General features: G+C 36.8%; 2 protein-coding genes and 1 pseudogene across 2 annotated transcripts; 1 reads left to right on the forward strand and 2 right to left on the reverse strand.

Annotated features, from left to right (window-relative positions):
- The first annotated feature begins 13,214 nt into the window (after positions 1-13,214).
- Positions 13,215-14,727, forward strand: LOC113281734. The gene has a single exon (XM_026530550.1). The coding sequence runs from the start codon at positions 13,383-13,385 to the stop codon at positions 14,391-14,393; it is 1,011 nt and encodes a 336-aa protein (XP_026386335.1). The 5' UTR covers positions 13,215-13,382; the 3' UTR covers positions 14,394-14,727.
- Positions 14,728-14,767: 40 nt separating this feature from the next.
- On the reverse strand, positions 14,768-19,508 carry LOC113281733 (probable protein S-acyltransferase 22). The gene is made up of 9 exons (XM_026530549.1): positions 19,099-19,508; positions 18,899-19,012; positions 17,711-18,103; positions 17,463-17,531; positions 17,305-17,376; positions 16,808-16,936; positions 16,537-16,617; positions 16,182-16,367; positions 14,768-15,868 (listed from the first exon to the last, which is right to left on the reverse strand). The coding sequence occupies exons 1-9, from the start codon at positions 19,138-19,140 to the stop codon at positions 15,155-15,157; spliced, it is 1,800 nt and encodes a 599-aa protein (XP_026386334.1). The 5' UTR covers positions 19,141-19,508; the 3' UTR covers positions 14,768-15,154.
- Positions 19,509-20,168: 660 nt separating this feature from the next.
- On the reverse strand, positions 20,169-31,572 carry LOC113279125 (annotated as a pseudogene).
- Positions 31,573-72,089: the final 40,517 nt, after the last annotated feature.

Raw genomic sequence — 72,089 nt, forward strand, 5'->3', positions numbered from 1 at the left:
ATCTACAAACTATGTCGATTATGATTCAATTGTGATTATATTATTTCTATGAAGTAATTTGCATTTAATCAATTCTCTAATTAACACTAGACTCATTTGATCGCATGATTGTGAATGAATATTAATTTCTTAGTGAACATGAAAATGAGTGTTAAGCTTTTAAGTTCAAATCGACTAGTTTCGGCTGACCATGTCGAACATAGTCTTTATTCACGGTTCGGTTATGGTTACCTAACCATAGCGTATATCTTGTATATGTGAATAAGATTCAAAGCTTCCATCTAACGTGAATATTGTTTGCTTGGTTCAAAAGCATCTTAGCTTAAACCTAAAGCAACCTAGGCTTTGAAGTCTATATAAGAGGAACTCTTGGCAACTGGGATCTTTGAATACTAACACTGCTTTTTGGCGTGTCCTAGTTGTATCTAGAGTTTTCCTCTCCAGAAACCCTTTTACGGTTTAGCGAATACAAATACTTCATTGGGATTCGTGAATCTAGGTCCAGTTATCTTTTATCTTGATAACTTGAGTATCCTGATCTTGATTGTTTGTAGAGCCTTGCTCCATCAATCAAGATAGATAGTAATCAACAAAGTCTCTTCGTCTCATACTTTGTTGAATAATAATCTAGGCTGCACTTCGGGTTGCATAATTCTGAATTTTTAGGATAACCAGACTTTTTTCTAAGTTGTTATCGATTTCCATCACCTGGATCTATCGTTTGATCTGATCATCCATTTAGATCGTAAATCAGGAAATCAGTCATAGGCTTAATCTGTGGGAGGCATATTTGGTTTAAGGTATTCAATTGAGTTGAAGCAACTCTTAGTTGGTGTGATACCGTCTAAGGGAATCAATTGTGTGGAGTCCTGCCGGGATTCAAGAGGCGTAAGGAATGCGACTGTACCTAAATCAGTGGGAGACTGAGTTCGGGATCAAATACATTCCATACCGAAGTTAATTGGTAGTAGGCTAGTGTCTGTGGCGGCTTAATACAGTTTGGTGTTCAATCTGGACTAGGTCCCGGGATTTTTCTCCGTTTGCGGTTTCCTCGTTAACAAAATTTCTGGTGTCTGTGTTATTTATTTTTCCGCATTATATTGTTTATCTTTATAATTAAAATATCACAAGTTGTGCGTTGATCAATCACAACAGCTAGGTCCAACCTTATTAGTTGGATAAGACTTGATTGATCCTTGGGCATTTGTCTTTTGTACCTTCCAAGAACTTTTTTTGTAGTTAGGTTCATGGATTCAATTCTGTAAACGTTCTAACAACAAGAGAGAGATAGAAATATAACTCTAGGAACTTTCCTTTATCGAGTTTTTACTCTCGGAGTTGTGTTGAGTTTGTCCATACAGATTGCCTAAGAAACAGTTGGTGGTGTATTTTGGTACCCCTGGCGTTTCATAAGGCACAAGCATCTCCTACAATTCCACATCCGCACTCCCCACAAATATATTACAATTAACACAAGTTCAAAAGAACTCTCCCCCGTTTATGTTATTCCCGAAGGATTTTCTTGGACTTTAAATTTAATAGGCTAGTTATGAACAAATTAAATTTATATCCAATATTTTTCTCTCTTCTCTCCAGTTACGAGCAAAGAATTTAAAAATAGCGATCTTAATGTTAGAGGCACTAAGATACAATATTTTTGTGAGAAAAATCATCAACACAAACGATTCTCTACGCCAATTATGAACAAGAGAACAATTAGTGCGATATGACTCAACATAAGAATTATAATTTCTCTAGACATGTACGAATGTGGAGATTTAAGTTCACCACTTATGCCTTGGTGGTGACACAATCAAGGAAGTAAGTGGATCCCTAAAGAACATCTTACGGAATCCTGTAGCAGTTTATTCAAAAATAATGTAACCATGAAGATCAAAAACCGCCATTCTCAAAATACTTTACTCCTCTTTTGCAAGAGTGGAAGAGATTAACTTATGAGAAAATATGAGATATATTGTAATCACCAATAATGATAGCAAAGAACAAATATCACAAAATAAGCAATATATATATATATAACCATGAAGATTAGGTATTGCAAGTCATCTTCCAAAATAAAATTTGATTAATAAGCTTTAACTATGCAAGATGAAAATATTTGGAATATCTAAAGTAACACATAAAAACTACTCCAAAAACTAGTGTTCCTCCTTAAACAATAAGAACAAAATTCCTACAAGGAGTTAACTAGTACAAAGAAAAGAACAAAACCCTAATTAAATACAGGAAGACACGTCATTGGTTCCGAGACCTTTAAGTTTGTCATCAACAACATTCACGAACTCTTCAGGAAGAATCTCTTCATTGAGAAGATCATTAACATGCGATTTCATGAGAACAAGGTCAGATGAAACCTTTTCCAACTTAGTCCTTAGCATGTCTTGATTTTTCAGCTTCAACAAGCTTAATCATTGCTTCTTCAAATTGTTTAAGAAAATCATAAATAACATTAGCAGAGATCATCTCTTATTATTTTACATCCTGATAATCATATGCAAAGTAGCAATTGACATGGGGATGATCTTCATAGCCATCAACTTCATCATCAACGAGAGTTCTCTTCTTCTTCCCTTTTAGCCAAATATCACTGCAATTACTAAGGACCCCTTCCATGTTGTTTCTAGCCATGAGGGATAAACTTGAATGAAGAAAAGAATTTGAATGAAAGAACTCATCTCAAGTCTAAGGTATTTATAGGTGAAAAACATGAAATCTCCCAAGAATAGGGTTGGTTCGTGACCACTAAATTTTTGGAAGCTGAGTTTAAACAAGGAAAGAGTTTGTGGACGAATTTCCTTAACTCAAGAGTTTTAAATTAAACAAAACGTGAAACTAGAAACACATTGTGATTTTTATCTTTATCCAAGAGTATTTCAAATGCACATGCAACTGTGAAATATAACAGACAATTTAAAATTCTTGGAGCAAGCTCAACAATGATTTTGTAATGTCTTCAACAAGTCTCAGTAGTACGATATAGTTTCACTTTGAAAGAAAAAAAGTATGTCAAGAGCATAACTGTTTGAGTCAAATAGAACACCTATACAATCCTCACCTAAGAGGATTTTTAGATGATGAGGATTGCAGTCTTCTTGCCTAGGGAGCATTAAGATGAGTATTCTCATATTCATCATTTGAGATTTTTCCACGTTTTGATTTAACTCTACTTCTTTGTTTACCATTGGGTTTCGAGAATTTATCATAAAACTCACTATCGTCATGAAGAGAGACGAAGTTAAAAAATTTACTTGAGTTTTGCTGCTTCTGAAAAGTGCAAGATAGCTTGTCAATGAGATCATTGTAACCCGCAATCATCAAGTTTATGTGTGCGAGTTGAGCCGTCTCTTCGACTGGTAAATCTTTAGATTTTCTAAGAAATTGAGTTCTAACTGGAACCCATGTCTGTGAAGACTTTCTTAGATTTTTCTTAACAATTTTACCAAAACCCGTGCTCTTTGTTCTATTTGATGAGTAAGATGTACTAGCATTAATAAAAGGTGCCTTGATTCGAGAACCAATATCATTTGTTTTAAAATCCAAAGATTTTATCTTTTGAATGTCATTAACTTCTTTTAAGATGAGATTCAAGGTATCTTCAATAGACTCAATCTGATTGCTTTTCGGTCTAAGCTTACACTTTCTTTGTGCATGTCCTCTGTCTTGCAGAAGTAGCAAAGTTTCTAAACCCTGACAGAGTCAGTTTGCATAAGCTTAGCAACAAAACTTTTCTTGCTGGGAGATATAGTTTTTTCTTGGTCAGAGAAACATAACTGATCATCCTTTGCCAAAGTGGTAAGACTTTGAACATGTGTTTCTAAAATAGATTTACTTGAGATGTCGTGAGTGCCACATACTATAACTTCCTCTAACTCTTTTATCTTTAAAAAGGCCATAGATAAGGAAAATTTCTCAGAGTCACACGTATTACATGAAGTTTGAGGAGTCTCCAGTAAACGTTGAAGATCCAAGGAGTTTTTCTCAAGTTGATACTCAAGTGAAATAATACGATTATTTACTTCAGCCTTTTCTTCAAGAAGAATCCTGATCTGTGAATCATTTTTATTAACTTTACGAATAAGATTGTTGACTTCGTTTTTCAGCCTATTAATTAACCTCGGAAGCCTGAATTCCTAGACGACTAAGAATCTCAGCACTTTCTTTGGCTGCTTCCCTTTCTACTTCTGAATCGGATTCATTAATAAGATAATAGGGATAACAATTGTCAACAACTGTCTTTATGGGAACCGAATGTTCGTCTGTTTTTGAAACATAGGAAGATCTTATTTCATTAATAGAGTCCATAAAAGCAGCACTTTCAACAACTTGTGATACGTTAATAGAGATGGCATTTTTGTCCATAATATAGATCACTTCAAACACAAACTTATTAGGTCAACAATGTTTGACTGCTCTGATGCCATACCAAATACACCTAACTTTTTCGTTCGACAACGTGTATAGACAAAACTTAACACAATTGAAAGTTGACCAAATTATGATCCTTGACAATATGTATATAGAGTTAATATATAAACCTTTACTCAATTAGTATATATATAGACACAAGGCTCGTGAACCTGATTGTTAAGCAGAGCACTTGGACGATCTCAAAAATCAATATCCAAGATCAATCTAGTCGCATCCAAATAATTCAATCGGAATTGTGCCAAGTGATTAAACTTGTTATCTATCTTTCAAGATACGAATTCTACAAGAAACTAGTCTCGTAATCGATTACAATTAATCGTACATATCTACTTAGATTGAATACGTACAAACTTGTGTAAATCCAATTAAAAGGATAAACAATATAATGCGGAAAAGGAAAAGCACAAGATACCGAAAATTTTGTTAACGAGGAACCGCAATAGCAGAAAAACCTCGAGACCTCGTCCCGATTGAACACACAATGTATTAAGCCGCTACAGACACTAGCCCACTATCAGACTTCGGACTGGAATGTAATTGAGACTGAATCCACCCTCCAAGCGATTCAGACTGAAATTGTACTTAGTTTTCTATCGAAAATATAAAAAAGTGTTAATTTAACAATATTAACGTAGCTTCATTTCATACTCAAAATTCAAATTACCTAATGAAGAACTTGTTTGTAAGCGATAGATTATCGGTTTTCTTTTATTTTATTTATTGATACAGATTATCGCTTTAATTTATAATACTGTACACTTTTTTTTTTATAAATTGTCACAATACTAAAGTATTTGACCAAACCCTTCGAGCATCTCCAGTAGAAGGTAAAAATATTATTTTTTCATGACACATAGGATTTTAGACTCCAGTTAGCATAAATTCATCACTAATAGCTAGGTCTTATAAACTAGGAGGAATGAAATACAGTACTACATACATAGGTGTTAAAGAAAGCATTAACTACACCTTCGGATTCACATCTATGTCCTCAGGCTTACTCATGAGGAAGACTACTCAACCCTGAGAAATGGAGGAACAAGAGGAGTTTTTGACAAATTGATGATATTAGTTGGAGTTCCTGCAGGAGGTCCAGATTTGATCCATGAAGAACAATTCTCAAAGGTGATGATATGGATTCTCATCAAAAGGATTCCAGCTCATATCATCCCTGACATTCAAAACATCCTCAGGACGGTTGGAGTCTACCAAACTGAAAAAAGAGCCTATGGGAGGGATAGATTTGAAAAGAACTTGTAAGTAAAACTAACAATTGATGTTACCAGGCCTCTTAAGTTTGTAATTGAAGCTTATGAAACCCCAACAATCTCTTAGTGGATGGAATTTGCTTATGCTCTAAATGGAATAAAGTTCTGTAAAGTCTGTAGAGTCCTAGATCATCCAAGTCCCCCTTGCCCCACACCACCAAATCCATCTCAATCTCACTACAACAATCTCCCAACTCCCCAACCAACACCCCACCACCCCCCACCCCCACCACCACCACCACCACAAACACCCCAACAAAACGCTGTGCAAGCTGGAATGAATGTCATCCACATGTCTTACTCTGATGCTGATATTGCAGCTGAGTTTGAAATCAAAATGAAAAATGCAAAGAAGCTCGAGCTAGAAAAAACAATTGCCAACATTGCATCCACCTCAAATTATCCCATAACCTTTGGATCTTCCTCTACTATGGAACCCGATTCCCCTCACCGTGATGTGATAGCTTTTCAAATAAGAAACAGAAAATTGGAACTCTCCAAGAAAATTGCAAGTAACTACAAGAAAAATCTCCCAAAGATGAAAGCTGCTGCAAGAGCCAAACATACTATCTCTTCAAATAATGACCAGTCTCAAGTTGTAGATCCTAATGGTATATTCCCGACCCTCCCTCCTCATAAACCTTTTCCATTCAACACCCTACCAACTCTTTCCCAAATTAAGGAAAGAATGGAAGCTGAAATAGCAACAACAAAAAAAGGGAAGCTTGGAATGCCAGAAAGAAAAGTCATGTCTTTGAGCAGACCAGTCCTCCTACTTATGTGGCCAATAAGACGGATCCAAAGAGAAAGAAACCTGCTCCTGCTGAAGATACTATGGATACCACTTCAAATGATTCTGACTGCCTCAAAAGGTTTAAAGACCATGAAGATATCTACGCAGAACCTCTGGACTCAAGCATCCCCCTAATGGCTAATGGTGATTCTGGCAATACCTCCTCTGACTCTGTGGTACCTTTCTATACTCTCTTCAATTTAATCATTCTCATATTGCATGCCATATTTTACTATTCTAGATTACTGTCTTATTATGATCCTATTATTAGAAGACCCACATCCAAGTATCCTCTTGTATCTTATTTCTGGAAATTCTTTACTTCTCTGGCATGGAATTGTCAAGGTTTGGGTGCAAAGAATGCCAAAAAAATACCTCAATGATATGTTAAATAAACTCAACCCTGACATCTGTTTCATATCTGAAACAAAAACAAAAACATGAAAAGCTAAGAAAAATTATGAAAGATATCAATGTCCAAAACTACTGGTTTGTTAATCCTGGAGGTGCTAGTGGTACTGCTGGTGGACTAGTTTTGATATGGAAAAACAATCTTGATGTTGAGATTCTTGACTGCTCCCTAAATCATATCAATGCTATTGTTAAGCCTACCAGTGGCACTTCTTGGTTATTTACTGGCTATTATGGTAGCCCTTATGATACTAAGAGCAAAATTGAATCATGGAAAATCTTAGAAATAACTGCAGTCAACAATTTTATCCCTTGGTTGGTCATTGGTGATCTCAATATCATCTTGCATGATACTGAAAAATACAGTACTCAACCATTAGACACAAATGAGGCTAATCCTTTTAACACCAAAATTCTTGAGTTAGACTTAACTAATATGGGCACTACTGGATGCCCTTTCACTTGGTCAAACAAAAGAAGTGGTCCTGCTCTCACTGAACAAAGATTGGATAGAGGACTAGCTACTGAAAGTTGGCTTCTCCTTTATCCAAATACTACTATCTCTTATATGTTATCCATTGGTTCTGATCATCACCCAATTTTCCTCAACTCCAACCCTACTTGGCAAACTGGTAAAATCCCCTTCAAATTCTTTGGTCCCTGTTTGGACCATAAGGATTGCAGGAAAATCATTGTTGAGTGCTGGAAGAGAAATCTTTCTGGCTCTAGTGCCTTCCTTATTGCCAGAAAACTCAAAGATATCAAACTGCAACTCATAGTTTGGAACAAGGAGGTCTATGGTAACATAAAAACAAACATTGAAAATTGTGAACAACACCTTTCTTGGTTACATGATAACTACTTCAGAGTTGATAGAAGTGTTGTTGTCAGCTCAGTGAATGGCAAAACATTGAAGAAAATTTTTGGAAGACTAAAAGTAGGGACCAATTCATTGAATTGGGTGACAAAAATACTAATTACTTTTATAGAGCTACAAAATGTTGAACAAGAAGAAATAAGATAGACACAATTCAAGATAAGGAAATTGGATAACTGATTATCAAGAGTTGAAGAACTGTTTCACAAAACATTTCACTAGGATGGCTACAACTGAAACAACCTCAATCAACCCAGAAATAATCAACCTCATTCCTTCCATCATCACCAACTCTGACAACACCACCCTCAACAGACCACCTGACTACAATGAAATCAAATCCATCTTGTTCAGTATGGCACAAGACATAGCCCCAGGGCCTGATGGATTTCCACCAAATTTCTTCCAAGCTAACTGGGATATTGTTGTAGATGACATTGTCAATATGGTGAAAATTTTCTTCGTATCTGGCCATTTGCTCAAAGAGATGAACTCTACCTTCACTTCCATGATTCCCAAGATAGACAACCCAACTTCCCCAAGTCACTTTAGACCCATAAGCCTCTGCAACACAACCTACAAAATCATATCCAAGCTGTTAGCTCAAAGAATGAAACCTTACCTCAACAAAATCATATCACCCTACCAATCTGCCTTCATACCTAGAAGACAAATATCTGACAACATTGGCATTGCTCATGAGCTCATCCATTCTATGAGATCCAAATGAGGATTCAAAGGTGATAAAGGAAGTATGGGAATAAAGATTGACATGGCTAAGGCTTTTGACAGAGTGGACTGGAAGTTTCTCAAAATTATCATGTCAAAAATAGGGTTCAATGATTCTTGGTGCCAAAAAATAATGCAATGCATCTCTACCACCACATCTGTTGTTCTTATTAATGGTTCTCTAGACTCTTTCTTTACACCATCTAGAGGTCTTAGACAAGGAGACCCTTGTCCCCTTATTTGTTCCTGTTCTGCATGGAAGCTCTCTCTAGAACTCTAATACATGCTGAAGAACTTGGTATCATCTCTGGCATCAAGATTTTCAAAGGATCTCCCTCCATAAATCATCTCATGTTTGCTGATGACTGCATGGTGTTCTGCAAAGCAAACAAAATCGAAGCTCAAAATCTCATGGACATTCTAAACCTGTTTGGAGATACTTCTGGCCAACTAATCAATTTTAAAAAATATGGAGTGTTATTCAGCAAGAATACTGATCCAACCCTCATTCCTGCTATCAGCAACATAATGGGAGTTCAAGTTCTGCAGTTGGATGATAAATATTTAGGATCTCCCCTCTTTACTCTCAGAAGCAAGATAAAGTCTTTCAGACCAGGAGTTGACAAGATGAAATTAAGACTATCAAGTTGGAAAAAATGCTCCCCTAAACCCTGCTGGCAGGGAGGTTCTCATCAAAGCTGTTACATCTACAGTCAGTATCTATCAAATGAATTGCTTCATAATTCCTAAACAAACTTGTCAAGACTTGAACAAGCTTCAAAGAGATTTCTTTTGGGGAAAAAATCTGGAAAACCAAACAGGTTACTATCCAAAGGCCTGGACAGCCATCTGCAAACCAAAGGAACTTGGTGGATTAGGTTTCATGAACATGGAACTCTTCAACAGCTCAATGATTACAAAAATTGGTTGGAGATTGGAACAAGACAAGGACTCCTTATGGTATAAACTAATGGATGCTAAGTACCTGATGGGAAGAAATGCTCTAAATATGGATACCAAATCCAAAGATGGAGACTCTTGGATCTGGAAAGGTATTCTTGAGGGCATACAGAATATACAACCACATTGCTCTTGGAAAATTGGCAAGGGGAACAAAATCAAAATATGGGAGGATTTATGGATCCCTAACACCACAGATAAGCTCTTAAAACCAACTCACTGCCCACATCATATTGAGTTACTGATACATTTCCTGACACCATCAGGAGAATGGAATGCTCAGCTAGTTCAATAGATCTTCAGTATAAATACTGCTCACACTATCTTGTCTTTGGATACCCATCCAGGGGTAGAAAATACTATGAGTTGGAACTTAAACAATGCTAGGAAGTTCTCTGTCAAATCCTTGTACAAGGCAAAGATAGACAACTTATATAGAAATGAAACCATTACAAGAAACTGGGAGGCTATATGGAGAATGAATATTTCCCCAGTTATAAAGATCTTTATATGGAAATGTGCTCATGAAATCCTCCCCACAAATGCAAAGACTGCAAGCATCCTCCACTATATTGATCCTATATGTCAAATTTGCAAAAGTGGGGAGGAAACTGTGACACATATGTTCTTAAATTGCCCTGCAGCTACTGATGTCTGGCATGAAGTTCTTGGTACATCCCATGGAAAGTTTGATAACATAACAAACTTCATGAATTGGTTCAACTCCTGGTTCATACTTGCAAACAACTCTGAAATCTATAATACCTATGCTACCATCTGTTGGTATATTTGGAAAGCTAGATGTGATCTAGTTTTTCAGAACATAAACCCTAATGCAAAGAAAACTTCTCTTTGCATTAAGCAACATCTTGTGATTATAAAAGAGTCCACAGATTAACCTCCCATGCTCTAAACACCATCTCTCTGAATGGTGAAGAACCTGACAATCAGGAAGATCTTACAATACCATATAATCTGAATCTTCAGAATTCTCAGGATTTTGGGTTCATTATCAAAATTTATACAATACAGGACCCTGAAAGTTTTAAATTATTTTCTGCACTAACTATCTGGGACACTGCAGGAAACAACATTGATAGCAGAGGATACCCAGGCCAACTGGGAGAATGGGGAGCAACATGAGGCGCAAACCTAGCTTATAATTGGGCAAAAGAGCAGCAACACATGAACATTGAAGTACAAGCTGAATCCAATGAAATTATGTTAAGATTTCAATCTCTCTACAACCAAGCTATCAAGGGAAGATTTAATCACGGTTACTATGAAGAACTGCAAAACACCAATGAAGAAACTTTCTTAAACATCAGTCCTATTACTTTTGTTTTAACTAGTCTTACTATCATACATAGAGTTCAAAATTCGCACTCTCTTAATATTGCTATCTTTTGTAAGAACTATGAAAGTAGTACTGCCACTTCTGGCTCTCGTACTACTACTACTTTGTTGGTCTCTTAGGCTTTGCCTAAGTTTTTCTGAAGAAAAAAAATGTCATAATTTTCATTAATTTTTTTCTTAATAATATATAAAGTAAAATTAAACGGTTAAGATTTCATGACATAATTTCTTTAAGGGTTAAATCCTACAACGTGTTTGGTTCAAGGAATTGGATTACCAGGAATCCAATTCCGGGGGAATGTGACCAACTCCTTGAACCAAACGGTCCAAACCAACTCTATGTAATTGAGAATTTTGATTCCTAGGAATCCAATTCCCCCCAAAATAATTGATTTCCATTGCATTGGTCTAGCAGTGCAATGGAATTAGATTGCAAGGTAAAAACAAATGAAATTGGATTACTTCAACCAAACGCTAATTTTTTGGAACTGAATCCAATTCCACGAAATTGAATTCCAAAAATTGGATTATCCCATAATTAAATTCCTATGAATCCAATTCTTCCAACCAAACGAGGTGTTGTATTATTGCAGTCGAGTATATTTACAACATGTATAAATAAACTCTCCTGCGTAGGATTTTTTTTAAGCCCGTTGTTGGAGATGCTCTCAGGAGCCATATACTACTTAGGTCCTGTTTGGTATAGTTTTCAAAAACAGTTTTCTGTTTTTAAAAACAGAGAAAACAGAAAACAGGAGAAAACGCGTTTGGTAAGGACATTTTCAGAAAATGTTTTCTATCTGTTTTCTGTTTTTAAAAACAAAAAAATGAAAACAACAAATTATTGTTTTCTGTGTTTTCTCTTTTTTTCTTTTCTTTATTCTTTTCTTCTTTTCAGAACAAAGTAAGAGATGGGGAATGACTGCAAGTGAGTCATGGCTAATATCACTATCTCTTAGACGAATCTTTACATTTGATCCGATTTAGTTGGTTTTCCTTGTTTTCAAAAACAGTTTACCAAACAATTTTTAGAAAATGAAAACAAGGAAAAAAGGGTATGTTTTTAAAACAGTGGAAAACTATTTTTGAAAACTGTTTTTCAAAACTGTACCAAACAGGCCCTTAATCGCTAATTCTTTTTAAAAACAAAACTTTTAGTTTAAGCAACAAACACAACGGTCACGAATGATAATAAGAAAATTGTAACCTGCCTTAACCACTGATAGTTAAGGCGATGGGGACAATGTGGACTGTGAGTTTGGGCATCACCATCATGTTGTCAACCCTTAATTAGGTGTAACGTTAGCAATCCAGACATCACATATAGGAAATTAGGTACCGAAAAAAATTAGAACCAGGTTTGCCACTTACTCACTTTCGTTAGTTCCCGAAAATTTTGAATTCTATTGTAAATTTTTTGAGGACGAAATTCCTAAATATGTGACATGGAAATTGAGAGGACGAGCCGATTTGGATTGTAACCCGTTGCTTTTTTCCCTCCGGTTGGTCTACTGTCCACTCCTCAGATAGGAAGAGGGGATTATCATCCCATCCGACACTATAAGTGCGGCTGGGAGATTCGAAATCCCTACCTCAGACATGCGAGACAAGATGAGAACCATCCTCCGAGAGAGTGTTCCAAAATATTTGACACCCAAGCAATGGGAGTAGCCTAGTAGGTGGTGACCCAAGCATGTGTATGCGTCATTGAGCTGTTCAAGAGAGAGGAAGAAAGAGGGTGGCATACCAAACTAATGAGGGTTTACTTGAATAATACCTAAAGATCATATAGTTGTCTTAACAAACAAGATATACATGAGTGTCAAAGAGAAAGAGGAAGAGTAATTGCTTATGATTCATACTCTTTCTCATTCTTACTTACATCTAGGCTTTTTTAGAATTATAATTCAATTGCAAGCTAAGTACCAACAACGATCCCCTAGGAGGAATATAATAATTCTTGAGATTATTGGCACTTTGATATTGACTTGTTGAGTAATATCAAAGTTTAATCAAAATGATCAACAAAGGAGGAGGGTCCCAAAGATTCAAGGAATGGGTATTATCCAACTTTTGGTCATGTGTGGAACAAAAAAAGTAGCACATGTTTGCAAATGGACACTAAACCAAACAAACAAATACTAATACAACAAGTGAAGAGGACATCAAAATTATTAGTTTTTCACTATTCATTGAGATGCATAATGAAGCAAGCAAAAAAACACTTTATACTACTTGGTCCAAATTTTTATTGAGTCTTGATTTTACAAGAAAAAGTCTAAACAACATCACCAGTCTCTTTTTGCGGTTGTGTTAGTTTAACTGTCAAACTTTATAATTCATCTTCTTAACTACACCAAACTTAGTTATTGCACTTAGAACTAACTAACCCGTTATTAAAAGAAAAACATTATGTGAATTAGTCTGAGTGACAGAATTTTGAATCTTTCCAAACACATTCCATATATATAAAGACTTTTTAGTCTCTCTTTTTCTCTATATATCTGACTTAGCTCTTCATTTGTCATAGTAAGCAGCAATGGAAGAAGAAATGCCATCAGTTCCAATGGAGAGAACAAGTAAGATTGTGAGAAGATCAGTTCACACATACTTGAAAAACTATCAATACTTCACTTCCACTACATCTCTACTCATATTTCCGGTTTCCATCGCGGTTCTCATCTCTCAAGCCATCATTCCTTCATCTCTGTTCCTTCTTCCAACCATTTACACTCGGTTTCAGGCCATCTTTTACGCGGCCGGGTTCCCGGAATCATTGCAGTTTTTCTCACCTCTCAATCTTAAACTCTCTCAAACAATTTGTTCTTCCATATTCACTCTACCCTTCACTCTTTCATTTCTTCTCCTTGCAAAATCATCAATAATTAAAGCTCTTCATCGGCAAAACACATCGTCTCTTCCACCTTCCTTCTCTTCTATCTTCTCTCTTTGTTACCCTCTCTTAATAACCCATCTCTGCAATTCATTTATGATTTTCGCAGCCAATGCTTCCGCATTAGCTTTGTTATTTCTCGCCTTCAATGTTATTGATGCTTTTGGTTATACCTCCACAAACTATCTTCTCTTTTTCTCAGCAGTTGGAGCTGTTGTTTATTCAGTTATCCTTGCAAACACTATTATCACCTGCAACTTAGCTTCAATAGTGTCTGGCATGGAGAATTGCAGTGGGTATTTAGCTTTTCTTAAAGCTTCTATTCTGATGAGGGGAAGGCATTCAACTGCTCTTTTGTTGGCTCTTCCTTTCAATTTGGGTTTAGCTGCAATTGAAGCTTTGTTTCAGTACAGAGTGGTCAGCCTTTTTCTTAGTTCAGGAGAGTTCACTTCTTTAATGGCTCTTGAAGGATTAGTGATAGCTTCCTTGTATTCCATCCTCATCCTCCTTGACACAATTACATCCTGTGAATTCTTCAACAGCTGCAAGTCTCGAATGGAAATGGTAGATAAGTACTATTACCTGGTTCAGCTTCTACCGGAGGAAGATGAGGAGGGTGCTTTCACTTGTGCAAAGAATTTAGACTACCTCCCATGAACTGTAATGGGAATTTTCTCATCTCAAAGACGGTTTCAGGGCACAAGGTCCTCTGAATAAGCATGAAAATATCAAATCCAAATGGCTTGCTGAGAATGATAAAACATCTTTCAAATTATTCTAAATGAAATCCATCAATCAGCTCAAAGAAGAGCTGGATAGGAAGAGGAAGAAAAAGGGGGCCACATTTGCCCCACTTCTGCATTATTCAATCTGTGATTTATTATTCTATATTGTAAATTTGATAGATTTAGAAATAATGTATTAGGGAAGTCAAAACTTTCAACTCCGTATCTGGAGAAATGGTAAAAAGAAAAAAGAAAAAGATTGAGCATATATACTGCAAGAAGTGAAGCAATGAACTGTGAGATTGGAACTCAGAAACTTCACTCAAAAATTTACATTACTAAAGATAAACAAAACATCATGGTTTCGTGGTAGAGTCGGTCATGTCAGTCTAACTAAAGATAAAGAAAACAGGAAAGTGCAGTTATGATTTTTAACAAGAAAACAGACACTGGAACTGAAACAGGAAATGTAGTCATAGTGGTCCAAACCCGGATTCGGATGATACTTCAGTCTCTTTCGCTTCTTACAATGATCTACCTGAACCCCATAGTTCTCTAGATTGCAAAGCTGAGGCCAATGATTGTTGAAATCCTTCAAACTTTCTTGATAAACTAGCAGCATCAAATTTCTTTTCAGCAAATGAGAGCACACTCAAACTCCATGTAATTACTTTAATCGTGAACCCAAAGCTTTCAGTATTTCCAATTAGTTGATCTCTGAACATTTCTGGAAGACATCCAATCACTATCTTCCCCTCCTGATGCTTCATACCCATCACTCACAGACAATCTTGACTGCAGAACTGCCTTTAGAGAACTGGAACCAACAGTTGAAAGAGCTGTGGGCTCTCTTGTCTCTTCTGCTTCTGATGTGGAAACACAGAATGGATGACGATCAGGTGAATCTAGACTACTCTGAGGAGAAGGAGAAGAAGAAGAAGAGGCTACTATGGAAGTCGAAGCTGCTGACATGGGATGACTTGTGTGAAAAGCGCTCCGTGCTTCAAGTTGCAGAGGTGCCAAAGTAGTAGAAGTTTCCAGGAGAAGCGCATTAAGTTTGCTTTCGGCAGCTTTTGTGGATACCTTTGCTATGGTTCCAAAAGGGAGTTCCGCTGGCAGACGAACCCGTTTACTACTACAGTGCTCCATCTGATCCATCTGGCTGCTGCTGCTGCTGACCAAGCCATTTTCTCTTCCTACTTCCCTTCGTGCTACAGGCTGGAGGATTTTGGACTTCTTTCTTGCTTGAGCAGCAGCCTTCGAGACTTCTTGCGCATCCAAACGAGATAATGTCCATGGACTGATTTTTACAGCTCCAGGATTCTTTTTAGGCACTGGGTCTTCGCGTACCATCCTCCTTCCTGATGAACCCACAAACATGCTGGGGTCTGAAGGAACTACAGCAAACTGGAGGCAAAACAAAATAGCATCACTTGCCAAAATAAATAGGAGCATATAAATAGGTATATCTAATTACAAACATTTACTTTTGCAGGTAACTGCAAAACAGATTGTTTGGTAGTTTCATGGGTGGATGATAAGCCATGGTGCAAATTGTAGTCATGCACTTGTATCGTGTCTCATTGGCAGTGGTGATTGTGGCGTAAATGGTGTATCTTTAGACTAATATGTGCCCTCAATTGTTAACAAGATAATCCTGGTTCTTTATTACATATTGGAAACCAACTTAAAAAGTCAGATGAGCGTAATGGTAATATACCTGATCCTCGAGAAACAAACGAGGAGGAGTACACCAAGCGTTACGCTGGAAAGTATTGAAGGAGCTTCCACTGCTTAACCCAGTGCGTGAACTTGCAAGGGACATTTGAGGACTCTGCTGACCTTCTTCTACCCCTTGTTGTTCCTGCTCCCTCAAGGCTACAATGTAATCATATGTGCCAATTCCCTGGGACATATAAAACTCATAAGGAGCTGGTTGTAAAGCTATATTCACAGCATCGATACTAGATGAAGTATTGTTGTTATCTTTATTGGCACATGTCTAAAGGCACTCCAATACCAAAAATTAATGCCAAGAATCTAAAGGATTGGAACACTTATTTTCTGCAACTGACCTTCTTTACGAGGAGAACATGAAAGGAGAAAAGCTGAGCAAGGGGTAGAGTAGCAACCATTGCCAAAATAGTGCAAGATGCCTGTAAATATGTGAATCAAGACCAATTAGAGAGGGGAATAAATCTGATGCTGAAAACTTAGATCCTTTTTGTTAAGCCATTCAAGCTAGCGATTTCAGATAGACTAAGTTTTTTTTTTTTTAATATTGCTAACACTTATATAATACTTGAATTGGAAATGAAAATAACAAGAGCAGCCATGCTCACTTACCACCACAATAGAGAAGGGTGTCAAAGAGAAACTGCTTCCAAGCTTGGTGGTGATCTCCCGAGTGAATCGCTTCCTCTCAATAAACGCGCAGATCATTACAAGTATTCCAGTCAACCATTGTATGATAAGCTGCAATCTCAAGCCCAAGGTGCACAAACCATGTATATACCTGTCAATAGTCAACCAAAATGAAAAGGGACATGAAAGTAAACTGCGTACTCTCCATCTAAGTTGCACTATTGGATATTATATGTACTTCATGTTCAGAAGGCGAGTTAGAGCTTGACCTAGGGTCCTACAGGCCAACAAGAAAAGGGATTTCATTGGGGGGGTGGGGTGGGGGTGGGGGGGGTGGGGGGGTGTTGCTGGTAATAAATTCGACATCGTTTTTGAATGGAGACTATCTAAGTGAGCCGAGGGATCCAACAGGCCACAGGGAAAAGGGATTACATTGTTCGAACAAATTGGAGATACTATTGAAGCAGAGGTGTTCTTACCAGGATTAGGGCCAAAAGCATGAGGGTGAAAAACTGACGGTAGTTCCTTTTGCCTATACAATTGTTGATCCACTACAAAACCAAGGAAGATGCAGATATCAGATGATTGCATAGGGACGCATAACTAAAAACCCCACTAAGACGAAGAATCTATATACCCTGCAGTGATGATCGAAGTGGTTGACACACTTATCACAAACTCTACAATGCTTGCTGTACTTGAAAACCTGCACAAAATTTCTACGAAATCAAAATACACCCACATTACATTTATCCTTTTAGAAAAATCCATAGATAAGGCTTATGCTGATGCCTGATAAAAGCTATTTCACCAACATACATAGAACTTAAGCAAAGAAGATAATATCTTTAGCTGGTGCGACATTTTACCACCTAATAGTCATACCTCTACTTTACACAAACTGCAGTAGAACATGCCATCTTCACTCATATGTTGATTTGCTGATTCTCCATGTCCCCTTGAATTATTGCAGAGAAGAGCTGTACAGGATCCCAGTAAAAACATACAACATGATGGACGGTCGGAAAGTCTATCAGCATCATTTTCAATACTGTTCTCCTCAAGAGTGTCTCTTCCCACAGACAGTTCATCTGAATGTTTCTCTCGTGCAGTTGTATTATTCCTCGAGGAAATTGAATCTGCTCCATGAGTAGACTCCTGGACCGGGGTATGTTTGATTCTGCCGGCATTTCCTAGATACGTTTTGGACTTGAAGACACCAGGGTCAGCAGGGTCAGCCGCTGCACACCATATGTATAGGCAGAACATGCATGTAATCTGACAAATGAAGTCACTTGCAGATGTTACTGAATATCAATGAGCTTAGCTTAGCTACCCAACATGCTGCATACTTACCAAGAACAAACTAGTTCAATCATCCAAATTCCAAATACAACTTATTATCGATACTAAAATTAAACATGCATTACCCAAATTATCTTAAAAAACATTAACATTACCATGCCAAACATTTATTTTTTATTCTAGATTAGGCATCTATGTGAATCTAACAACAACAATTAGATGCATAATTGAGAAATCATAGGTACCAGGCACTAAATTCATTTATAGCCAGGGAGTCCCTAATTTGATCACCATTACTATTACTAAAATTGCTTCATCCAACATTCAAGTGTCCAGAATCACACAAGCTACTGAAACAAGATTCTGCAAACATGTGGGTGGCTTGGCGGTCCATCACTCTCAGTTGAACAAAATTGACAATGAGGACCTAGATTACAGATGTGAATGAGCTTAAACCTCAACGCGCAGAACTTAGTGGAACCTGAATGATGACATTGATTCTAAGAAAACTAAAGTAAATGACAACAAAAATTAGGAACTCAAAGCTTTGAAGAAACAAAAACAAAGCCAGAGTTTATATAAGGATAATCAAAACAAAAAAATAAAACCTCAACAAAGAGAAGGTCAGAGTATTAAACTAACACTAATAACACCCGGAAACTAGAAAAGAACTAACAATAATATATCAGAGAGATCTGAGTTAACAAAAAACCCAAAAAGTGCTTGAAGCTAAACAGAAATAAAGAAAATAGGGAAATGGGAACTTACAAGGGGAGTATAGAGACATAAAAGAACAAACTGAACCACTTTGTTTCCAACAAATGGAACAAAGAAGACATAAAAAGCAAACCCAAGTGCTAGAAATACAGCTACAGCAACCACCTTCATGACAAAAGAAGATGATGAGCTTAACACAAAATCAAAGTAAAAACCAAAAAAGAAAAAGAAGCATTTTTTGTTTTCATTACCTGAAGAGGATGGTAAGGCAATTGCCAACCATGTTTCCTCATTTTCCTTCAATGTTACAGCTAAAAACTCACAAAATGCAAAAATAGGTATACAAGACTTGGGTTTCCTCTCTTTTTCTCTCTAAAAGTAGTACTTAACCATTCTCAGTGAGTAGAAAAAACAAGAAATGACGGAAAAAGGAAGATATCTTGAAAAAGATTTAGTGCTGGTGAGTGAAAACAGTAGATAGATGAAAACCCTTTGTCTGGTTTCTCCATCCCACCCCATCCATTAGATAGAGAGAGAAATGGGGTTTTCTTGTTTGTTGTGAGCTTTGTTTTTCTAACTACAGAAGAGAAGAGAAAGGGATTAGTCAGTGACTGAAATTATAGTACTTCTTCTGGTTTTGGCTTTACGAAGCTTGTATCAATTTATTACGACCCCAGTACTTGTGATATTTAAAGCTTATTCGCTCCTGCTAGTAAACATAAGTAAATTGTCTTGTTTACTATGTGAAACTTTCTGCATTTTTTTATTTTTTCTTTTTGGTTAGATCTATGGACTATATTGAATCTTCCATTTGTTTTAAGAATCTTCAATTAGTCAGCAAGTATGACTGACTTTTACCTTGAGACCTGAGTCTTTTAAGTAAACCAACAACTCCATTTAAAACTCCTTTTTACCCAACCGGTCAAAAGGTTAAAATTTTGTGGAGTTAGGTCACAAATCAGGTACATAAAGTTGTCACTTTGTGCTCTTATTTCAATGTCATTAAAGTGAGCCCATACAAAAATTTATTGAAAGCGTAACACAGCGTAGAAAAATTTGCCTGGAATTGTGAGATCCTTTTTTAATTTAAGATGGTTTTCTTTTTCTTCCATAATTTGTCTTCATTCTGGGCATGTTTTTGTTCTTTTTCATTATTCTTTGGTCTATTCTTGTATCGATTTGGAGTATACACATTGGGGTTTAGTCTCCAAAGCTCACACAATTTTCCATAATCAGTTGGCACCATTAGAAAGTAACATTGCTCCGTTCAACGGATACCCAGATCTGACCTTGAGACAATTATTGAAGACCGACATGAAGCTTCATTAGCAAATACATTTACTATTCAGTAGTAGACCAAAAGAGACATTCGACCTTCACAGAAACGAGATTTAAATGGAAATATTAACATTTTCATTTTTTTTCTTCTAATTCCTATCTCTATTACATAACTCAAAATTTTCTGTACAAGAAGCATCTTTATTAGTCCCTATACCTAAACCTTGAATTTCATTTATAATGGAGAGAAATAAGATATACTACATGAAAAAATCTACTGTAGAATGTTAGAAGTTAGAACTTTTTACACGGTTAGAAGATACGATCCACATTTGCTGTACAATCCAAGGGGATCCCGAATTGGCTCACAAAAATTACCTGCCAACAAAAAGTGTCAAAATTGAACTCAACAGCATTCATTGTGATAGTCTATAAGAGGAAACAGAGAAGACCAGTAATAGTACACAACAAATTAGTAGAACACTTACAATTATGAGATTCCCGGAAAAAGGTGGCTTGACGCCTTTCCTAAAGCTGTGTTAGCCTCACGAACAGTGTCAACAGTTGCTCTGCCATGTGAACTCTAGGCTCCATTTTGATGTCTAAATTATCTTTTAACTCTCTTAGGCGGATTCGCACTCTTTGCCTTCTCCGTGTCAGCCTCTTTCTGGGCTTTCTGGGCCTTCTTCCTCTCAAGTTCAGCTTGCTTGCAGTTTTCCTCGTGTGCTTTTCGAAACATTCGCATGAAGTTTAAGAGAGTTGCAGTCACTGATAGTTTCAGTAAAGAAATCAGCAAATGGGGAGATAAAGCACCAGCGATAACGTAAATTAAGCTAAAAATCACCTTGCTCAAATGGGCATTTTGCAGGGTCTTCGCCGAAATAAACAACAAGTGCATCAGCATTCCGGCCCTGTTAGACAAACAAACAAGGTGGGAAAAAAATTGAAATAATCAGAACAGCTCAACTTGATGATAATATCTCAAAGACATTATAGGACAAAGCGATGCGTACCACTACAGAATAGAATGATGTTAACGATGCTACTTCTGCTTCAGCAAAGCCAATGAATCCCGTCAATGTCTAACAAGAAAAGGAGTCAGGAATTAGGGTGCAAAATCGATCAGTCAACAGAACGAGTGGTATTGAAGACCAAAACAGAAACAAAAGCAGTTAAAATATCTACAAAGGGCAAACAAAGTCGAACTCAGGTGTGACAGTTTAATCAGTTAATGCGAAGTGTGAATATGGCCCTTGAATCGTCTCCCGGGGTCCCATGTATGTAACATGGTTTCTTCGGGGGCCTTCATAAAAAGGAGTCGAGTATTCTTCATTAGAAAAATCTCCTACTTTTGACACCCAGATACTAGTATATGAACTAGTGTGGTAGTTTCCTTGTCATGAGCTGGGATATTGAAAGTTGAAACAGTTTGGATATCACATGTTCATATACAGTGGTTTGCTTGACAACATGTATCATTACTTGTGCATATGCAGCATTTAGCTTACACTGCAATTAACTGTAAAACATTTGGATAGCCAAATAATAATAAGAAGAAGTCAAAGCACTTGCAGGGATAACAGAAATTTAGAATACCTTGTGAAAAACTTCTGATACAGGGCCATCATTTGCAGATGCATCTAACTCCTGCCTAACCTTTTCCAATCCTTTAATAATGGCCTGCATTTCTTCTGCTAAGGACTTCAATTGTATCTGCATGGGAAAAACTTTCTGGCCTTACAATATGAAATCTTTGACACTGACCACGAAATTAAGAAGATAAAGGATGAGAACCTTTGATGCTGCTTCAAGGCTAACAAGGTCACTGTGAAAATCTAGGAGTCCTGGTGACTTAGCAGCAAGCACCTGATGCCAAAGAAAATCAAGTTTAGAATAGACAGAATTAATGTTTTAGATGGAGGTTTAACAAACGAACAAACACTCGCTAACCAAATGGAATAGCAGCATAAGACTTGCAAGAAAGCCTTACAAGCAGCAAACAACCAACTAAGTGTCAATATAACGTGTCACCCTTGTGAAGGGCTGCGCCAAAAGAAACAATTGAGTTTCAAATTTTTGAAGAATGAGAAGGTTGAAAGGTTACAAACTGGGGTAGAAGTCAATTAGTCAACAGCAAATAAACTAAAATACATGTAACAGGAAGCTCGAGGAAATGTAGCTTTCTCACAAGTCATTTTATTTGGTTTTAAGAACAACTTCTTCGCTTCTAGACGTGTTTTTATCAATACAACTTATAAGCCGAAAAACTTCTCCGCAATATGAAACTCTTTAACTACACAACCATGCAATATCAGACAATGCTAATCGTATCATTTTCGCATCTGAACAAACATGTCATTGCTGAAATATCAAAACAGTACTTATGAACGCGAACCACCTCTAGGTATCCTACACCCAGGAGAGCATGGAGATTCAGCTAATCATACAACAGAAAAGCAACTAACAATTGAGAGACTTGTAATGACATTTTTAATTTATACATAAAACTGTAAAACTGCAGAGCAATTACAGAATTCCATGTTTTTTTTTCTCTAACTTCAATATCAAGATGTTCTCCCCTGTACTCATCTCATTCGCATCGATCTCTTAACATTCTTTCTAAAACTGATCACAACAAAATTCTAGCTAATTTATTAAAACCGTAATCATCTGATTGATTATCCTCGTATCTCCTTAGTAACAACAAAAACTCGGCATAATACAAACATGATTATTAATGGTTTCTCTTGGAGGTGCCACCTAGGTCCCTCTCCTTTTTCTTCTATTTTGTTCTTATTTTTGAAAAAACAATCTTGTACAGTCTTTGGTTACCATTTCGAGCTAGATGGTATAAAAAATTGTAGGACTGAAGGGATTTCACTCTTTATGGTCTTTTTGGTTTGAGGTGTTCGATTAAAACAGATGTACATGATAGACCCGCAATTGACTTTAATACAAATAACATATTATCAATCCATTGAAGTTCAATTCAATAACAGGAGAAAGAACAATAGACTAACAAGCATACCTTACAAAGATAGTGCATCAGTGTCATCTTACTGTTAGATGCACGGGTATCACTAAGTTTTAGGAGACTATCCAATTTGAATCCGATGGCGGAGCCTGTACGTATTGAATCCCATTAGTGATTCAAAGAAAAGCATACACAGAAAAAATAGGCGAAATAAACAGAATATTTACCCCTAGCGGTTCCTTGGTTTAATGTATTCCCCAAGTAAAGAACTCGCTTCATGATTTCTTTCAATTTGAAGGAATTCCGAACCTATTCATTCATTGTATCAAAGTAAGCTCACTTTAAAGAGTTCAAGAACTAATAAATTAATACGGTGTGTAAAGTACTATAACTACCTCTTCACAAGCAGAATTCACAGTGCCAAGACTCTTTCTAAAATCTGAAATCTGTAAAAGATGTCATAAAAGATTATCATGCTTAGACAGATTATTAACTACTTTCATAAGTAAGAAAAACAATCAACAAGACCACTAACCTGAGCAATGAACTGAATCTTGAAGGAGAAAACTCTCAGTTTAGACTCCATGCGTGGAACTTTCATCAGCTCCAGAAAGAACTATTAGTTACCAATGAACATGAAACATCTTGCGTTACTAATGTCACCTAAACGTAAGGAACAAGGAAGCAGGTGCAAAAGTACTATGAACAACAAGATTCATACACAATAGAAGGAAAATCAAATTGAAAGTAGATCAAATTTTACCAGAAAATATATGTTGTAGTAGTTATGCATAATAAACTTTCACCCAAACTCTATGATACAAAAATGACATTAGCGAGACAAATTAATTACAGAACATACTAAATAAAGGCTTTCTGTTGAACCAGTTTTAGCAGTATAGTCAGACTAAATAACGAGCAACAGCCTACTTCCACTTTACATTGTTAAGTCTATAAACTTATCTTTCTCTGACCATTTTTCTTTATCTTAGAGGTCAAACACTAAGTTAACAAATCTTTTGATATGGACATATTTGGCCACAGGCATCAGTTGGACATAAGAATTTGGTGTTTGTTGTCCAAAAGGTACAATTTAAGCATCATATCCATAAACCAAACCATCAATATAGCCAAGGAACCACAATAGTAGAGTACAAACCTGTTCGCATTTCCCCAGTTGTTCTTTGTCGCCACCATAATTCTAAAGAACCAAAGATACAAATTGCAATTAGTAAAACAATATGCACAGAAGCATATATAAGATACAACACCTGTCTTAAGTACTTGCTATGGATTAAAAAAATCCACCTTAAGTTGTTCCATTTCCTCTTTTGTTGGACAGAACTTTATGAGATTTTCAACCTGATCAACATCTAAAACTGATTCGTCCATTGCTAGTGCTGCAGCCTGTGATGTGTCAGACATATAAGTGACCAGGAAAAGAAGCAAAACTAATATTTATTGTAGTAGGAGGAGGCATAAATGAGGTACTCAATTTAATTAATTAATTTTTACGTTCGTGCATTAATGTGAAGCATATCCAAACAAAAGAAAATAGGCAGGACTGGACGAGCTCCATATTATGCCAATAATTGTAAAACAAGATAATAAGATAATATGACCCTGACTTCGTAAGCCAATAATTGTAACTTGAACAAGAGTTAACTTACCACCATATCAGGAAGTGGCATTTTAACTTTCGTGAGCATGATTTCGGTGTTGTTCGCCCTCCTTAGATCAATCTACATGGATCAGTGGTAATAAAGATAGTTGTTGTAATAAATATTCCGAAAAAAGTATGCTTGTAATATAATTTCACCAATAATACGTTATGACGAAATCGAAACCTTAACAATCTAAATAATATAATTTCGAAAGAATCAACTCCACAACCAAGTGAGATGGAGACCTTAACAATCTAACACCAAATTTCTTTTAAGAAAATGAAAGTTGTTCGCAAGTAATTATGCCCAACAATACCAAAAGAATAAAGGTGACTAGCTGAAGATTCCAAAACCAAGTGAGATGGACTCCCTACACCAACTACTTGAGAAAAGTAATAGTTGAAAAGACACAAAAAATAAATTTTATTTACCAGGTGAACCTTGTCCGGTTTAGCTCCAAGTGACTTGCGCCTATCATCAGATTTTCCTCCCGAGCTAGCCATACTTGGAGCCGTAGAAAAAAGACTTTCAAGTTCTGATACGTCGAATTCTGACACACTAGCATTCATAAGAACATTAATGATGAATATGATAGCATCAAAACATTATTTAAAAACCAGAAAATAGGATAAGAATTTCAATGGTAATAAAGATGAAACATGATTAACAAGAACTAGCCGTAAAAATATTAGTAATAGTTCTTTATTTTGAACTTCAAATCGAATTCTGAATGAGCGACGATTGTGAACCCAAAAGGGGATTTGAATAGCCATGCCTATAAGCATGCTTCACACTTCTAAACAACCACTGGAATGTAGCTGCTGGGAATGCACTAACAAAAGGCAATGTCATAGCACTTGCATCAAAAACCGAAGGGTATATCTAGTATTAACGAAAAATGAAATCATACCTTTGATGTTCTTCAGATCTTTGAAGTTCTGCCCATAAGCTTCCTTGGATCACTCTCGTAAACTTGGTCCAGTGCAATGGCTTCAGTGATGAACGACGAGCTGCTAATCCAGGGGTACCAGGCAATTGCCCTCGTGTTAGTCCACGCCCTCTTCCCAAAGCAGAACCAGGTGGAGGTGGAGGACCACCTGGAGGCCTAGGACCAGAGGGTGGAGGTGGAGGACCACTTGGAGGTCTAGGTGCACCGGGTGGGGGAGGAGGACCTGGTGGGCGCAATCCAGGAGGAGGGGGGGGAGGTGGTCCTCCACGCATTGGAGGTGGTGGTGGAGGCGGTCCTCCACGCATCGGAGGTGGTGGTGGAGCTCCAGGAGCTGGAGGCGGTGGGGGTGGGCCTCCACGCATAGGAGGAGGTGGTGGTGCAGGTGGGCCGCCGCGCATAGGAGGAGGCGGTGCAGGTGGGCCGCCATACATAGGAGGTGGCGGTGGTGCAGGTGGGCCGCCACACATAGGCGGAGGAGGCGGTGCAGGTGGGCCGCCACGCATAGGCGGAGGAGGTGGTGCAGGTGGGCCACCGCGCATAGGAGGAGAAGGCGGTGCAGGTGTGCCACCATACATAGGAGGTGGCGGCGGCGGTGCAGGTGGGCCGCCACGCATAGGCGGAGGAGGCGGTGCTGGTGGGCCACCGCGCATAGGAGGAGGCGGTGGTGCAGGTGGGCCACCGCGCACAGGAGGAGGTGGGGGTGGAGGTGGGGGAAGAGGGGCGCCATGCATAGGTGGAGGAGGTGGTGGAAGTGGCGCTCCACGCATAGGAGGAGGAGGAGGTGGAGGTGGAGGTGGGCCTCCAGACATTGGGGATGGAGGTGGAGGTGGAGGTGGGTGCCATGCATAGGCGGAGGAGGTGGTGGAGGTGGGGCTCCACGCTAGGAGGAGGAGGAGGGGAGGAGGGGAGGGGCCCCATGCATGTTAAAAGGAGGTGGGGATCTTTGCTGGCTAAAAGGAGGTGGAGGTGGTGGAGGAGGTGGTGCCCTTTGCACGTTTATGGGAGGAGGAGGAGGAGGTGGAGGTGGAGGTGGAGGCTTATGCAAAAGGGAGGGAGGTGGCGGCGGAGGCGGTGGTGGTGCCCGGTGCATGCTAAACAGAGGAGGTGGGGATCTCTGGTGGCTAATAGGAGGCGGTGGTGGTGGTGGGGCTCTTTGCATGCTTAAAGGAGGTGGAGGTGGAGGGGGTGGTGAAACTCCTACAGAAGGGGAAGTGGGTGATGGAACCGCTGCTTCAAGTGTAGGAAAAGAGGACCCTCTATGCCCACGAGATGGAGGCGGAGGTGGCGCTACATGCAAAGAACTATGTGGCAGAGGAGGAGGGGGCGGGGGTGGTGGAGAAGAAAGTAAACCTCCAGAAGTTGTGGCAGAATGCATTGTTTGATGTGGCAAAGGGGGAGGAGGGGGAGGAGGAGGTGGAGAAAAGTAAGCCTGTTGGGGATGAGTGCGGGTGAAAATTGGTGGCGGTGGTGGTGGTGGCGGTGGAGCACTGGTTTCCCGTATAGGAGTAGATAGTGGAGGCATTGGGGGAGGAGGTGGTGATGTTAATGTGGAACGAGATGCTGCTACTTCCCCTGCATTCTTTAAAGTTTCAGGTGTGACCAAATCAGCCCCCTCAGACTCGTCAGTTAGCTGAAAAGGAGATGGAGTCTCACCAGCATAATTTGGTGAAAGACCGGTAATGACTAGAGCAGCTGGAGCACTATTATATCTTGAAGGAGGCCGGGCCTGAATGACATCCATATATGAACTCTTTTTTGGAGTAATCCAGCGTGACACAGTCTTGGGTTTTAGTAATGTACTCACAGAATCGTGAGATTCATCTTGTTCAACTGCCACAGGATCCAAGGCAGGCTTTGCATATGGAGATGGTTGTTCTAGTGGAGCTGGAGACAGTAATTTCTCAAACTTCTGCGCAAGTAAGGCCATGGCCAACTTTTCTTGTGGAGACTCGGATTGTTTACTCAAAGAATCCTGATATTCATCTCGTTCAACTGCAACAGGTTCTGGGGCTGGTTTCACATTTGGAGTTGGTTGTTCTCCTGGTGCTGGAGGCAGTAATTTCTCAAACTTCTGTGCAAGTAAACCCATGTCCAACTTTTCTTGCGGAGACTCGGATTCTTTACTCAGAGAATCCTGATATTCATCTCGTTTAACTGCAACAGGTTCTGGGGCTGATTTCGCATTTGCAGTTGGTTGTTCTCCTGGTGCTGGAGGTAGTAATTTCTCAAACTTCTGTGTAAGTAAACCCATGTCCAACTTTTCTTGTGGAGCCTCGGATTCTTTACTCAAAGATAAAGAATCCTGATATTCATCTTGTTCAACAGCTACAAGGTCTGAGGCTGGCTTTGCATTTGGAGTTGGTTGTTCTCTTGGTGCTCGAGGCAGTAATTTCTCAAACTTCTGTGCAAGTAAACCCATGTCCAACTTTTCTTGCGGAGACTCGGATTCTTTACTCAGAGAATCCTGATATTCATCTTGTTTAACTGCAACAGGTTCTGGGGCTGGTTTCGCATTTGGAGTTGGTTGTTCTCCTGGTGCTGGAGGTTGTAATTTCTCAAACTTCTGTGTAAGTAAGCCCATGTCCAACTTTTCTTGTGGAGCCTCAGATTCTTTACTCAAAGATAAAGAATCCTGATATTCATCTTGTTCAACAGCTACAAGGTCTGAGGCTGGCTTTGCATTTGGAGTTGGTTGTTCTCTTGGTGTTGGAGGTAGTAATTTCTCAAACCTCTGGGTAAGTAAACCCATATCCAGCTTTTCTTGTGGAGCCACGCATTCTTTATTCTGGGTTGATATGTAGACCGCGTCCTGCACATCAGTTACTGCCTTGGCTTCTAACTGGCGGCGCATATCAGCTACTGATATCTCGATTCCCAGTTTCATATCCCCATCACTGGCAATACCATCTTTAACCCTGGGAATATCAATGCCATTTACATCATCTGATTTGGTATGTTTAACAATCTCCCAACCGAAATCCTCCTTTATATCCTTTTTGCAGTTTTCACCATCCAGTTTGCTGTCCCGAACTTTGTGGAGATCAAAAACAGCCTTCTGATTTTTTACATGATTTCCATTACCCAATGTGCTGTTCTGAAATGGACGAAGGTCTGCATCATCTTTTTTGTTCTGCTTGTTGTTTCCATCATCCAATTTGCTTACTTTAGCATATAGATCATCAACATCATCCCTTGTATTCTCATCTTGTATGTAAGATTCATTATCCAACATGTCGTCTTGATACGTATGGATATCAGAATCACTCTTTCCATCATGCCCATCAGCATTGCTGAAAATCTCCTCCACCTCGAAAAACTCCTCTGCTCCACCTTCAGTCTCATCCTTGTCTCCACTTGCCACTTCTATGCCAGTCGTAGACCCAACAATATCAGGGTCCAAAAAGCGTACCTGTTAAAAAAATAAATGGACATTCAACACCCGTCATTTCGGAAAATGAGAACAGATGAAAGAAAAAGCATCACATACCTCTACTTTAAAGTCTCTAGGAAACTGTTCCTTTGCATCCCACAAAATGTCGATATTCTCCCGGTTGAGCAACAAAACGTTTGACCGGACGAACGACGTGTTAAACATAAGCCTGAACATCATTTCCTCCCGTACCATATCCTCATCCAAATGGATGCATTCAAGAACTACATCACCTTGAACACGGCAATGAATATCTACCTTCACGGGTGTACTTTCTGCCTGCAGTTAAGTTCTAATCAGCACCCAAATCCTTATTAAATCGCAAGCAGATTCATCTTCCAGGCTTTAAATGTGTAAGTCAGCATTACCTGTTTGTAGTGACGAACACGCTTCTTTGTCTTTGGAGTTGAAAATAGAACTTTAGAACTTCTGCTAGCTGCAGTAGATGGATCTTGGCCATAAACACGAACTATAGGCCTACAACTCCTTTCACCATTAACTATTGGAAGTCCTCCGAGAGTAAGGCTATCCAAGGCCAAAGATGTATCAGCTGGAGGCCAATCTGAGTCGAGATTTCTCCTAGAGATGTACTGTAGATATCTCAGTTGGGAAGGTTGTGGGTTTAAAGGAGACATGAGATGGAGGAGGTCCTTAGGAGCTTGCTTATATACCATCTCAAGAGTTTTCTGCTCCCCTGTATACTGTTTTCTGTATAGAAGGAGACCAGCAAGCATGAAAGCAAGCACGGGCCATCCTCCTCTTTCACAATGCATCAGCAAAACATTCTGTTGACCTTCTAATGACAGCCAACTCTCACTTGATCTCAGGAAATGGTGAATCATCTCAAGCGGTAACAGAGGACACCCTTCATATTGCCGAGGATAATCCATAACCGTCATATCATACTCAGACAATATATCAGAAATTTGGCTTCTCCTTTCTCCCTCCCTAAAATTAAACACCATGAAAGAGGCATCTGGAAAGTGGTCCTGAAGTTGGGCCACGATACCATCCATGTACTTCTTATAGTTATCCTCTTCCATGACATCGGTAGAGAAGCAACAATCGAACACTGCCCCAGACAAATAACCACATTTATATGATGCAGAAAAATGACAAACTTTATACAGAAGAATAACTACATTGTACTCAAATATATAGTTGTCTTATATATAGTTATTAGTCATATAAATGAGAAGAGAAGCATCAGTTTGAAATCTACGGACCATATCTTCAGTTATCATTCATGCAGGTCAAACAAAAAAAAAAACGCATAGAGCTCTCAGTGATTTTACTAGCATTGCTGCAAATAACACATCACTACATTGAAACTCAGGTACTAAATCTTTCACTCTTTCTCTAATGAAGTCCCCTTAGCTTTAAACCCTAACTTAAACAACTAGATTGCAAACAGTAAAAAACTAACAGCTGAAACACACAGTTGACTAGCAATTGAGCTAACATAGTTTAGTGGCAATGTTACCAGAAGCAACAATTAAGTTTATCAGAGTCCTAAATTACTTAATCTAACATACTTCAAACGAAGAATACCAGCCTAATTGAACTAAACTATACATTTCAAACACTCAATTCTCACAAATTACATTCACAAGCTCACCGATATAACAGAGAAACACTTGAACTTGACAATTGAGCAACAATTAAGTTAACATTTCCCAAATTAACATGCAAAAATGAATGTTAAGTAGAAATTGGGATCTACATAAGCTAAAACTAAGAAAAACAGGATAGAAAGATTTACCATAGACTCTTTCAGAGATCTCCAATAAGCGATCCGGAGGTTTCCGATAAAACAATCTTCTAAACAGCGCCATTTACCGGCGCTGCCAATTCTTTCTCCTGATCCAGAACAATTCTCTACCAAACCACAATTACCTATATCAAATCGATCAAAATAACCATAGATCTCACGGTAATCCAGTCCAATCAAACACAATAGCCTTAATCCAGTCCAGATAAATGATCAAAAAGATTGAATTCGGATAGAAACTAGGGTTTGTCTTGTTTGTTAGTCAGTTGATGATGAACTTGTAAGGAAGAAGAAGCAGAAGAAATAGGGATTATTGGTGCTTACTTTTTCTTCTTCTTCTGTTTTCACATGAAGAGAGAGAGGAGTGATAAACACTGGGAAAAGAGAAAAATGAGAAAAGTATAATAGAACTCTGCAACTTGGGAGTATTACGTGGCAACCATGAGACAGAGAAACAAAGAGTTTGATTTTCCGGGGAATGGAATTAATTCATTAAGTAAAATAAAACAAAACTCTGTATTCATACGAAGAAGAGAAGAAGAGAAACGGTAATCAAACTGTGTTTTACTACTTCGTCGGTTTTGAGTTTGGCTAGTACGAAAGTCTTTTCCAGGGATAGAGAGAGAGAGAAATAAAAGTAGATTTGTGTTTTCTCTCTATATTTTCTCGGTCCTAATGTCTCGGGATTGGAATTTATGATTTTTAACCGGGATACGAGATGGCGGGTAAGTAAATCTTGATTTTTTACCAGCAGTGGATTATATGGGAACCAAACATGAGAAACGTTTCAATGAGGAGGGTGAGACAGGTGGCGGTGACTAATGAGTGCATTGCGTAATCAGCTGGAACTTATAACCGACTGGTCCGAACCAAAGTGAAGCTCAGCTGGACTCAGCACAGCAGTTGTTTTTTCTGCATAATTAGAGTAAATTAATGATGTTCTTTACATTCGAATTATTATCAGTATTATATAAAGCTAAAGTGATGATGTTCTTTACATTGATATTAACGGACTGTTAATATCTATCTGACCTTTTAATAGACCTAACTAACTGATTTCGATGTTGAAAGAACAACAACAACAGCTACCTATGAGAAAACAAAAATGTAAAATTGAATCCTAGTTCTTGTTATTATCAGGTCTTAGAAAATGAGTGCAAAATGGGTTGCCGGATCAATGAATGGTCCAGGCCTTATACTGTGTTTTTGATTAGGTTAAATCAATGGTCCCCCACCACGTTAATACAGAATTACACGTATAATCCTTAAATGTGTATTGGTAGAACATAAAATGTGGTCCAAAACTGAAACGATAATAAAAATGAAATACTAGCCTAGCTCCATTGAGAAATTAGAATTGACAAAATCATTAGATGATGATCAGACCAATTGGCCTTCCTCCTAAACCCAATGTAAAATTTCGATTGTTGCACGACATTTTATGACCCATTCAGATGATGACTACTCAAACAGGGGTTGAGATTCGTTAACATTGGACGGTTGAAATTGTATGTGTCGGGACATATGGTTCCAACAGTATGTTTATGCTTTGGGCATAAGATACCATCAGAACAAGCATTGTAACTTGTCAGTAAAGATCGACTGTCCACAACGACTGAAAATCATTAAATGTAGCGGTACTGAATCAACCAAAACGTAAGAGATGTGTTTTTTTTTGTTCAACTCCAAGCAAATGACCGAGTAATGCACTTCGGGAAAATCCGACGGTCTTGAAATGACTCTGAACATTGGGATAGGGAGTGGGGTAAGAGTGGGCCCCACTCCCCTCTCACACGGAGTTGGAGCTCGGTGCTCTCCTTCGGTGAATGCATCGTTTTTGTTTTCTTTTTTTTTTTAAATTCATGTTTTTTTGATAAAGAGAGAATTGTATTGCTCATGTAGAAGTAATATTAAAGTCTCTTGCAAGGAGACAACATGTTTATACAGAAAATTTATTTAAAAGGTTTAGGCTTGTAGCTGTTTCTCTAACAGATTTTGCAACTGCATCAGCCACTCTGTTATCGTCTCTACTGACATAAGAAACAACTGCATCAGCCACCTTGTTATCATCCCTACTGACATAAAAAAATTCACAATGAATAAAACTTGAGCTTAAATTCTTTGTTTGCTTCAGAATGTTACTGTTTTGCCACTGAATTAGAAGTTCATTATTTGTGATTGATTGAACAACCAGTTTTGCATCAGCTTCTATGTGAATTCTCGTAAATTGTTTCTCCCTAGCCCACGTCAAAGCTTCACGTATAGCCATTCATTCTCCGGTTTCTGGACTTAGAACTCCACCTGCGTAGAATCCTTTGATCCATTCACAAATTCCTGCATGAACACGTAGGAGATGTGTATCCCTTCACAAATTCCTACAGATGAAATCAGGTAAAAAGAAATCGATTTTTCGACGTGCGACGTAGCGATAACATACTACAATTAGTCGGGGACTACTAATAGTCTCAAATCTTAAAAAAAAAAAAACTAAACTAGATCTTGTTAGTCAATCCCATTGTGATTCAATCGCAGACCATATTTGGGTATAGTCCATCATTTTGGTCGTTATTGTGATACTCTTAGATTACCATGATACATTTTTTCTTTTTAATATATACCTAAATATTTTGTAAATAAAAATTGTTTATCTTGTTCCAAAATAAAAGGTCAAAACACCCACAGGCAAAGGTATTCTACTGCCCCACAAGATTATGAATTTCATTAAAATTGCGTATAGTGTCTGGGTAATTTTGGAATTTTGTGGGTACAAATTTTGCGTAATAGGATTAATAATTTGACTGACAATGGGGCTAAGTGTAAATTTTGTCCAGAAAATTTTGTTTGGCCTTATGACGGTTGAGTCTTGGTTTTGTCCCTGTAAATGTGGGTTAGAAAATTTCATAGAAATTACCAATTGATTGATCTTGTAGCGAGGATTATCTTTTTTTTATATATATAAATCTGGTGACTCCTCGAATAACCTTTTATAACAATTTAAAAACAAAAATTATCACTAGTTGACGTAATTAGTAATATAAATCATTTAAGTTTATACTTAATTTTCGATTATTATGCAATTATATATAAAATATTGTCAAGAATTTACGTCAAAAAATACGCTCTCAAATATGATATTATCTCAATTTTGTACCAGTGGGTTTCAGATAACGTATTTACAAATACATTTATAAAATGTTTAACCATTTCTAAGGGTGGATCTACTTACATTTTGGACATCGTGATTTGTATAATGCCTAAACTGTAAAAAGATTCGAAGCTAATATTTTAGCGATATATTCCTCTTACAAAATTCTATATACCTATCCGAAAAAGAGGGGTCTAACAAACACACCCAATATTTCGCTTAGCAATCTGTATGGACAAACTCCAATATACTTTCGAGAGAATCAACTAGACAGTCAGACTCAATCTCAAGAAAAGTACATCCAAGAGTTGTATCTCAATTTCTCATTCAATCTGCAATCAAACAAATACGAATTTTCGAGCCCGATCGGATATAAGAGAAATAACTTGAACGGTACAAAAGACCAATATTCAAGGATCAATCAATAACCAAAGGTTGGATTTACCAATTGATCGATTCAACGCAAAACCTGTGATATTTCAATTATATAACAAAATATAATGCAAAAAATAAATAACACAGACACCAGAAGTTTTGTTAACGAGGAAACCGCAAATGTAGAAAAATCCCAGGACCTAGTCCAGATTTCAACACCACACTGTATTAAGCCGCTACAGACACTAGCCTACTCCGAGTTAACTTCGAACTGGAATATAGTTGAGCCCTAATCAATCTCACACTGATCAAGGTACAGTTGTGTTCCTTACGCCTCTTGAACCACGCTGGATACTACGCACTTGATTCCCTTAGCTGATATCACCCACAACTAAGAGTTTCTACGACCCAAAGTCGAAGACTTGATAAACAAATTTCTATCACACAGAAAAGTCTATTGTATAGATAAATTTGTCTCCCACAAATATACCTATGAGTTTTGTTCCGTCTTTTGATAAATCAAGGTGAACAGGAACCAATTGATAAACTAGACTTATATTCCCGAAGAACAGCCTATATTATCAATCACCTTACAATAATCTTAATCGATTAACGAAACAACATATTGTGGAATCACAAACGATGAGACGAAGATGTTTGTGACTACTTTTTAATCTTGCCTATCGGAGAGTAAATCTCAAGCAGATCTTAAAGAAGATGCTACTCAATCACGATAGAAAACAACAAGATCAGAACACGTAACTACAGAGAAAATAGTTGGGTCTGGCTTCACAATCCCAATGAAGTCTTTAAGTCGTTAACCTACAGGGTTTCGTGAAAAACCTAAGGTTAAAGGAGAATCGACTCTAGTCGCATCTACCATCACATAAGAGGTGTGGGGATTAGGTTTCCCAGTTGCTAGAGTTATCCTTTATATAATCTTCAAATCAAGGTTTGCATTCAATGTTACCTTGGTAACAAAGCATTCAATATTCACCGTTAGATGAAAACCTAATTAGATTCAAGCTAATATCTTTCAACCGTTAGATTGAACTTAGTTTGTTATACACAAATGAAATGTACCATCATTTAGATAAAGGTAACCTTACCTAAACATGTACAATTAGTCGGTTCAACAATAGTTAACCAATGGTTAGCCATATGAGCACTTTCATACCAACCTCATTCGTCTTTATCATAACTAGTTCAAATGACTCAAATGAAACTAGTTAGAGAGTTATTCACTTGTTTATATTCTCATAGAAATATACAAGACACAATTGAAGCAAAATCGGTTTTGATTCACTCGAATCATTTCATGAACATTATAGCCATGGTTTGCGGAAGATTGCATTCCTTATTATATAAATGTATTAGTTCATGAACAAACCGATTTTAGAACATAACCTACTTAAGTATGCAAACGGGTACGCATACCTAAGTAGCCGGACTGAGTTTGGTTATGCCAGTACGCGTATGGGTACGCATACCATTTACACTTCCAAACTCCAGCAGCAATTCACGGAACTTGAACTTCCGCCAGTACGCGTACGGGTACGCATACTTAGTTTCCGGACTTCCAACAACCAACCAGTACATGTACGGGTACGCATACCATGGTTCCCGGTTTTGGACTTTACACAAATGTGAATACACATTATGTTTATATCAAATCATGGTTACATGTTCTAAACCCTCATTTCAATCATTGAAACATTCTTGGAAGACGACAATAGCTGTCTCACACAAACTATTAGCTTTAAAGCAATTTTCAAGTAATCGAATGATCAATACGAAACATTCCGAGTCTACATCAAATGACTGTCTCACACAAATCATGTAAGATGTTACAAGGCGATTTTCACATGATCATCTTTTGAATTTCGTCAAGAATAAAAGATGAACTTGGTTAAAGCGAAAGCTTACCAATACATATTTTGAGAAATAGATAAGCGAGATAAATTCCGCTCGAAATACCAAATGTGTATATTTGAAGTCTATATAGCAATACGACTTTTTGTCTCAAATAGGAGATAGAGTAGATAGACTTTTGAGTGATAGATGAGTTCAAGTCTCCACATACCTTTTGTTGATGAAGTTTCACAAGTTCCCTTGAGTAGTTCTTCGTATTCATTCGATGAATGCCGCGAAGTCTAAAGCTCAACTACACTTTCTATCCTAATTCGAGACTTAGTTATAAGTAGACTATAAATCAAGGCAACTAAAATTGACAAACAAGCTTGAGATAGCAACGCTTGCGAGTTCGACCGAGCAGTGCTCTAACACTATCAAAATGAGTTCATTCCAAAATACCAATCCTCACTATCTACTAATCATAATTTCAACTGTTGAAAATCAATTGATTTCAACGGTTACTTTTCAAAGTGTTATACGGTGGTGTTATACGTTTCGGAATGTGCTCATTTTGGTGGGTGTATAAAGCTTCGTAAGAGGAACATATCCCCAAAATATCATCTTCAAATCCGATGTCGTTTAATTCTATTTAAAAAAATATCGTTCAAAATGTGAGATAGTGTGAGAATAAAAGTGTGAGTGGATCCGCCCTCAAACTATGGGAATTTCCAAACAACAATTACTTGTTAAATTATGTTTTGGTGAATAATTTTCAATCTCGAAAAGATAATGAATTATTATTAATGAAAAACAAATGAAAATTAATCGATAAACCCAAACCAGAATGAGTTATACATAAAAAATATATACTCCCTCTGTTCCATTTTAGATGTTGTTTTAGGGTTATTTTTTTGTTCCACAATACTTGAAAGTTTTCATATTTTTCCACAAAATTACCAATAACACCCTAAATTTTTTTCTTGGAACTATAAGTTTTTTTTAATGCACTAATAGCAATTTCTTAAGGGTATAGATAGATGGAAAATCTTCATATCTCTCTCCATTTCTTAATCTGCGTGAAAACTCCAAAAACATCATCTAGGAGTATGGTTTTAGTCAAATGATCTACTATGCAAAACAAAGCTTGTCTAAGTTTCGCAAGATAAAGAGAGACCAAGATTTATATAAGAAGAAGATAAATTAACAACTATGGTTTGCTCAATCCAAGATTTATAAGTTGCGTTTGTGATTGAATGTTAAAAATACGTCCAACGGTTTCTAATTTATATATTATGTTAGTAGTGTCTCATCAACCTTTAATAATAAATGTGTTATTGATATTTCATAATATATTTCATTAATTAATCTAATAAATATATTTTCATTAATTAAATAATAAATTTATCTGATATTTAACTATGACATTAATGGTGGGTGTGATGGTGGTGGGTGTTGGTGAGTGGTGGAGGGGTGACGTTAATGGTGGTGGTGACGTTAATGGTGGTGGAAGAAATAGCGGTAGTGGGGTGAGAAAGGTGTCCAACTATAGATAAATTATTTAGTCACCCTTGGTTAGTTGTTTTTTTCTTCTTTTTTTATTTGATTTTAGTTTTTAATTTCATTTTTAAATGTGTTTTTAGAATTTTTAAGATAATTAGAATAATTTTCAATGGCCAGATTTGTCAAGGGAGAAAATAAATTAATGGTTGTGACTTGCAAAATAAAATTGATTCACTTTCTCATATCTCTCTCCATTCCTCTTTTTTATCATGATGTCCATTTCTGCCATTTCTATCGACTTTATGTGACTACGCATGCCTAAAAAAGAGATCATGGGAATAGGTAAAGAGAGGTGATAAAGAGACAAGAAATGAAATGGATGAAGAATTACATATTATTCAACTTTAGGAAAATCAATAAACACAAATCTATGTAAATTTGGAACAATTTATATCACCAAAGAGAAAAAAATTAACTCTAAAGCTAATAGATTTTGCAAGATTAATCTAATTGAATTTGAAGTAACTTTGGTCCTTTGATGATTATTTTTTTATTTTTAAAATAGACTAATTACTTTGTTTTGAAGTAGTGAACGAAGTAATGTTCTACTGCCATAAAATTAGCTATAAGATTAATAATGTTGAGGAGTTTGTGTTTTATGACAAGTCATAAAACTATACTATATTTGTCATGTAGTGTAAAGACAAGTTGGATAACCAACTCCTCGACATATCTTCTTATTATTAACACAAACACACTATATTGATTTTCCGCAAAGTTACGGTATATGTAAATCGAGGGATATATTTGAACACATATCCTTGTATGTGCCATTATGACACGGGTTAAGCCCTAATCAATTTGCATTTTGCAGTAAAACATTCCTTGTGTCTGGGCTTGATATGTATAGTGTTTGAGTGTGAACACTGTTTATAGATCAGATTTAATATAATATACGTAAAATTTAAACTAATTGATTAAGCTAATTAATTTAAGAATAACGTGCAACTAGTTAGAATTCGTATAAAAGGGAAAGTAGTGCACCAGGTAAAAGTGTAAAACTGCACACAACCTCATATTTTAAGATAAACAATGCCCGTTTGGAAGATCAAATTTGACATCTTTTTAGAAAAGACACGATCATACAAAGAACAGGTGCCAGCAGTCCCGCAATGACATAGTTTTCACAAATATATAACCACGTCTTATGACTTCAATTTTTTGCAGGGGACGGATCTCAACAAATTGTGAGCGCAGATGTCAACCAAGCTAGTTAATAAGGCGTTTTAGATGTGAAAACAATTCGTTTTTATTTGTGTTTTTTTCTTTTGAAGCACGTCGTTACTTGCGTTGGAAATGAGGGTATGAGCAACTCTTATAGTATGGATGCTAATATTCCTACAACTAAATAATTATCCCGATATATGTTTAGAAAATTAGAGATTTCTGAAGACTTTTCTCATTACGAAAGTCTATATACTTCGTGCATTTCTTTGTAGGATCTCGTTTATGGGTCATAAAAAAAGAAGGAAAAAAAAAGAGGTTCTTAAACCCGATTAGCTCGGGATTTATAGAAATTATCCGAGGCTTATCACTAGAAAATAAAATGAGACATTTTGAAGTAAAATGAAAACTCCCATAGCTAACTATTTTTCTTAATGACTGATTTATCATTGATTAATTGGTGTTAATTCGAGTGATTAATAGATGTTTAATCTTGTTTATCTAGAAATCAACTAATATTAATTCATCATCAAAACATTAAAAAAAAGTTGATTTTTTTGAAAAAAATCAGCCAAAAAAGCTCATGCACTCATAACCGATTATGGATTGATGTTCTGTATTCACGAAAAACACCCAGAATTGGTGCGTATTACATATTACATATCCCGACTGTGAGAAACGGGCATTGTAAGTGTACATATAGATCAATTATTTCATGCTTTCATAAACAAAACATTCATTCATAGTTTTGGGAAATAAACAGATTACATACTTTAAGAAATTAGCGCATTACATAGGACAACTTAGTTTGTGTATTCTTGAATCTCGCACATTAATACATCGTTGAGCCTCCGGGATGTTTGTTCAACATATCATATTCCCTCGCGTGCATGGACCGTCGTTCACCGTTACGTATTCTCCATAGGCTATTGAAACGTTCGACCTGAGATTAAATAAATTACATTTTAGTATGCAAAATTCAAAAGATGATAAAGGGATAAACATGTCGAATTACCCGGTTTCTCTCTACGGGAAGCTTTGGTATGATTTTTGGTAACCATTCTTATAATTTTACGGAACTCTCGCATATCTCGTTTGATGTATACGAATCGAAACTCTAAGTCTCTCCATCTTCGGTTTTTGGGGTTCCAAGTGTGTTCATAATAGAACTCTTTGACTCTCTTCCAAAACATTGAATATAGTTCATTCCGACTTAGTAGTGGCTAAAAGTTGCAAGTTTGTGGGAAAATGTCCTCAGGAAAGAGGTTGTCCTTATATGGATGAAGACTCAATGGCTAAATATTTTGAAATCAATTCAAACAAACAACATATAAATAGGTCAACATAGACCAATTAACGCCTTGCAAATTCATATGAAAACTGTCTTGGCACAATCGGTTTATAAGAAATTACAGAAAAAGTGGCAGTTTTGCTTATAAGAATCGGTTTATATGCTTTACCAGATATACTGATTCTGGTAGACTGTCAAAATTCATATAAAAACTGTCTTGAAACAATCGGTTTATACGAATGCCCATGTAATGCGATTCTTGTCGAAAACTTACAGAAAAGGTGGGACTTTTGCGAATCGGATTGCATGTTTTACCACATAGACCATGTCTTGTAGACTTTCAAAATTTTGGTAATTTTTTTCTCAAAATCAGTGGATATAGATGTTACACATAGACCAATTATGGAACGTGACAAAAAAAGGTAATGAATTTTCAGAATCGGTCAATGTTGTAAATAATAGATTCTGATCTTGAACTTGTAATTCTGAAGAAAAGATACAATCGGTTTTTATGAAGGCATACGTAAACCAATTTCAACCAAAAAAACAGTTAGAGTTCATTCATTTGTGGCCCAAATTGTAGTTATTTTATTGCGTATTAAGCAAACATATCAGTTTTAAACTCAACTAAATTCATTATAGACTAACGAAAATAACATAACATAATTCGAACAAATATAAGTTCAAGACATAAATTTTGACTCCGTAATTATCCATATACTTAAAGACGTAAGTTTTGAAAACAAATAAACCATCCATTCATTATCTTCATCACCATCAACATCCCGACTACGACCGCGACCATGACCACCTCGGCCTCCTTTTGAAGGTCCTTGTTTTTCGGTGCTTGATTCACCCCGACCGCTCTTTGTCCCTTTTTTTTATTATCCTTTTCTTCCTTTTCCGGGTTATTTTGTTTTTGGTACTTAGGATTTTTCCAACTTTAGTGTTTGGTCCAACATTTGTCCAGGTTGGTGTTTGTTACCTGGAAAAGACGTTGTCCCGAGTTGACTATGTTAAATATTGACTTCTGTTTATTAATTACAAAAAAAAAAAAAAATCTAATAGCTAAACAAATTTACTGTTGTACCCTTAATTTCACTAATATTTACATCATGATATAACTCCCCTTCACCATTTTCTCTATCTCCGATTATAAAATCTAACTTTCCTTCACCATCTTTTCAAGCGCCCAAATTTCCTACTTTCTATTCAACTAGGCATAAACCCCATGAAAATTGTTACAGATCTAACCACCATTAATATCAAATCTTTGGAAATATAATCCAGGGTACCAACCTTCTCCCAATTGATTTTTTGAATCAATTTCACCGAATTCAAATTCATCTCACCCATTTTCAGACTAAAAAAACATCAATTCTTTATCGTCATTCAACCATTCGATCATTCATACATTGAAAACCCTAGAACCACTAGAGCATCTTTACTTCCTTGTTGCAAAATCAGAATTAATTCACAAAAAATCCAGATTCATCTTTCATTGATGTAAACCCTAATTTCAATCCACTGATAGAAAACCCCAAAATTCAGACCATATCAACAAATGCCAATTGCATCCCGATCAAGACCAATTCACGGTAAACACAACTACTAACTACTCCTTCACTATCTCACGAACTGGCAGTCTGACCCAATATGAACTTCACACGAAAACCAAAATTCACAAAGACCCAACTTCCATGCCAGAAATCCCCTAATTTAAATTGAAGCAGAAACTAATCAAATTCAAACTTAAATTTCGGAAAAAAACAATATAAGATTGAAATTGATTTCATGTATTTACGGTTTCCACGACCCATGACTTCGATTCATCGATGGATACCTTCAATAGTTCTTCGGTATTTGTCTGTGGTTTCGTCTTTTTATCTTCACGAACTAAATAAGCTCAAATAAAAACACAAACCCTAGCTATATCTCGAACATGATCACGAAGAGATCTGTATTACTGAAAAATCCTAATAATCGATGTGATTTTTGTCTGGTCTTTTTTTTCTTCTTTGTTTGGGAAGATGGAGAGAAGAAAATAGAACCATAAAGAGAAGAAGAGGATAAATTAATAGCCCCCGGATCCATTATCGAGATGCTTTTGGTGTAAGATTATAACATGTGTTTGGATACTTATCGTTGGTTTAATAGTGACATCATAGCCGTTAGATGCTAAGCCCACATCAGGGATATGTTTGTTAACTCATATAATTTATTTTATTAAATTAATTAAAATCAAGTCAATAACAGTCAACTCGGGTCAAGGTCTTTTCCAGGTAATAAACGCCAAACTGGACAAAAGTTAGACCAAACACTAAAGTTGGAAAAAACCTAAGTACCAAACCAAAATAACCCACATTTTCCTCGTCTTTTCCGCCTCTCCAAAGGATGCACCAGTGATGTGTTGTAAGAAGTGGTAAAAATAAGTTCGATTCTCAGACTTCTAAAGATTTGATTCTAGATTTAAATTCTAAGACTAAAAGTAGCAAATTCAATTAAAAGTTTGTATCAAGAGTTGAAAAAGCGGGGGTCTAACAACCACACCCAATATTTTGTTTAGGCAATCTGTATGGACTAACTCCAATATACTTCCAAGAGAATCAACTAGACAGTCATACTCAATCAAGGAAAATACATCCAAGAGTTATATCTCTATTTCTCAATGTAAATAGCAAATCAAACAGATAGAAATCCGCGAGCCTGATTATTATGAGAAACAACTTGAACGGTACCAAAGATCAATGTTCAAGTGCCAATCAATTTATATCAACAACCAAATGTTGAATTATCTAATTGATTGAACTACGTACAACCTGTGATATTTCAATTATATACTACCTCCGTCTCTAAAAAATAGTGCGCAAAAGAAATAACACAGACACCAGAAATTTTGTTAACAAGGAAATCGCAAATGCAGGAAAAACCCCGGGACCTAGTATCGATTTGAACACCACACTGTATTAAGCCGTTACAGACTCTAGCCTACTACAAGTTAACTTCGGACTGGAATGTAGTTGAGCCCTAACCAATCTCACACTAATTAAGGTACATTCGCGTTCCTTACGCCTCTGAATCCCAGCAGGACTCTACGCACTTGATTCCCTTAGCTGATCTCACCCACAACTAAGAGTTGCTACGACCCAAAGTCGAAGACTTGATAAACAAATTTGTCTCACACAAAAGAGTCTATTGAATAGATAAATCTGTCTCCCACAGAAATACCTACGAGTTTTTGTTCCGTCTTTAGATAAATCAAGGTGAACAGGAACTAACTGATACACCATACTTATATTCCCGAAGAACATCCTAGTCATATAAATCACATCACAATGATCTTAACCATATGGAAGTAGAACAAGATATTTAATGAATCACAAACGATGAGACGAAGATGTTTGTGACTACTTTTTATCTTACCTATCGAAGATTGAATCTCGAGAAAATCTTAGAGAAGATAGTACTCAATAGGATAGAACAAAGTAAGATCAGAACACATAACTACATAGAATGAGAGAATATAGTTGGGTCTGGCTTCAGAATCCCAATGAAGTCTTTAAGTCGTTAACCTATAATGGATTTAGAAAAACTTAGGATAAAGGAGAATCGACTCTAGTCACAACTATCATCACACATGAGGTGTGGGGATTAGGTTTCCCAATTGCTAGAGTTCTCCCTTATATAGTCTTCAAATCAGGGTTTGCAATCAATGTTACCTTGGTAACAAAACATTCAATATTCACCGTTAGATGAAAACCTGATTAGATTCAAGCTAATATCTTTCAACCATTAGATAGAACTTAGCTTGTTATACACAAATGAAATGTTACTTCATTTAGATATGGGTAACCGTACCTAAACGTGTACACTTAGTTGGATCAACAATAGTTAACCGAAGTTAGCCATATGAACACTTTCATATCAACCTTGTTCATCTCAATCATAAATAGTTCAAATGACTCAAATGAAACTAGTTATAGAGTTGTTCAATTGTTTATATTCTCATAGAAGTATACAAGACACAATTGAAGCAAAATCGATTTTGATTCACTCGAATCAATTCATGAACATTATAGCCACGGTTTGCAAAAGATTGCATTCCTTAATATATAAATGTATTTGTTCCTGAACAAACCGATTTCAGAACTTAACCCACTCAAGTATGCAAACATGTACGCATACCTAAGTAGCCAGACTTGGTTTGGGTTCGCCAGTATGTGAATGGATACGCATACTATCATATACAACCAAACTCAGTTTAATTCCCAGACTTGAACTGTTAAGCAGGTACACATACGGGTATGCATACTAAGTTCACGGACTTCAACTATCAAACTAGTATGCATACGGGTATGCATACTATGGTTCCCGGACTTGGAATAACTTGCCACAGTTAGCATACAAGTACACATACTGTGCTATATCCAATCAATGGTTTATTTTTCTAAACTCCATTTTAATCATTGAAACATTCTTGGAAGACGGGAATAGCTGTCTCACACAAACTATTAGCTTCAAAGCAATTTTCAAGTGATCAATAGATCAATACGAAACATTTCGAGTCTACATCAAATGACTGTCTCACACAAATCATGTAAGATGTTACCAGGCGATTTTCACATAATCATCTTTTGACTTTCGTCAATAATAAAGATGAACTTGGTTAAAGCGAAATTTTACTAACACATATTTCGAGAAATATGTAAGCGAGTTAAACTCAGCTCGAAATATCAAATGTGTATAAAGTAAAGTCTATATAGCTATACTACTTTTGTCTCAATAGGAGATAAAATAAAAATAGACTTCTTAGTGATAGATGAGTTCAAGTCTCCACACATATTTTGTTGATGAAGTTCCACAAGCTCTCCTTAGTAATTCTTCGTCTTCAATCGATGAACGCCGTGAAGTATAAAGCTCAACTACACATTCTATTATAATCCGAGGCATAGCTATAAGTAGACTAGAAATCAAGACTTATAGTTTTGACAACTAAACTTGACAAACAAGCTTGAGATAGCAATGCTTGCGATTTCGACCGAGCAGTGCTCTAACAATCTTCCTCTTTGTCAATTTTAGTGACAAAACTATCAATACATATGGATTACAAAATAAATAAACTTTGTAGCTTCTCATCCGAATACTTGATTTCCTTGGTTATTCAACATTACTCGAAATCTTCGCCACTTCCAAGTACTCTAGTGATTCTAACGTGTTCAACTCAGCATCATAGTTGTTGAAGATTTGTAGCCATAACAATAAGAAAACAATTGTTCTCAATTATCGTTATATAGCGTCATAGTATTATTACAGAGCATGAAAGTTCAATTGTATTACAACTTTGAAAATAATACAATAGTTTTCAATTTTATCACTCCCCCTTAGTCAATACTTCATCTCACAATGAAAATCCGTAGCCATAGTTGTTGAAGATCCGTAGCCATAACTATAAGAAAACAATTGTTCTGAATTATTGTTATACAGTGTCATAGTATTATTACACAACATCAAAGTTCAACTGTATCACAACTTTGACAATAATACTATGGTGATATGTATCACTCCCCCTTAGCCAATACTTCATTTCACAATGAAAACCACTACCCCTTACATAATGATCCGTAAACCATATATATTTGTAGTGTGAACTACACAATAATTCTCCCCATTTTTGTTAATATAAATTGGCAAAGGCACGAAAACTAGCGGGATCATAATGAAATTCTATAAGAGATACTTCATGACTAAAAGAGAACATACCAACTTTGTTTCGATGATTTCACATAGTCGAAACTTAGTGTATTCATCAAGGAGTTTATAAAGATACAAGAAAGCCCATACAATATTCCTCAGCCGTACTCCCCACAAAGATTTGGCAATTAAGCACAAGTTCAATTAAGAACTCTCCTCTATAAAATGTCATTCCCGAAAAAACAACAAGAGCGACCTTACTTTTACAAGAATATAAGGATTTCTTTGGACATTAACAAATCACATGAAACATGAATTTGTATCCAGAAAACTCAATTAAATTAACCACAAGAGAACCCTTGATTAATTTAATCGGAAATTCTCAACATAAGAGAACTTACGGAGCCATACAGTACTTTCACATAGAAGTGGATCAGGGAAAGATCAATATTGCGGAATATACAAAGATTCATTCTATTTTTCATCGATATTTGCATAATGACACAATAGACTTAATCTTTGACATCAAAAGTTCATTCTATTTTCCATCAATATTTGCATAATGACATAATATTAATTTTTGACATATATAGGAAAATCATAGTTCATGGATGTAAACACACATATCCCATAACATTATTTGCAATATATAAAACAAATAAAGATTAATACTGCAAAATCATCTTCCAAATAAACTTTAGAATTTAAATAAATAAATCTAAAAACATTGCAAGATGAAAATTGTTGGCAATAGCAATGTGTAATCACAATATAGGCTATTCCAAACCCTAGTTATCCTTCTTAAAACACAAGAATAAATTCTCATAAGAAGTTTCCTAGACAAAATCAAGTTTCTTTGTAACTTCATACCTTTGAAAGGCTCCATCATAAAAGGTATCACTGATATCCTTGATTCTTTTGACCATAGAGACTCTATGTTCATGAGTTATGTTAGAGCATAGCTCGGTTGAACCCACCAAGCGTTGGTATGTCAAGTTTGATTGTCATATTTTAGTGAGCCAAAACTCATTTAAGAGTCGCTTGATTATGTACTAGAGTAAACGTCGTATAGGTTAGCTTGAAAGTATTAGGATATGAGACATTACAAGTATTGCGAAGACTTGAATAAGTGAAGAAGTAAAGAGCTACAACGACAACATCATCCTTCCACTTGAGGTCAGGGATATTTATTTGACTTGAACTGTTTCATTCCCTAAACGTATCTTTCAAGTCGTGCATATTGAAAACAAAACTTCGAAGCATGAATGATTATTCTCTAATTAGACATAGTATTAAGGAATACAATACGAGGTTTATTTCTTAACCATTAAACTTTGTAGATAAGACATCGACATAATCGTTTGAATGCTATTGTGATTATGTATGGGTATAAGGTGAAGATTTCATCCTAAGAAACAATGTTTTACATTTGTTTTAAGGAAGTAAATTCATGAACTTGTTTTGTGAATCGAAAGAGAAATCCCCAGGCATTATTGGTATTGTTATTCATTGCATATATTTTGAACTACCAATATGTGTGATTAATATAACCGCTCATGACTTGTTTATGTTCTTGGTAAAACTATTCACAAAGGTCTGACTTTTGTATTGGTATGACTTTTATTAGTGAAACCGATCTTAAGTAATCACCTGAGATGGTATGATCGATTTTGTGTTATTGGTATGACCGACTCTGGGTAAAGGGGAACCAATCCTAGTAAGAGATGCAACCTATCACAAAGGGAAATCGATCCTTGTATGAGGTGCAACAAGTTTTTAGTAGAAAGGGGAACCGATCCTATGGACATGTGCAACACGTTTTTAGGCAAAGTGGAATCGATCATATGGACATGTGCAGCAAGTACAAGTTAGATACCATATATACGTGGAACCGATCCTTGTACCTAGTCAACCGAATTTTGCAAAGCTGATGTGACTATGCACAGTACTCACATGGAGGTAGAACTGAAACTTGTTTTGGTAGAACCGTGAAACCCATGATTTGTGATTGAGTGTTCTTGATCAATCACATAGTTCTTGAAAGTTAGATGAATCAATTCTAAACTTGTTTGGAAGTGTGGCAAATCGGTTTCAAGATTGTAAGTATGAAAGAGGACTTACAAAGTAAAGATGTCCACATACTTTGAACATGTGCAGTAACGCTAATATTTAATTGTTCAAAGTTATGCCTTAATAGCTAAAAGAAGAAAATCCCGGATCGAATAAAATAAATTGAGAATCTTTTATTTAAGGTTTTTAATTTTATTTTTGGAAAATGAAAATTAGTAATGTGCATTTGCTAGTTGGAGATTTTCCAAGAGATTTTCGGTCATTATTTGGACAAAGCATTTCCAGGAATTATGGAAACAGAATCTGGAATATATTGCATATCTTGAGAATATTTTCGGTTTTGGAAATTCCTTGGTATCCAAACTTCCTTGGTATATAAATATGAAAGTTTGCATTTCGAGCAAACTAATCCTTGTACAGCAAGAACTATCTCAGTTGTGCTGCTACTAGTGAAGCCGCCTATTCGGAGAGGAGAGTAACTTAATTAGGCGAAATCTCTTACGGCCGCTCAGTTTAAAGTCTTCTTTGGGATTGAGAATCTCTATTAGTACCGTTGTGGGAAACTAGATAATTGCGGTTTATCTTTTATTTTCGATTGATTTGATTGACTAATGGTGGTTGAAATTTGATTGCACCTAGTTTGTTTATGCTTGAGAATCTTCTCTTCTGATATAAGATTCACTCAAACTAGATCGAAGTTTCAACGGAGATATTTAGACTGTTTGTAGATCTAAAGACGTCTTGTGATAATCCATCGTTAACAGACTCATTCTGTGCGTAATTGATCACGAGAGATTCAAGTTGATTGTGTGCAGGTGTTTATTGAAGATCTAAGAAGATTTGAAGGAAAAGAAGACTTTGAAGATTTCTGATTTGGGGTTCATAATCTTTGGTGTGCAAAATACTTGTTTCGGTAAAAGAGGATCCAACTTTAATCGTTTTATCCTTGTGGTAGATTAGATTGATTAGTTGTGTAGATCGACATCAATACAATTCTTTGTGATCAAAAGTATTGATTGCAAAATCTTTACAATTACTTCGGTAGTTGATAATAAGATATATCTAAGAACCTGACGAAGGAGTTTATTGAGATAAACAGAAGAGCCTTTGTCGAACTCACATCACTTGGTTGAAAAGAGTTGATACCAAACAGATTTGTTATTCCTTTACTGTTTGGAATACGAACCAAAGGAATTGTTCCAAGTCGGAGGCGTGGGAATACAGACGGAACGAGGTGAACTATAGGTTTAGTTGCTTGGTCTCAACTATATGAAGTTGGTTTGATTTTGTATAGCGGCTTAATCACGAGAGTATTCAATTCTGGACAAGGTCCCAGGGTTTTTCTGCATTTGCGGTTTCCTCGTTAACAAAATCTTGTTGTGTCATTTACTTTTATTTTCCGCAATTATAATTGTTGTTATTATAATTTAAAGTAAATTATACAAACGTTAATTCCTATTTACTTGATAAGTAATCCTATTGTGTTTGGTTAAGTCCGAACCTTTTTATCAAGTAAACATACTTCGTTGTTGTATTATCTCGATCTCGTATCCATAGACGATCACACGAAGTGTGAATCGATTTGTTGTATTGTCTCGACTCAGTCCATAGACAATCACTTTCGGAGAAAGGACTTATAGGTGGAAAAGTTTTAGTTTGAGGTATATTTGGGTACCCTCGTCTTTTCAAGTTAGAACATTAACTTTTCGATCAACAATGAGGGCACGCTACCTAGCTTTGACACAGTCCACGATGAGTTTCTTCTGATTCCGATTCAAGATCTTTTAATTTTCAAGGATTTTGGTCTGACCATCAATGAGCTGATTTATTTGCAGTTGAAGATTTGAAAATTCGACCCTAGAATCATTCTGAAAAAGAATTAAATCCTTGACAGATTTTCCAATCCAGGAGTTGTACTCTTTCCTTTCAATCATCTTTTTCAAGACAAGTTCTTGAACTGAATCGCATCTTTTAATGTCTTCTTCCATCTCATGATTCACCACTTCACGATGTCTTGAGGAGTTCTCCATTTTTTTATTAGGGAACGAAACACAATATATATATGTTTACGAACAAGAGAAGGACACCCTTGTTTATGGAAACCCTAAAACTCCCAAGAAAGACACGGACGTTCGTTGACCGGTTAAGAAGGATTAATGAATCAAAAAAGATCCAAGAATAGGGGAATACTCTCTGTTTTCATATATCTCTTACCTTCATAGATCAATAATCAAAAGAATTAATCAGAGCACAAGGAAAAGAATGCATTAGTTACTTGGAATCAATATATGACTCAACTTTCACAAAACAAGAAAACAACTAAATCAAACACAAGACAAATGGTAACCTACAGTGGGCTTGAGCATCTCGTAAATGTCATCCTTGCAACTCTCAAGTTAGACACAAGGATGAAATTACCTAGAGCTAGGTACCTAAGTGAGATGTAATCCCAACATAAGCATTGAGAGATGAGTTGTAAATACCATCTAAATGTTTGAGCCTTGTATTCCTTACCTTCCTTTGGTTATTTCTTATTCCAGTGAAATAAGACATAAACCTTTTTGAGTATCCATCAGGAGGATTTTTCTGAGGACTAAATCTAGGACCTCTAGAGATTGGTTCTAGAGGGTCAGAATTGAGAGAATTCCATCTCTTAGACTTAGGTTTACCAGACTTATTCTCGATAGCACTGGGAATGTGTACATTTGTAGCGCAACATTAGCACCATTAAGAGGGATACGATTCCTGTAGCGATTTATATAGGGGTGACTTTGGAAACCTTGTGCATGAGAATTCTGGTTTTCTCCAGGAATGAAATTCATTGTAGATGTCGTCAGACAATTCACTCTGTTGACAACAAAAAGGAGTAGATTTTGAAGATCAGAAATCTGTTTCTTTCTGGAAAACAATGTGAATCATGATGATTTATTTTCCCGTAGAAGGAATAGGTTCGTGAAAGAGAGACATCGGAAGGAACCTGTTTTAAACTCATAACCCTATTAGAAGATTGCAAGTTATGAAAACATTTCTTATCAGATTCTTCATTTGGAGTAATTTTCTTCGCGTACTGTAATCCCATATGAGAATTAGAGATTGGCACAAAAGAGGGTTTACTCATTAAAACAAAGTTTTCCTTTTCCAAGGATTTGTATTGTTCCTGGGCTAAAAGAAGAGATGCAACCAGTTTCTCTTTTTCAACACGAATGATGCTCAGATCTGATGAATTAGTCTCGATCAAACCTTTTTCTCTAACTGAATCTTCTTTAACAATATCTTCAAGAACACCAATCTTTTCACGCTGTAGAGTAGTTTCTTGAACAATATTTTTGATATTGTTAGAAAAGGATTCAACGATACTGTAGAGTATCCGTTCTCGATCAAGAGACTTCTCAAGTTCATCAATGAGCTGAGCATATTTTTCTTCAAGATACTTTATTTTTGGAATCTTGAATATCAATAATCTCAACAGATTTTTTTAACGTTCTGGTGAGTTCCATTTCAGCTTCTGACATAGTGTCAAATGTCACATCAGAGGGAATGTTATTAGATTATGATAGCAAAAATTTTCTACCTCGGGATTCAGAAGAATCAGCTAAGGAGTTATCCTTTGAGGTAAGCCCAAGACATTTGGCATAATCAAAAACTTTGGAAGACCTTTTTTGTATGCGTAAGAATGAGACAATCTTCTGTCTACAGAGTCAGATCGCTACAAACACAGACTTATGAAGTCTTAAATGTGTGTGTCTGTTCTGATACCAATTGAAAAAGAGGGGGTCAAAAAACCACACCCAATATTTCGTTTAGGCAATATGTATGGACTAACTCCAATATACTTCCAAGAGAAGCAACTAGACAATCAGACTCAATCAAGGAAAATACATCCAAGAGTTATATCTCTGTTTCTCAATGTAATCAGCAAATCAAACAGATAGAAATCCGCGATCCTGATTATTATGAGAAACAACTTGAACGGTACCAAAGACCAATGTTCAAGTGCCAATCAATTTATATCAACAACCAAAGGTTGGATTATCTAATTGACTGAACTAAGCACAACCTGTGATATTTCAATTATATAAAAATATAATGCGGAAAAGAAATAACACAGACACCAGAAATTTTGTTAACGAGGAAACTGCAAATGCAGAAAAACCCCGGGACCTAGTCCAGATTTGAACACCACATTGTATTAAGCCGCTACAGACTCTAGCCTACTACAAGTTAACTTCAGACTGGAATGTAGTTGAGCCCTAACCAATCTCACACTGATTAAGGTACAGTCGAGTTCCTTATGCCTCTGAATCCCAGCAGGACTCTACGCACTTGATTTCCTTAGCTGATCTCACCCACAACTAAGAGTTGCTACGACCCAAAGTCGAAGACTTGATAAACAAATTTGTCTCACACAGAAAAGTCTATTGAATAGATAAATATGTCTCCCACAAAAATACCTACGAGTTTTTGTTCCGTGTTTTGATAAATCAAGGTGAACATGAACCAATTGATACACCCGACTTATATTCCCGAAGAACAGCCTAGTAATATCAATCACCTCACAATGATCTTAACCTTATGGAAGCGGAACAAGATATTAGGGAATCACAAACGATGAGATGAATATGTTCGTGGCTACTTTTTATCTTACCTATCGGAGATTGAATATCGAGAAAATCTTAAAGAAGATAGTACTCAATACGACAGAGAAAAGTAAGATCATAACACACAACTACAGAGAAAATAGTTGGGTCTGGCTTCAGAATCCCAATGAAGTCTTTAAGTCGTTAACCTATAATTGTTTTAGAAAAACCTAGGTTAAAGGAGAATCGACTCTAGTCGCAACTAGTACCACACATGAGGTATGGGGATTAGATTTCCCAGTTGCTAGAGTTCTCCCTTATATAGTCTTCAAATCAGGGTTTACAATCAATGTTACCTTGGTAACAAAGCATTCAATATTCACCGTTAGATGAAAACCTGATTAGATTCAAGCTAATATATTTCAAACGTTAAATCGAACTTGGATTGTTATACACAAATGAAATGTGACTTCATTTAGATATGGGTAGCCGTACCTAAACGTGTACACTTAGTTGTCTCAATAATAGTTAACCGAAGTTAGCCATATGACACTTTCATATCAATCTTGTTCATCTCAATCACAACTAGTTCAAATGACTCAAATGAAACTAGTTATAGAGTTGTTCAATTGTTTATATTCTCATAGAAGTATACAAGACACAATTGAAGGAAAATCGATTTTGATCCACTCGAATCAATTCATCAACATTATAGCCACGATTTGCAAAAGATTGCATTCCTTAATATATAAATGTATTTTCTCATGAACAAACCGATTTTAGAACTTAACTCACTCAAGTATGCAAACGGGTACGCATACCTAAGTAGCCGGACTTGGTCGTGGTTCGCCAATACGCGAACGGGTACGCATACTGTCGTACACAACCAAACTCAATTGAATTCTCGGACTTCAACTGTTAAGTCAGTACACATACGGGTATGCATACTAAGTTCCCGGGCTTCAACTATTAAACCAGTACGCATACGGGTATGCATACTATGGTTCCCGGACTTGGAATAGCTTGCAACAGTTAACATACAAGTACGCATATTGTGCTATATCCAATCAATGGATAATTGTTCTAAACTCCATTAATCATTGAAACATTCTTGGAAGACGGGAATAGCTGTCTCACACAAACTATTAGCTTCAAAGCAATTTTCAAGTGATCAATAGATCAATACGAAACATTCCGAGTCTATGTCAAATAACTGTCTCACACAAATCATGTAAGATGTTACCAGGCGATTTTCACATGATCATTTTTTGAATTTTGTCAAGAATAAAGATAAACTTGGTTAAAGCGAAAGCTTACCAACACATATTTCGAGAAATATGTAAGCGAGATAAACTCAGCTCGAAATATCAAATGTGTATAAAGTAAAGTTTATATAGCTATACGACTTTTGTCTCAATAGGAGATAGAATAAAAATAGACTTCTGAGTGATAGATGAGTTCAAGTCTCCACATACCTTTTGTTGATGAAGTTCCAAAATCTCCCCATAGTAGTTCGTCGTCTTCAATCGTCGAACGTCGTGAAGTCTAAAGCTCAACTACACATTCTATCCTAATCCGAGACATAGCTATAAGTAGACTAGAAATCAAGACTTATAGTTTTGACAACTAAACTTGACAAACAAGCTTGAGATAACAACGCTTGCGAGTTTGACCGAGCAGTGCTCTAACAAGATTATTGAGAAAACTGAGGCTAAGATTCCACTATATTCCAATTTTTCATGTGATTCAATATTAATAATTATTATGCAATCCTAGACAATATAGCTCCAACAAAAGAAATTGTGATTCTAAATTATCTGCCAATAGTAGACTTTCAAAATATTAGTTGTTAATCTCAAACATGGAACATCAAGATCCCTAAGTTAAGCATGCTCCATCAAGTGAAAACACAATTAGTTAATAAAAATCGTCATTTCAATTTTTGTTCAGTGCAGATAATCATAAAAGAATTGCAGAAATTAATTAAATAGATATTACCACGTAATTGTTGGGAAAATAACTTTCTCCGTCGCCTCAGCTAAGGGGTTTAGCTCGTCGTATTAATCACTTACTCAAAATTGGTGTTCATAGCTCAAAATTCGATTAAAAGAAGAAAACGATATAAGGCAGTGAATTCACAACGGATATAAGTGTTGCAGAACCCACTGTTATAAAAGAGACATTAATAACTGTTGCAGATTTAAATTAAGTGTTGCAAATTTGAAAAGACGTGTTATATTTTTTATGTCGCAGTCACTATTGAATAACGATTGTTAATGGCTGTCTATTCTTCCTTCTTCGTCTTCTTCACCACCAGATTATCTTTTTCTTCCCTTTTATCGCTCTAAACCTTTCCCAAACACTTTATTCTCCCGTTTTGTTCTTCTCCGGTCTATTTATATATGCAACAACCATGAATCTCCCGAGAACATCTTCTTTTTTCTTTTTCTTTTTTATCTCAAGGAAATAATCCTTCATGATTGATTGATTTTTTTTTCCTTTCTCTTCTTTCTGCATACTCCAGCCCCTTCCATCCTCTCTACCAGGATACTTCCAAATATACAAAGATATCTTTCCTCAAGTACACAAAACTTCCTAGAATATTCAATGAAAATCCGATACTTTCCTCTTCCTTGTTTTCTCGAGATTACGTCAAAATCTTATTTATTTCCAAATATAACTTGATTACCAGCCCTATTTTATGCTAACAGGTCAATATCAATCCTAATCCGACAATAAATCCCCGGAAATCTCGTCCAAAAATCTTCACAAATCTTCTCGGCTTTTCAAGATAAATTCCCGCCAAAAAAATGCTTTTAAACGAAGAAGAAGGGATGTGCCCCTATCCCAATGTTGGGTGTGAATAGTCGGTGGGTACCCCTTATCAGTGGAGTGCACCTTAGCCAAGACTTGGGTCCTTTTAGCACTTTTCCTTGTGGTGCTTTTAGTAAATTTTCGGTGTGCCAATATCATTTCTCCGGGGGTGACTTTAACATAATTTGTGGGTGCCTTTGGTACTCCCAGGGAGTGCAAATACCACTTTTCAATCCAATTTCTCCGGAAAAGCTTATTTCTCCAAAAACACCTACAAAGGCATAAAATAACCAAATAATTACATCATGGAGCACTATCAATATATAGAATTGAGATCATATCAGACATAAAAATGTGTCTGTCAAAACCCCCAAACTTATTATTTGCTAGTCTCGAGCAAATCTAAAAATAAAAAGTCCTAACTCACTGTCGCAGGCATCGCGATTGCACTTAGAGTGTACAACCAGCCTTTGAACCCCTAGGTGGCCCTAGTGGCCGAGTTATAGTCTCGAGAGGGTTTACCCGAGGTGTACCCACAAAACCTTTACTCCAAACCCTAGCTACCTATGCAGAACATTGGAACGACACTAAAGAATCTCCTTGGTTGGCATACTCTCATTGACTACAGGAGGAGATACCCTGATGCGAATCGAATGGGTGTGTAAGTCACAGAGCTCTACTCAGATGGTCGGATCCATATTCAGAATCAAATAAATAACAAAGATAGATTAAGAATATGGATAGAGAGAAAAAATAGATGTTTTTTTTATATATATATATTTTTTATATTTTTATTGTTGACTAAGGTGAACGGTGTTTCCCATATCTGTCTGAAGGCCATTGCCAAGATGAACGTATCCTAATGGACTGAGATAGTGGTCTGAACTAATATCAACGCACTTGGCATATACAAGGTAACCAGTGATCGATAACCCTAATTATAGATCAACAAAGCCGGCATATACAAGGGAACCAGCGGTGGATTTATTCATTGAACAATAATAACAATTTTTCTTTCTCTCTCTCTTTAAAAAAAAAATTAACAACATGATTAAATCTTTCGGATCCAAGCGCATGCTTCTTGTCTCCAGATTACATGGTAATTTCCATGGATCCTGCATTCCACGCTTGTTTAGGTGACAGAGACAGGGAGAACACACACATATTGCTATCCAAGGGTTAATAAAAAAAAATTAGTATATAATTTTCTTATTATTCAAATTACCTTAATTGGTTTAGTCTAGTTTTTTCTTTTTTTTTGTGACTCAATCATTTTATTTCATCCCGGCGGTAGTAACAATTTGATGTGTGTGCCCCAAAAAATCACTTAGAGAAACATATAAGTTTCCAAAAAAATAAAAATAAAACATAAAGTAATAAGGACTCAAGATATATGGCGAAACTACCATGTTATTTCTAACACCTGAGCTATATGAATAGACTCTATTTTTATGTTCCTCTACTCCTGCAACCAAGATGCTTCATGTTAGAGCATTGCTCGGTCGAACTCGCATGCGTTGCTATCTAAAGCATGTTTGTCAATGTTAGTGATCAAAACTATAAGTCTTGATTTCTAGTCTACTATAGCTAAGGTCTCGGACTAGGATAGAAAGTGTAGTTGAGCTCAAGAACTCCATGACAATCATCATACAAGACGAAGGAATACTCAAGGAACCGGTGGATCTTCATCGAATAAAAGGTATGTGAAGACTTGAACTTATCTATCACTCAAAAGTCTATTTATCTCCTATCTTGAGACAAAAGTCGTTTTGCAATACAGACTTAGATTATACACATTTGTTATTTTGAGCCGAGTTTATCTCGCCTATTTATTTCTCGAAATATGTGTTAGTAAGCTTTCGCTTTAGCCAAGTTCATCTTTACCTAGTGACAAAAGTCATGACAAGTTTCAATCACTTTGAAAATTGCTTACTTTGACGAAAAATAGTTTGTGAATAACAGCTATAGAATATTAACGTCCTCTAAGAATGTTTCAATGATTGAAATGAGAGTTTAGATAATATAACCATTGGAGGATATAATCATTGTTGTGGAAACACATATATGTATAAGTCCTTATTCCTTGAACTGAAGTTTGCGAACTTTGTTGATCAAGAGAACCGGAATGGTGGCGTGAGCCAAGTCCGCGAACTCAGTCCACGAACTTGCAAAAGTTCTCGACCCGAGAAATTCTGCTGGAGTTTGTGAACTCCGTCCGGGAACTTAAGTCCGCGAACCCAGTCCGCGAACTTGAGTAGGTTATATCTAGAAACGATGTTTGTGAACTTATTCTTATATAAACTAAGGAATGCAAATTGCAAACCGTGGCTATATAGTTCATGAACCGATTCGAGTGAATCAAATTGTTTTTGCTTCAATTGTGTCTTCTATAGTTATATAAGATTTCCTTGCAATTGAACAACTCTCTAACTAGTTCATTTGAGTCACTTGAACTAGTTATGGTGAAGAAGAATATGGTTGATATGAAAGTGATCATATGGCTAACCATTTGGTTGACTATTGTTGAACCAACAAATGTACAAGTTTGGGTACGGTTACACAAGCCTAGAAACGTGCATTTCATTTGTGTATAACAAGCTAGTTTTCGATCTAACGGTTGAAAGATATTAGCTTGAATCTAATCAGGTTTTCATCTAACGGTGAATATTGGATGCTTTGTTACCAAGCTAACATTGATTGCAAACCTTGATTTGAAAGACTATATAAGGGAGAAATCTAGCAATTGGGAAACCTAATCCCCACACCTTCTGTGTGATACTAGTTGTGCTAAGCTAGAGTCGATTTTCCTTTAACCTTTGGTTTCTTCTTCTAAACCAGCTGAACGACTTAAAGACTTCATTGGGATTGTGAAGCCAGACAGATACTACTTTCTTATAGTTGTGTGATCTGATCTTGCTGTTTTTATCGTACGAGTAAAATTGTAATAATTGGCTTGAGATTGATATCTCTGATAGGCAAGATATAAAATAAATCACAAACACTTCGTCTCATCGTTTGTGATTCCGCAATATCTATTTTCGCTGCGTCGATTAAGATTATTGTGAGGTGATTGATAATACTAGGCTGTTCTTCGGGAATATAAGTCTGGTTTATCAATTGGTTCCTGTTCACCTTAATTTATCAAAATATGGAACAAAACTTGTAGGTATATTCGTGGGAGACGGATTTATATATTACCGTAGACTTTTTTGTGTGATACAAATTTTTTTCTTAAAGTCTTCGACTTTGGGTCGTAGCAACTCTTAGTTGTGGGTGAGATCAGCTAAGGGAATCAAGTACGTAGCATCCTGCTGGGATCAGAGACGTATGAACATAACTGTACCTTGGATCAGTATGAGATTGATTGGGGTTCAACTACAGTCCAGACCAAAGTTAATTTGGAGTATGCTAGTGTGTGTAGCGGCTTAATACAGTGTGTGTTCAAACTGGACTAGGTCCCGAGATTTTTCTGCATTTGCGGTTTCCTCGTTAACAAAATTCTGGTGTCTGTGTTATTTCTTTTTCGCATTATATTGTGTTATATAATTGAAATATCACAGGTTATGCGTTGTTCAATCAATTAGAATATCCGACCTTTTGGTTGTTGATTTAAATTGATTGACACTTGGATATTGGTCTTTGGTACCATCCAAGTTATCTCTCTAGTATTTGATAAAGACTCACCGATTTCTATTTGCTTGAGTATATATCAAATCGAGAGATTGAGATATAAACTCTTTGATATACTTTTTATCTATATTGAGGCTGACTGTCTAGTTGATTCTCTAGAAAGTATGTTGGAGTGTGTCCATACAGATTGCTAAGCGAAATATTGGGTGTGGTTATTGTACCCCCACTTTTTCACTTCCATCCACTTAGATTGGCTAGTGTTATCCGCAATTGGCACAAATTTCTAGGCTATGGAGTTTAATAATGCAACTAAAAAGTTTCTCCCATACCCCCAAACTTAAATCTAACATTGTCCTCAATGTTCTAAGAATATAATTTAAAGCATGAACAAGGAGAAATTGTTACCACTTGAAGCAAACGATTTAAGAAAAGATATTACCGTGTTTCATGATCATGGGTTACCCCCAAGTAGTGCTAAGTTTAAAGTCTTCGGCCAGACGTCAGATACCACAAAATGTCGAATTACCTTTCAAATCATATATCAATAGTCGAAACAACTGTGGGTCAACAAAACCAAATAAAATTGCTAGAATTATGCGACAACTGCACCGTATCAGAAAAATGAACAGACAGAGCACAACTGATGTAGCTTTTACAGAGATAAATAAAGATTCATTCAAGACTTGTGAAGATTTTGGTTTCAGAATTTAATTTCTAATGCTAATAATAATGAAAACTAAATTGAAAGTGATTTCAGGGTTTTAGAAATAACCAAGACTTTGGATTCCACTACTACTCATGATTGAATGATAAGGATTTCAAAACTCTAATCAACTTTGAAGTCCTCTTTTTATCTTAACTCACTAAAAATCAAAGAAATTCTCAAATATTACTTGTACACCTTAAGCATAGATTATCATTAGATTTAACAAAGGATAACCTATCAAATTGGATGACAATAATTAGGAAAATCATGCAAACAATTTAAAACTCTACAAAAGCAGTGATTAATTGAATTATGTAATAAAACTAGAGAAAATAAAATAGTTACCCGTCAATCATGTGTAAGTAGCTTCATCCATTGCCTTGGTTACAAGGGAATTAGGTCATCATCGTAAACAACATCTCAAAATGTGTATTCATCTCTCAAAAGGTAATTATAAAGGTGAAAAGATTCAAAATAATGAAACAGTTGAAGAAAGGTAAGTTTCAGTCGCTATAACAGTTGTTGAAGACAGACAGCCAGTCGCTGAAAGTCTTTTGCAAGTACAGATAGAAAATGATAAATGTCTTTTGTGGTAGAATAAAAGACTGTTTATGTGACTGACTTAGACGGGTGTTTGTTTTTCGTGTTTCTTGAGTTTCTGCAGCAGCGGAAACTTTTCCTGCAACTATTTTCTTCGACTCAAAACCTCACTAATCTCCTCTATCTTCACCCCCAACTCTCGATATCCCTTCTAATAGTCTCAACAACCCTTTTTTATATTAGACAAGTCCCAAAAATCTCCGTAATAACTCCAACAGATCCTTGTTTACTTCTCGGGAATACTTTTTTTCTTTTTACTGCCAGACACGGGTTTTATTTTCCTTCTTTGTGTGCTTCCCGTGTCTGTTGATGTTGACACACTCAAACACGTTTAATCCTCATCCCTCTTGATGTTAATCATGTAGCAAACACAAGTAATTCTTCCAAAGATACAAAAGATCTGCTTTGTCTCATATCTAGTATATCGTAATGTATGATGGAGGTCAATCCGAGCATTGTGAACCAAAACATGCCTCGTCGCATTTATGTTATTCGTAATATCTATCCTGGGCCATAATTATGCGAATGTACCAAAAGATTAGGGCTTTATCTAATATCTGGAAGATCAGAATGTATAACAGAGTTCAATATCGAGTACTGTGACCTAGACATGCATCGTCGCGTCTATGGTTACTCATAATATATATCTCGAGACTCTAAATCTGGAAATGTACCAAAAGATATGTTTTGTCCCATATTGGTAGATCGAAATGTGTGACGGAGGTCAATACCGAGCAATGCGAACCTAACCATTCATCGTTCGGTCTATGATTACTCATAATATCTTCCTGATGACTCTAAATCTAGGAATGTACCAAAATATTTGGTTTGTCCAGTATCTAGTAGATTAAAATGTATAACAGAGTTCGGTACCGAGCTTAAAGAATTAAGTTTTAGTATTAAGATTTAATGGGGGTAAATTGGTAGCACTAATATTTAATCAAGGGTAAATTGGTAATTTCATCCAATTTGGACACCCTTATCATTCTTCTAACTGGGAACAAATTTGTGTAGGTCTCAAATAATTTTTATAGACCCCAAACTAGCCAGGTTCATAAAGGAACTGGCTAAAAAATATTAAGTAAATAGGGATATCTCATCTGGTCCTTTCACGAGCCTGAATCACCTGATAGATTACTAAAACGAGAATAAAAAACTTGTCCAATTGCTGGAAAATCGGTACTCCATCCAAGCATCTAGTACCTTTCATGACACATTCAAAGGGACAAAACTCTTTATAAATGAGGAAGTTCTGTAAGTAGTTAATTAAATTGTGAATGATTTATTTTCTTGTGGTGAGGTTTTTTTATCTATGTTTTTTTTTTTGGTAAACGACGACCTTCAAAAAGGATAATGATCCTCCTCTACAATCGGCCCAAGCCAGATTGGAGGTACAGATCAGTCATAGAAGCATTTTTGTTTTGACCCACTGTACTAAGGCATGAGCTACATAATTACAGATGTGGCTGAAAAGTAAATAAACAGGCAACTAAACTAGTGAAAAAAAATGAATCTCTTTAAAGATAGCATCCATTCTTTGATCTCCATCGAACTTCCCAATTAAAAATTGGTCGATGGGATCCTTTGCATCACTTTTAATGATAATATGAGTAAGGTTTTTCTCGACAACTTTCTTTAGAACAACCCAAATAGTTGTGACTCGGCTTCAGTAACATATTCAACATCAAATATCATTAATGCACAAAAGGAGGCTTTATTAGATAAGCCCCTCATTGATGGTATTTTTCAATGATGTTGTAGTAAGATGATTTGTTCACTCAGATTTGTTGAGAATTTGTTTTAAGACTTAATAAAGAAAATAAGGAAAAATATATATACACAATTTGTCACAAGATGAAGAGACGCTGAGACGCGGGATTCCACTACTTTTCATATTGTTATGGTTCAGTCATTAACTCTAGACAATATAGCTCAAACAAAAGAAGTTGTGACTCTAGTTCTTTGCCAAAAATAGATTTCGTAAAATATTATTTGTAAGTTAAAAGCATGACGCATCTAAAGTGTTTAGAACTAAGCATGCGACATCTAACAAAATAACAAATAATTAACACAAATCATAAAGCAATTAAATCTATGCAAAAAGTCAATAAAAGAATTAATTCATTTACCACAATCATGAAAAGTTGCTTCCTCCGTTGTCCCAGTGATAGGGTTTAGCTCATCATGTCGTTGGAAACACGCTCGAAATTCATTATTATTGCTCAAAAATGGTTTACAAATGATGAAAAGGGAGAAACATAATGAAAACCGGGTTTGTAACAGTTATATGTGTTACAAACCAGAACGACCCACAGTATGTGTCACTGATACTGTAGCAAATAAGTCTGCCTCTGATGTATGACCCTCGCCTGTGAGTCGTTATCACTGTAGAAAAACGACTGTCTTTGCTGGTCCGTTCTTCGTGTTCTTCAGTATTTTTCTGCTGCCGCTGCTGCAGATTTCTCTGCAGCTTGATTTTTCGACTCTATGGTGCTCTATTCTATCCCCTAACTCTCCATCCTCTTCTCTGCTATCCCAAGATGCTATTTATACACAACAGGCGATGAAAATCTCTTCTAATAACTCGCAATAATTCTCCTTAACTTTGCCAGCCTCGGAGATATTTTTATTTCCTTTTTCTAGTCTTCTGACGCTGTCATCCAGTGACTAAATGCTTCAAACATGCTGCCAACACATGAAAGAATGAGTCAACACGCTGAAAACACTCGCAAACTCTCCAACACAGCCCAACAGAATCCCGAGTATCATTCAACCTCTGTTTCACTTCAATCCCACGTTGCAGCCATATTGCTTCGAATTTGATGGACTTACCGCTCTTGTTTAGATGAAACAGGCCCAACACAACAAATTTTATCGATTCAATCTCTCTAAATAACTTCCAAATCCAAAACAACCTTCTCGGGTTTTCCAAGAAAAATAACACTTCCCTGATTCCTTTGGATAAGACGCTCCAGCCAATTTTAACTCAAAGCATCGATCATACCATGCCTGTTAAGCTTAAACAGGCCTTCCCCTGAAATTTCAGCCATTGAGTCTCCTTAGAAAAGCACCAAAACTCGAACCCTAATTCTGTTCTTCCCTTGCCAAAATTTCCCGCCAAAACAATTAATTCAAACTGAGAAGAAGATGGTCTCCCCTTAACCAGTGATGGGGTGCAGTTAGCAGTTGTTGTCCTGGGGTGCAAATAGTAAATAAGCTTCCCCTTAGTAAATGAGGTTCCCCTTATCCAAAGCGGCTGTCCGTTTAGCAAATGTGCTCCGAGGGTGTCCCGAGCAACTTTTCGAGCCGAATTTTCCAAAAATGTTTATTTCCCAAAAATGCCTACAAACACACAAAACACCATAATAAGGACGAAAACGAGTACTAACAATACGAAACATTAAGGACAAATTAGACACATAAATGCGTCTATCACTCATCACATACTCTGCACCATTGTTCAGATGTTTCATCAAATGCACCATTAATATTACACTTTATTTATCCAGTGGGGATCTATTTATCATGATAACTAACAATAATACTGGTAGTGATTTGTAGCTTAGGTTTTCTAGTTAATAACATAACTCTAGCTCTACTAATGACAACAGAACGAGTTACCTTCTGGTTATAGAAGACTAGACTGTTTCTACTACTCCAAATGGACCATAAACTAATAGCAAATAAACATTGACATTAATTGGAAAGTCTATTAACAGGATCCACAAGCCAAAACACAAGCCACTCAATCAGAGATTTATCCAAAAAAAACCCCAGAAATATGAACACATAGAGATGATAGAAACCACACATGATTATCAAAAGGGAAAAGCACAAGAGCAGGCATGACAAATTCGTGAGGTTCAGAGCATCTAGAACAATCAACATAGGCCATAGGCGTTCTAGTATGAAGAAAAGTTCTAGCAGGAATAGCATTCTTAGCAGCTTTCAAGATTGAAACCTAAAGACGATGTGGAAATCTAAGTTTCCAAATGCACTTCCAAAGGTTACTACAAGGGAGGCCCTAGACCCTCTAAGTCCCAAGTACGCAGATTTAGAAGAAAATTTGTCATTCTTTAAAAGCTCCCAAGCCTCCTATCTGGAGTGCACAACTGGCTTTAGGGAATAGTGACGATCTTCTTAACAAAAGCATTATCAAGTGGGTATTTAATCTACTAATATTATAAGTTCTAGTGACATGGTTAATGAAGTAAGAGACTTTAACACTACGGTACCCACTTATCACACTTGGGATCAATAAATTTCCCATCACCAACAATCCGAGAGGTAAAAGGTTTTATAAGTTCTTTTATGATATGCAAGCATCTCCAAGTCCAAGACCTGCTACTATGACATTTTGCATTAAGAAAAGCAGTCTTGGGAAAGTACTTAGCTTTGAGAAGAATACCTAAAAAGCAATTTGTGTTTTCAACGGTTTTCCAAGCATTTCTAGCTAGCATAGCCAGATTATTTAACTCAACTTTCCTAAATCCTAAACCACCCTCAGATTTAGGGGAACAGAAGATGTCTCAATCTAGTAAATGCAGTTTTCTATCCTTAGGATCCAAAGTTTCCTCCCACCAAAATTTACACAGATGAGAGTTTATCTTCCTACAGAGATATATGAGAATTAAAAAGGCTCCCTAGGGTATAAAGGGATAGCTTGGCCAATATGTTTAATCAAAGAATTCCTAGCAGCCTCGGATAACAGTCTGTGGGACCAAGAAGAAATTCTAGCATCCACAGACTGCAAGATACCCATGTGAATTTGAATTTTAGAAGTTTAAAAAGCAATATGAGTACAAGGCATTTTCCCCCTAAATCACGGATATGGATACTAAGAATGCCAGATGTTGAGGGGTGAATATGATTTTGGTTCTACCCGTCCTAGTCACACCTAATGACAATACTTTCTAGGAATGGTAAGAGAGAGAGAGCCCGCTTTCTAGTGTACCCCGTCATTCCTTATATAGAATTTCCAAAAGCCCCTCCTTTTATGACATCATGCCACACGTCCTAAACCTCCTTAATTACCACTAATGCGATTCCTTCTTAATATAACCTCCTCATTCTTCATCAATTCCTCCATTGTCCCTTTATTCTCATGGATATTTCCTTTTTGGACTTGGGCCTCAGTCCCCATGTCTATGTTGGGCTTGCCTCCCCTTTGGGGAACCTAGTCCCGTTAAGGGATGTTATTTTTCATGTATCAACATTAGTCCCCTGACTATTGGGTCAATTGTCAAATGACCCAGTATTCAATCGATCTTCTTCAAGTGCGCCCTTTTTAGAAATTAGAGATAGAAACCCTCCCCCATTTTACCGGCTCCACGATCCCGGGTGATGCTCGAACTTCCGCGTCGTGCAGGGACTTTTCAGTTTCCTGTCTGTTTTTCTCCCAACTCTGTAACTGCCACGTTCAAGCTTTAGGATCTCCTATATATATCTACGAGACCTACTTCCCTCCTATCTGTTTTACTTTTACGATTTCTTTCAGCTTTATCCTAAACACCTATACACGCGCCATGTCCAGCAGTTCAGCCAGTAGTAGTTCGTCCGAGGGGGGGGGGTCCGAGGAAGTGATGAGCGCCGGCTATGAAGAAACCGAGTACGTGGAGTAAGATGAGATTCATATACCCCCTCCAGCGGATGATAGGTCATATACAATCTCGGAGTTTACCAGCAGTGCTGACATGAAACGAGCGTTGAAGCTAAGGGGGCTCCGTGGTGGTAAACTTTTCGTTCCTCTAGACAATATCCTTATCCCTCTCCTCTTAAATCCTTATGTATTGCCTCATCCCTCTGACCCCGGGTGACTTATGCACCCCGAATCAGAGACATTAGATGCTTTCTCATTCAAAAAGGTGTAGCGCATGGCCATTCATCGCGGTGACTATGATCTCCCCGCAATCGAGATTCGTTCTTCGTCTGCTACGCCTGCTATATGTCCACATTGGACGTATTACATCCGTTCTAATCCCGATCATGCAACAATCCTTTGTAAGACACGTATAGATGAGGCTCTTAACTCGTCTCTTAAGCGGGAAGTGCTGAGATATAAGCGCGACATGACATGAATCTTTTGTCGTTGGGCATCTCCCGTTCATACCCTCTTCAATGCATGGGGAGAGGCGACCATAGTCTTGGAGGATGTAGTCGCTCTCACAGGGCTACCTATTCACGGTAGTCACTTGTATGATAATACGGCTGTTTCCAGGCTCTGATTAACGAAGACAGGCAGTTATGGGCCTATCTGTTAGACTGTAAAGACGACTCTCGAAATGAGCTAGCGAGGAAGGATCAAATGTCAGCCAATCGGGGAAAGGGAGGAAAGGCCGCTGTCATAGGTAAGAAAGAGGCACCGTCACCCGCTGCTAAGGGGAAGGTGATAGACACATTTTTGTGTTTAATTTGATCTCAATACTATTTATTGTTGGCACTCGATTTTGTACTAATTTTGATATTTTTATGTGTTTGTAGGCATTTTTGGGAATGAAACAATAAAGTCGACCACTGGTACCCTTGTATATGCCAGCTGAGTTGACCTAGAGTTAGGATTATCGACCACTGGTTCCCTTGTATATGCCAGTGTGTTGATATTAGTCCAGACCAGTATCTCAGTCCATTAGGATAGGTTCACCTTAGTCAACATCATCCACGTTTTTCTCTACATCCATCTTCTTAATCTATCCATGTGATTGGTTGACTCCGGTTTATGATGTCCAGAAACTATCTGAGTAGAGCTCTGTCACTTTATATGAATTTTAGTATGCTTGAGTGCAAACTCGTGTACAACAATTGGAATTTCGCATCAGGGTACTTCCTCCTGTAGTCAATAAGTACACCAACCAATGAGATTCTTTAGTGCCTTCCAAGGTCCTGCGTAGATAACTAGGGTCTGGAGTTAAAGGTTTTGTGGGTACACCTCTGGTAAACCCTCCCGAGACTATAACTCGGTCACTAGGGCCACCTAGTGAGTTTGAATTTTCTTTTCTAGAATAAATTTGCTCGAGGACTAGCAAATAATAAGTTTGGGGGTATTTGATAGACACATTTTTGTGTCTAATTTGATCTTAATACTATTTATTGTTGGCACTCGATTTTGTACTAATTTTGATATTTTATGTGTTTGTAGGCATTTTTGGGAATAAAACATTTTTGGAAAATTCGGCTCGAAAAGGTGGTTAAGGCGCCCGCAAGACACTTGTTATTCGCACTATCAGTGTTGGTTAAGAGGCACCTAAATTACTAAGGGGTAACCCATTTCCAGGGAAACTACTATTGGCAGACTCGTATAGGATAAGGGGAGGTCATCTTCTTAATTTGAATTTCAGATTTTGGCGGGAATAGTTGCAGCGAAGAACATATTTTAGGGTTCGATCTCTGGGCAATTTCTGAGGAGATTTAATCGGAGAAATTTGTTGGTCTGGACTTGAATGGACTAAACAAGCCTGGTATGGTCGTCGGAATCAAGGAACTTGGACTGGATCGTTGGGGGGAAGCAAACAGAGGACATGAGTTCTTCACGGGTTCTGCTTGAGTTACAGTGTGTTCGTAATATGTGTGTGTCTGGAGTATGTTGAGTCGCAACAGAGGCATTGTGGAGATATTATATGCATAATTGACAGCTGCAGATGCATGGCGCAGGCAAGAAAGGAAAGAAAACAACCCGAGAATATATTTTCTTAACTGCGAGTTATTGTGAAGATTTATGGAGTTAATATGGTCCTGTCAAGTCCTGTCGAGTATATATAGAGTTCTGAGGGGTTGTATCGGGGGATGAAGAGTTTGGGAGAGTTGCAGAGCATCAGAAAGTCGAGATAATCAAGTGGCAGGAAACCACCATTTCTGCTGTTGTGAAGAAAACGAAGAACATCGACCCACACTCATTGGACGCCTAAGGACAGTCGTTTATGCTACAGTGGTAACGACCCACAGCCGACGGTCGTAGTTCAGGAAACAGTCTTAGAGCAACAGTAACAACGACACATCCTCTGTATTGTTCTCTGGTTTGTAACAAATATAATTGTTACAAACCCGATTTTGAATTATTTCTCCTTTTTCTCCTTGTAAACACCTTTTTGAGCAATGAAAAATTCCTTTGAGTGTGTTTCACCATGCGGAGCTAGACCCCATCACTGGGACAACGGAGGAAGCAACTTTTCATGATTGTGGTAGATGAATTAATTCTTTTATTGACTTTTTGCGTAGATTTAATTGCTTTATGATTTCTATTAATTATTTGTTATTTTGTTAGATGACGCATGCTTAGTTCTAAATACTTTAGATGCGTCATGCTTTTAACTTACAAATAATATTTTACGAAATCTATTTTTGGCAAAGAATTAGAGTCACAACTTCTTTTGTTTGATCTATATTGTCTAGAGTTAATGACTGAACCATAACAATATGAAAAGTAGTGGAATCCCGCGACTCAGCGTCTCTTCATCTTGTGACAAATTGTGTATATATATTTGTCCTTATTTTATTTATTAAGTCTTAAAACAAATTCTCAACAAATCTGAGTGAACGAATCATTTTACTACAACATCATTGAAAAATACCATCAATTTTTGGCGCCGCCGACGCGGATTTGTTTATAAATTTGTTTTTAGTTTTTTTTATTTGTTCCTTTTACGCCTTTTGGTATTTCTTGTTTGCTTTCAGATTTGGAACTGAGCTAAAGAAAAGGGGAGAAAGTGCTGAAAACAAAAGCGAAGCCAAAGAAAAAAAGAAGGAGGAATCCAAAAGGAGTGAAGAAGAAAAATTTCGTATATTGATATTCTATTTTTTTTTTAGAAACTGTAATTAAGGTTTTTATTTTTGTAATCTTTTATTTTTGGACATTTTTTTTTATTTTCGGACATTGAACTTTGGGACTTTATTTTTTTTTAAAACCCTACGGAATGGTAGTTTTAAATATAAACGGTGTGCAGAGAAGGACGACGATTATGATATCGTCTCGGCCCCTCGGGTTCGTACACGACATTGGAGTTGTGGCCCGAGTCGACTTCAACGGTTCGTCCCCCGTCTGGAACGGGAGATAAGAATTCTAAACACCCGCGAATCCCCTGTCAGCGGGTTTACTGGATGATTTTGTATGCCTATATGTTGAGGACCTGAAATTGGATTTAATTTTCTAGTAAAGGGCAAGGCCTGGCCAAATCAAGATAAGGACTCGGATTTCGTCACCGTTTACTTTTTGCCCGCCTTAGGAACACGTAACCTACGCGAACCTAAGCTTAAAATACTGACTAGAACGAGACTGATAGAGTAATGAGCTTAATAGGAAAGTCATTCGAAAAATATTGGTTACTCTTTTAAGCATACTTCAAAGTTCATGATGGTTTCTGTGAGTTGAATGCGTGACTGCGCCGCCTTGTAATTCCGGTGAGGCCTTGGGTATCAAAGCTCCACTGAGCTTCCCTCGCCTCAATTCAACTTACTTTTACTCGGATTGATTCCAGAAGGGTTTGCTCAAATTGTAACGAATTCCCTTTCGAAGGATTAGAAGCTGGTCTAGAAACAATCTAAGGGAGCCATCATGCTTTTTGTTTGCTAGATAAAATAGGTTTGTTGTGGTCGAGTCAGCCTTGTTTGTGCTTGTGTAGAATTCCCTTGCAGTTAGGATGTCAAACTGGTATTATAATAGCCATCACAATGAATATGATTATCCAACTGAACAATATGGACATTACTCTTACCATAGTGTGAATAGTGGTTGGGAACGCCAACCTTTGGAAGGATATGGTTCATACCCTGGTGAGCCCAATTACTATCCACACGTGCATCAGTCTTACGAGCAAGAAGATTATAGTACTAGTTATTCGTCTCCAGAGGATACAATCAAACTATTGAAAAGTAGTCCTTTTTATGATCCCTCTGTTCCTATTCCTCCTTTAGAAGAGTCCCTCAGGAAGTTAGCTGAGTCGACGCGTAAGTTAGCTGAGATGAATAGTATAATTATAGACGAAAGAACTACAATAATGAGTGAACCTTCTTTAGAAGACCACCTCAAGAGGATAGCTGAGACGAACAAAAGAATTACTCGAAATTATATGAATTTCCAACACAGTGTTCCCAGTTTTACCCTTGAAAATGAGGATAGTTACTATTCACCTAATCAAGATGACGAGGATAGAATTGGAGACACTATTTTAGATGAGGTTAGATCTCTTTCATGTTAATATGATGAGGATAGTGTTGATGGAGAATCATACTTATGTAGGAATAGTGATCAGGAAATGGTTACTCCAATTGAGCTTTACAATGATAATATTATTTCTAGTTCAAATCCAAATAATTTTAATAATTATTCACCTATTGAAAAGGACGAGGATTTGACTAGATATACCCTTGTTTTAGACGATGTAGTTCATGATCCTTTAGCCTGCAGTATGTTGAATAATCTATTATTTGATGTGCCTATCAGTGAATCGGAGGAAGTAACTATGATTAACACCTTAGTTAATGATCCTTTACTAGAAACTTTCGCCGGTAATCCTTTATATGATTGTGATGATGGTTTAAAGGAAAGAGTTTACCCTGAGAATAATGTTTTAGAGTCTAGCGATTTAGAAACACTAATCTTAGAAGACCATAAACTCGTAGAGATGAGCGAGGATGAACCAGACTTAGAAGAATCAATTGACCATTTTCAGGAATCTGATGACCTAGAAATTAGGGAAGTTGTGATTAGTCTTTCTAGAGACACGGAAAACTCTAAGTTTGGGGGTAATTCTCCGCGTGCTTTAACTATTAGAAAGTTCCCTCGTGTAGGACTTGACATTTGTGCCTCAACCATCTTACAAGATTATCTTCATACACATTTTACCGAACCTAATGATGTCCAGAAATAAGCTCAGTTGTTAGAAACCCATCCTCTGGTTGATGTGGTTTACCCAGGAGATAATACCCAAATTGACTTTGTTTTCACGCCAAAAACTTTTCTTCCAATTGTGGGAACTTATGATTTTCAGATGTGTCGGTTATTAAGTTTTGAGACTGAACCTAATTACTTTAGGAGAATAGGGTCGACACATTTTCTTAAGGAAGACCACCTCTTTCATTGTGGTCAGCTGTGTGAGTCAAATCTGATTGACTTAGAGGATCCCCAGTTATTCAGGCTTTTGTTATGCGCTTCTCAGTTCTTACTTGAGTATTTCCAGACTCTTCAGCCTGATATTCAGAATGCCTTTGAGGAAATCCAACCGATGAAAACCTTTTATTTAGACCCTTTTATAGAGCCTGAACCTGAACCACAACTAGATGTAGTTGTCTTAAGCAAGGGTATGTTCGGTATCTTCTTGGTCTGTTGCAGTTTCCTCTTCTTGTGGGTAATACTTTTTGATCCAGATGACCCACAATTATTCCGGCTGCTGCTATATGATTCTACGAGGTGACTAATTCTTCCAATGTCTGGCTGAAGACTTTAAACTTAGCACTTCTTGGGAGGTAACCCATTTCCATGTGACACGGTAGTATTCTTCCTTATTTCTTTTCCCTCAAGTGGTAATAGTTTTTCCTTGTTCATGTTTTTAATTTTATCTTTAGAACATTGAGGACAATGTTAGATTTAAGTTTGGGGGTGGGGAAGAAACTTCTTTTTAGTTGCAATAAATAAACTCTAGAGCCTAGAAATTTATGTTTATTAAGGATGACACTAACCAGTCTAAGTGGATAGAAGCATTTTGGTTGTA

The sequence above is a fragment of the Papaver somniferum genome, chromosome 5, assembly GCF_003573695.1.
Source record: "Papaver somniferum cultivar HN1 chromosome 5, ASM357369v1, whole genome shotgun sequence".
Lineage (NCBI taxonomy): Eukaryota > Viridiplantae > Streptophyta > Magnoliopsida > Ranunculales > Papaveraceae > Papaver > Papaver somniferum.

Bases quoted from the DNA above. Each gene is read 5' to 3' on its own strand.
- LOC113281734 (XM_026530550.1), top strand. From the start codon at position 13,383: ATGGAAGAAGAAATGCCATCAGTTCCAATGGAGAGAACAAGTAAGATT.
- LOC113281733 (XM_026530549.1), bottom strand. From the start codon at position 19,140: ATGAGGAAACATGGTTGGCAATTGCCTTACCATCCTCTTCAG. The intron at 19,013-19,098 runs GTAATGAAAACA...TTTGTCATGAAG, and splicing joins TGCCTTACCATCCTCTTCAG to GTGGTTGCTGTAGCTGTATT. The intron at 16,937-17,304 runs GTAAGAACACCT...TTGAGATTGCAG, and splicing joins TGCTTTTGGCCCTAATCCTG to CTTATCATACAATGGTTGAC.